Source organism: Gossypium raimondii, chromosome 10, assembly GCF_025698545.1.
Source record: "Gossypium raimondii isolate GPD5lz chromosome 10, ASM2569854v1, whole genome shotgun sequence".
Taxonomy (NCBI): Eukaryota; Viridiplantae; Streptophyta; class Magnoliopsida; order Malvales; family Malvaceae; genus Gossypium; species Gossypium raimondii.
Window position 1 is genome coordinate 13,135,442 of NC_068574.1, and position 60,948 is coordinate 13,196,389.

A 60,948-nucleotide genomic window follows, 5' to 3' on the forward strand; every position below is an offset into this window, starting at 1 on the left:
TTTAAAGTTACTTGGGAATAAAAAATAAAGTACACTTCTAGTGTACTAAATACTAACCCTTTTTAACGGAGTTTTTAACTTCACTAGTAGTGCATTAAATAATTTTCCAAATGTTAAAACTATACATGAATTTTGATTAAATGTGCGATTTGATGTATGGACTTTGATTTGGTGCAATTATACACATTAAACTTTAATTGTGAGTCAATTGTACACATTTTAAAAATAAATACATCAATTTGTTTTATATTATATAAGTATACTTATTTGTGTATGTAATATGTAAACACAAAATGAAGTTATAATGGTTTGTGAAAATTGAATCAAATGAAAATATCATGTATAAAATTGCACAAAATCAAAGTTCATTTATAACATTGCATATTGAACTAAAGTTCATGTGTAGTTTTGAGGTTTACCCCAATTTTTAAACTAATTTTATAAAATTTAATTATAATTTGGGATAATGTCATATTTGACACCTATACTTTCATAAAATGTCCAACGTGGTACATGAACTATCAATATGTATTTTATTATGGTACATGTACTTTAATAAAATATCCAAAGTGGTACATGTACTTTGAAAATGTCCAATGTGGTACCTAAACTATCAATATGTGTTTTATTATGGTATCTTGTGTTAATACCATTAGTGAATTGTTAAATCAGTCAATAAAAATTTGACCCGTAGAATTTTTTTTCAAATCATTAAGTCCACTAGGATAATATAACATTATATGAAAAACTAAGTAAAAAAAAAGAGTTTAAATTAAATAACAAATAGCTAAATAATAAATTTACATGAAAGTACAGGGGCGAAGGGAAGGGGGTGGGCAAGGGCCATGGCCCCCAAATAGGAAAAATTATGATTTTGACCCTTGAAAAGTTATAAAATTTTAAGTTAATAAAAGGTAAAATTATAGTTTGGCTACCCAAATTGATAAAATTTTAATTTATTCATTCTAAAAACTATAAAGATATATGTTAATAGAATGGTGAAATTGCATTTTGCTCTCATAAAATACATAACTCAATCTTGTCCACCCAAAAATTTCTGGTTTTCTCCATTCCTGTACTTTCATGGACAATAAAAATGAAATTTAAAATTCAATTAAAATATTATTCCTAATGGAAAAATCTTTGGAGAAGATGATTGTTTGCTTAAATGGAGAAAAATTGTTTTTGCTTATGTGAGTTTAGTATTTACTTCTTTATTTTATTAATCATGTGTTTGGTTATTTGTTTTAAATTTAATTTAACTTTTTTTTTGTTTTAATTAGTTTTTCCCATAATATTATATTATCCATGTTGACTTGATTTAAAAAAAAAAATCTACGTATCAAATTTTCATTGGCTAGTTTAGCAATTCACTAGCGGTGTTAGCACCAAGTGCTATATTAGAACATATATTGATAGTTCGTGTACCACATTGGACATTTTACGGAAGTACTTGTACCAAATATGACATTATCCCTTATAAATTTTAAAGCTTTTATACATATTATAACATTTTAACTAGTTTTTTTTTTATATTTCCATTGGAATTTTAGTTTTTATAAAATTTTATAAAATGTATTTATTTAATTTTGTAAAATTTAATATAACAAAATAAAAGTATATAGTATTTCAATGCAAGATTGGTAATAGGCCAACCTATATATAATAGGCCACCATTCTCATACCTTATCATCAAGCCCGCTATTATACCTAAATGAAGTCACCATATCTCTTCAGCCAACCTATATATAGTAGGCCACCATTCCAATGGGACTCATGCCAAGACTTCCCCTTCTCTATAAAAGCTCTTTACATCACAATTAAAAGGGAGCTCCTTTATAGGAGGCCTATCAAAGCTCTGCCAAATCTCTTTCAATCACTACACCAAAACAGGTTTTTAGCGGCGTTTTATAGGCCTTTAGCGCGCTTTTTAGTGCCAGTAAAGGTATTTGTAAAAGCGCCGCAAAAAATGCTGCTATCAACAATGTCGCTAACGTTTGCAGCGTTTACAGAAATAAACGCCGCTAAAAGTCATGTTCTTTAGCGGCGCTTTTACAACAAACGCCGCTAAAGAACATGACCTTTAGCGGTGCATACCAACAAACGCCACTAAAGAACATGACCTTTAGTGGCGCTTTCTCCACAAACGCCGCTAGAAGTAATGTTCTTTAGCGGCGTTTTTTCCACAAACGCCGCTATAGAACATGACTTTTAGCGGCGCTTTTATAAAAACGCCACTAATTTTAGGATTTTTGTAAAATAAAATTTTTCATTTTTTCAGCCCTCCTGTAGCAACAAATCAAAAGCAACCAAATCCAGTCAAAAGCAATAAATTTATATAATATTTCAAATTAAATAAATAAAATAATATTAATATCAATAAATAAAATAAAATTCATATTATTTTTACAAAAATGTTAAAAGTTAAAATGATAAAAATATTTATACAATACACTATGACGAAAAAAGTTGCGACTGTTGAAACATCTTCATCATATTCTGAAGCTGCTGTTGGAGTTCGTCGTACTTTCTGCTCTACTCTGCTTCTTTCGATGCCGCATCTACTTTAAGTTGTAGCTGGAGTTCTTCATATTTCTTTTGAACCTCTACTTCTCTCGCTGCAGCCTCTGCTTCCCTCGCTGCCGCCTCTGCTTTAAGTTGTAGCTGAAGTTCTTCATATTTCCTTTGAACCTCAACTGTGGTCGCTTGCATCTGAGCCATCTAGTCTTTTAACCTCTGAACTTCAGCTTGAGCCTGACTCCCTAAAGGCATGTATTGCTGCAAGCTGGATCCAAAAATGTTGGGTTGGGTTAACAAAAGATCCTTGAAATCGAACTCGACCATACCTTTCAGGACCCAAAACTTCAGTAATAATCCGGTTATCAATGTCTTCAAGATGAACAAAACTATCACTAGAAGAAATCGTTTCGTACTCCACCTTTTTATCCTTTAGTTTTTCCTAATAAATAAATAAATCACATAGTTAGGAACGCAATATATATTAAAAAAACAAATGCAACATAACTTAACAATATTCGCATTACAAGCAATGAATTAAACCATTAGAAAATAAACACTATAAATAACTAAAACAAGTCAAACCGTATTAAGTAAACGTACCATAATTTCACCAGCTTCAAGAGTCATAGGAGATCCATCTTTCTTCCAATGTGTAATTTCAAAAAGTTGAAGGCGTCCAACTTTTTGACCGGACGACAGTTCCTACAATATAGTAGTAAAAATATTATTTAATGGAAAGTTATACATATTTGACAGTATTAAAAAATTAAAAATACCTCCGCCTCAGCTACACATGCAAAACTTTTCGACCCGGCTGTGTGAGTAAATTTTTGGTTCTGCCTGCTGCTTTTTCCAACTCGTTCATGATCCTACGTTATGAAATTTTTAGTGCATAAATAGTAAATACTATAAACCAAAATAATTACAAGAGTTTGGAAGTAAGTCATACCTCGCCTTCCTTCGAATGCCAAAATCTAACCGCATCTTCCCATTGGTACCTCAGCATACCCGGCGAGACATTTTGCAATTTCTCATCGAGGGTTGTTTTTGTCTTATAATAATATTTCTTCAAAGTACTTTTATGGTCTCTCCATCTTTTTCCCAATGCCTTCTTTACATAAGTATCCGAGACCTCTAAAGCAAACCTCGCCCACAAAAAACACAAGTTAAGAAAGTAAATATAAATGAAACTAATTCCCAAGTATTACAGATGACATTAACATTTTGTTACCTTAATATTATCGAGGGCTTGGTTTTTGTTACTATCAGGCATTTGATGCCATGACTCGTAGTTGATAGGCAACATATTCGCATTTCGTGCTAAAATGCCCAAGTAGCCTGCTAAAAGTTGAGCTTCTGATCCAACAGGCTAATGAAAACTGTTTCTGCATACCTTGACTCGCTCGACTGGATCTAACTCGTATAAATCTCTAAGTAGCGCACGTCCTCGTCCTCTGCGCGTCCCACCATTTTCAGCTGAAAAATGGTATATTATAATATAAGAATTTGAAAAATAAATCAATTATAAGTCAACACGCATGTAAACTAAATGTAAAATTTCTTTGAACTTCAGTAGGATCCTCAGGTGTAATCGGAACATTTGAAGATCCAATTACTGTCTGTTGTTCACTATTTGTTTCTGCCGAGTTTAGAGCATTTTGGACAACGCTTAGATCTCGCATTTTTATTCTAGGCATTTTATCTGCAATACACATAAAATAGTTGAAAACTTAGTAACTAATTACAACAATAACAGCACATATAAAATAGTTGAAATATATAATAAGACCAAGATTTGAATTATGATATTACATATAATTAAAAAATCGTAAAATCTTACATCATTATTTGTAAATATCTTCATCCGTATCCTGATGAGCCCATTGAAATTGTGTACTAGTACTAGGGATATTATCGTTTAAGTTTTGTTCTGGAAAGGGCAAAGTTTCTGATCTGTCGTCGATGTTATCTCTACTTCCACTGCCCATGTCAAACAAGTCTCTAGGGATGTTACAGAGTACAACGTACCAACCCTCGGCAGTTGGATCTTTTGAGTAAAAAACTTGTTTGATTTGAGATGAGAATACATACGGCTCATCTATCAGTTGTTGTCTTGTGTGAATCAATCGAGCGAAGTTCACCATTGTAAAACCAAATTGATCTTGCTTAATTCCATGAGCAGTATTAACATCGGCCCAATCACCTCGAAATAAGACAACTTTCCATTTTCCATAGTAATCCAACTCAATTATGTCAGTAAGAAGTTCGAAATATTTCACATTTCCCTTGACAGGATTATTGTCCCTAGTACTAGCATAACTTGTAATTGAGGAATTAACAACTATTCCACAATTTTGCGTTCTCTTCAATCTCTCATGATATTTTGTATGAAATCTGAATCCGTTGATGAGGAACGCACTATATCTTTTAACCACTCGATTTGGACTTTGGGAAAGACATTTAACTTCGTCGTTGACGTTCTTCCCACTCCAAACCTATTGAATGGAAAGTAAACTGAGTAATTAAAAATGTTATGAGAAAATATTATTATTTGTCGTTGAAAGCTCCAATTGCATACCGTTTGGCTTAACCATTCATTAAAAGATTCTGTGAACAACTTATTGATATCTCGATGTTGTGTTCTTCGGGAGCGCGAACGAGATCTCAATATTTGTTTGTACTCACTATGTTAAAAAAATGTTCACTTTGTTAGAAGATAAACAATTTTTAATTAGATAAATATTTATCAAATTTGTAGAACTTAGTTCCGTAAAGGTTCCATTGATTCGTGGTGAAACAAAACATATCGATATGCTTGTACCCAAGATAAATCATCTAATTCTGTAATTTCAACTTTGCCGATTGGTTCTCCAAAACTTTGAAACAAATAAGTATCAGCGAAGTTATGGTCCATGAGTCCAACATTTCTATTTAGTCTGTTCAACTTTGTTTCAACATCTTCCAAATATCTTGAACAGAAGGTCATACATTCCTCTGCCAAGTAGCCTTCAGCAATCGATCCTTCTGGATAACGCTTGTTGAGGCAGTAAGACTTTAATTTGGATAGGAACCTAAACACGATATACAACATTATCAAAAGTTGTAACTAAAGGCATAAAGGTGAATGAAGGAAAATGTTAAAAAGTTTAATTAACACCTTTCTATGGGATACATCCATCGATAGAAAACGGGTTAGCCAAGAATTGCTTCATGCGGGAGATGGATTATCAAGTGAACCATAATGGTGAAGAAGGAAGGTGGAAAGATTTTTTCTATGTTGCATAAAGTCAAAGCGGTTCGATCCTGTACCTTCTGAAGTTCTTGAACATCCAAAACTTTGCCACAAATGTCTTTCATTATATTGGATAGTTCAATTATACAAGACGTCACATTCTTGGACATACAACATCGTAGAGCAACTGGCAGTAAATCTTGCATCAAGATGTGATAGTCATGTGATTTTAGCGAATATAATCTTCGATCTTTAACACTAACACATCGAGATATATTTGATGCATACGCATCTAAAACCTTTATATCCTTCAACACCGTGCAAAACACTTATTTGTCCATCTACGACATTGAAAAAATAGAAGGCGGCAACCGATATTTCCCATTCGGAAGTGGATAGGGATGAAGATCAGGCTAAATTCCCATTTGGACTAAATCAAGTCAACTTTGAAGATTGTCTTTTGATTTTCCGTCGACATTCAAAATTGTGCCCATAATATTCTCGCAGACATTTTTCTCAATGTGCATAACATCAAGATTGTGTCATAAAAGGTGGTGCTCCCAATAAGGCAACTCAAAAAAATACTTCTTTTTTTCCACAAGTCCGCCTCATTAGGATCGTCCTCTTCATCAGATTCATCATCAGCTTCATCATTTGAACTTCTATTTCTTTGCGTGTTTGGCGGTTGGTTCATCTTCCCATAAATGAAATTCACATCTTCCAACATGAACGAGATTTCAGAGCCAGTGGTCTGCGAAGGAGCTTCTCTGAACTCTTTAGTACCGTCAAATATAGAACTCTGAAATCTAAATCTATAATTTTCCGGTAACCACCAACGATGCCCCATGTAAGAGAACTTCTTCCCATTGTACAACCATTGCGAACATGTTTGTGCAGCACAACAAGGACACGCATAACGACCCTTGGTACTCCAACCAGATAAATTGGCATAAGCGGGGAAGTCATTAATGGTCCACATCAAAGCTGCACGTAAATTAAAGCTCTTCTTTCTCAGTACATCGTATGCCTTGACACCAGCCCATAATTGTTTTAACTCTTCAATAAGTGGCTGTAAATAAATGTCGATATCATTCTCGGGCTCTTTCTTTCCAGGGATAATCATAGATAAGATAAAGGAAGATTGCTTCATGCAAATCCACGGAGGCAGATTGTAAGGAACAAGCACTACTGGCCAAGTACTGTATGCAGTGCTCATGATCTTGATAGGATTAAATCTATCAGATGCTAGCCCAAGCCTCACACTCTTAGGATCGCTTGCAAAGCTTGAAAATTTATTGTCAAATGATTTCCAAGCTAGCGAATCTGCCGGATTCCTTAATAATCCATCATTGGTTCGTCCATCATGGTGCCACGTCATAGACTCCGTTGTCTTCGACGACATGAAAAGCCTTTGAAGCCTTGGTATCAGCGAAAAATATCGCAAAATCTTGACTGGCTTCTTTCTTGACTGTGCATCATTTTCATCGTCGTTCCCGTCTTCTGTGTTTCTACTTATCCAACGGGAGTGACCGCATACATGACAGCACTGTTGGTTTCTCCGATCGCCCCAATACAACATGCAGTCATTTGGGCAACTATGGATTTTGTTTTACCCAAGGCCTAAATATTTTATCATTTTCTTCATATCTTTGCATGACTGAGGGATTTTAGCAAACGGAAACATTTCTCTCAAAAAATCTAACAACATTATCAACGAGTTTCCGGTCCACCTTGCCAAACATTTTAATTGAAAAAGACGAACACAGAAGGACATTTTTGAAAATTTTGATCCCTCATACAGTTCTTCGTTCATGTCATTAAGTAGCGCGTAGAACTTTGCCGCTTCTCCATTCGGCTCTTCATGAGGTACACTACTTACCGGTTCGGTAAAAGCATTTCCACCAATATTACAATCATCAGATGCCACAAAGTCCGCTGGGAACGACTGGACACCATGATTGTGCATATTAAATGCATCCCGCAACATACCTTCCATGTCATCCCCTCTATCAGACTGATGGTAAGCAGTACCAGGATAGAAGTACTAGGCGGGCATTCTCCATGAAATAACCATTGTTTATAACCCCGAACAAACCCATCAACAATTAGATGCTCATATACAACCTCACGGTAATGCCAGTTAATGTTGACACAATTCTTACAGGGGCAAAGAATCATGTTCTCTTGGCTTGCATATTGAAATGCAAAATTTAGAAAAGTCTGTACTCTATTTCGATAACCGTTGCTTACCCTTGACAAATTCATCCAAGACTGGTCCATTTCTTAATTCTTGAAGTCTGATCTTGACAATAAATTGCACGGGTTTAGGATTTAAGGATAAGTATAATTAAGCTATGTAAGTTATGTAAGTTATGTATTAAGTAAGTTATTTATTATGAAAATTATGTAAGTTATGTATTATGAATATTATGTAAGTCGTGAATTATGTAAGTCTTGTATTATGATCAATTATGTAAGTCTTTGTATTATGATCAATTACGTAAGTTATGTATTATGAAAATTATGTAGGTCGTGTCTTGTATAAGTTATGTAAGTTATGAAAATTATGTAAGTTATGTAAGTTTTTATTATGAAAATTAAGTAACTTATGTATTATGAAAATTATGTAAGTTCAATATTATGTAAGTTATGTACTATGAAAATTATGTAAGTTATGTATATTGTGTATTATATGTAAGTTATGTATGTGTATAATGAAAGTTATGTAAGTTGTGTATAATGTAAGTTATGTAAGTTAAGTATAATTAAGCTATGTAAGTTATGTAAGATGTGATAGTCATGTAATTAAGTTATGTTTTAAAATATAAACCAATATGGCATTTTTCTTAACAAAAAACTGAATCTTATTTAAATAATTTACATTGTTATTTTATTTGATAGAAAATTAAATTGAAAGTTTCAAAAATTAACTTTAGTTTTTATCCAAATAAATATTTTTAATCACAAATATCAAATATAAATATGCATTTAAAAATAACCTACAATAAATAAAACTTAAATAATAGTATAGAAATACAAATGATGGAAATAATAAAATGTACATAGTAAAATTAAAAACTATAAAATTAATAAATTAATATTTTAGTTGAGTGGTAAATTAAAATTTTACTAATGTAATTAGTTCAAGTTCAAATCCTACAATATTTTTATTTTTATTAATTTTTAAATTTAGAAAAACTAAAATATAATCAAAATGGTATATATACTGAGGCTAAGTCGAAATTTTTTAGGGATCTCGAAATTAAATTGTGATTTTTATAATAGTAAAAGTGTAATTTCACAATTTTAATAGTCAATATATTCATAATTTTAAAAGGATTAAATCAATTTTTTTATCATTTTTAAGAGAAGTCAACGTGCAATTTTATATTTACTAATTTAAAATTTTTAAATCTTAAAGAGCTTAAATATAAACAATTTTATTTTAGAGAGTTGAAACTCATCGGTCTCTTCAATGAATAAAATTTATTTTAATTATAGAAAACGGTAACCTTCTTCTTTAAAGAGAGAAATTGCTGCGGATTATAACAACTCAGATGTTTATATAAATACGCTGAAAATATAAATAAATAATATAATATCAATAATATTAAATACGCTGAAAATATAAATAAATAGTCCCAAAACCATAGAATTTATTATTGCAAAGCTGATGATTGAAGTTTATGTTTTGTCTTGTTTAAGAACAAAACGAACAAAGATTAGGACAAATCAGAATTGTCCAACCCTCTTACATGCAGACCAACGCAGTATACAAAAAAACCAATTCAAAAAAATGAAAATAAAATAAAGCACGTCAAACTGAATACATATTTGTGCCACAATCCTTCTGAATAAATTTGTTAAACAGTAACAAATAGGAAACATTTGCTGGATTTTTGTTCAGTTTTTAACTAAACTGTTTTTGTTCAGTTTATGTTTAACTGTGCATCATTTTTTTGTTCAGTTTTCAAAGATAATAATTTTAATCTAAACAGCTTAACATTCAAGTGCAGAAACTCATATGCTTAACATTCAAAATGTTTAACATTCAAAACATAGCTTAACATAGCTTAACATTCAAAACTATGCTTAACATTCAAAATGTTTAACATAGCTTAACATAGTTTTCAAAGATTATAATTTTGTTCAGTTTATGTTTATGTTTAACCCAAGTGAAGAAACTCATATGCTTAACATTCAAAATGTGCAATACTAGAAGATTGAAGAAACTGTGCCAATAAACACCATATTTAAATGTGCAATACGACATAAATCTCTCAACTCCACAAACTCATATGCTTAACTGTTGTGCCAAAACAGAATACCAAGTAATGTGTTTTTAAAAATCAATAATCCTACCAACCCTAAACACAGAGAAGGCCCTAAACTTTTCGAAACCCTAAAAATCATTAAACTCCGTCAAGAAAGCAATGTGCGCATTCCCAATATAACAGAAATTAAAGCATTATAGTACCTTGATTGCGATGAACAAAAATGAAAGCCCCGAACAAACCCTAAACACAGAGAACACTCGCATTTCAGTTCATTCAACGGGTCATCAACAAATTACAAACAAGAAATTTAACAAAAACAAGAAAATGGAACCTTAAAATACAAAATATATCAAAATGCTACCTTAAATAATGAATACCCAAAAAACAGAATCCAATTGCAAAATCACCTTCTTCTCTGTGTGGGTTATGTAACTTTGAAAGAAACCCAAAAAAATAAACCTTTTCCTTGCTGCTAAAACAACCAATCGACGAATCGGGGGCAAAACTTCTCGACGAACTGCTCTCTTGGAGTATTTCCCTCTAGCTGTTTAGGGATTTTGAGAAATGGGGGATTTCGGGCTGGGGGTGACGGCTTAGGAGAAAGAAGCTGATTTTGGACAAAAATCGCATCGTTATCATTTTAAATTTTGCGACATTTTGATAAAAAACGCCACTAAATTTTAACTTGGCAACGAAGTTGTGCCGTTTTCTTAAATTTTTAATATGCTCTTTGCGGCGTTTTAGGAACAAGTGCCGTTACTGTTTAGATTTTCTAGCGTTATACTTCAAAACGCCACTGTAATACCCAAATTTTGCCCGGCCCTAGCCCAAATATTAAAACCCAAATAAATAAATAAAAAAGCCAAATTCAAAGTCCATTTACATAGTCCAGGTCTTACAGACCCAAAATCTAACCCAATTAACCTAGTCCAATATAATAGGCCTAATTTAAATCCCAGACCCTAAACAGACCTTAAACTCAACTTTCATAACTCGGTTACAGTGGCCCAATTGGCCCAAAATTAGAAATCCTAAGGGTTTCTAGACCATTCTGGTGCAGCCGCAGCATTGATCCTCTGCTCCGGTGTCGTAGGCAAACCCAAACCAGAGCCCCGCGCGTGCATCACCACCAGGCATGTGCGTCATCCCCTCCGTACCTCTAGGCTAGTCGATTACCTGCAAAAACCACATGAAAACAACAGCAAATGGGGAGATAACAAAATAGGAGGAACCTTTTATTTATTCTGTTTTTTATTTTTTCTGTAAAATCGGGCTATAAAAGGGCCATTCGAACACTGTAAACAGATTAGGCATTCAGAATACAAAATTTGAAATATCAAAAGGTGATTACTGGGTTCTTTTTTTTCTATTCTCATATTCGCAGTTCGTTGCTTCTCTTTCCTTTTTCTTCTTCTTTTTTTTTATTTCGCATCTATAGATTGTTATTAAAGAAAGAAACAGTAGCAGTAAAGGAGGGAGGGCGTACCTGAAGGCCGGAGTTTTTTGCCCTCTCCGCAGCCATCGGAGTTAAGGCGAAGATCGGAGGTCTTCGGAGGTGGTGAATCGTTAGAGCGGCGCGGAGAACATTTATTCTCTTTAGGTTTTCGAAGTGAAAAGTGTTTAGGGTTTTAGTTTTTAAACACAGGACTAAAACGTCGCTGTTTGTCGCTAACATAATAGCTTCAAAACGGTGTCGTTTGTGACAGATTCAAAGTGTGACCCGTAGGGGTAGGATCCGCATCTTTGGACTAATTGGTCTATTTACTAAGTAGGTCCCTGTGTGTTTACTGAGATTACAATTTGATTTCTTTAATTGTTTGTAATTTGTACGGTGCATTTAACTTTGTTTTCGTTCAGATCCAACTAGAAACGGTATCATCTTATGTGGTTGATTTTTTTTTAATGCTTGCGTTTAATTGCTAGTTTAGTCCTTCAATGTCGAAACAGATTTCTATTTAATACAAATTCAGTTCTCCTTTTTAAAACTCCACAATATTTTTAATTAATTAAATCCTACTTTCGTATATTATAGTATTTATTATTTGTAATATTTATTTTTAATGGTGTTTAAATTTATTATTATAGTTCAAAGTGTAATAAATTTTTGTTTTCGTTTATTTTTATTCATTATACACCAAGATTTTGAGTCAATTGTATTTTAATTTTGCTCTCGTTTATTTTTTTTCTAATTTTATTTAAGTCTTGATTTAGAATTTGTTGATTATTGTTCTCAATTTCAAAAAAATGTTTTGCATATTTAATTTTGATTTCAAAAGTTTTTTATAAATCAAGTTTTATACTAAGCCATTGTTTTTAATATTATTGCAACATTGGCTTAATATTTTTCAAAATTATTATTGATATGATTTCTAAAATACAATACTTTATCCTTTTAAATTATCATTAATATGTTCTAATTTCATTGACAACATTTTAAATTTTCATTATATGGAATTATTTTAATATATATATGTGTATAAAATGTATTGTAACTTGTAACTTCAAAAATTTTATTCTACGCTTTAAAATTTTTATTCATTTCGATTATGTTGATTAGTTTACTTGTGATTGAATTATTTTTGTATTAATTATTCTCATTTTGTTATTTGTTAGTTTGATTATTAGTTTATTTGATTATAAATATTGATGTATTATATGTTTGGTTGCTCCAAATTGTAGAATTAGTTTGCTATTCATCATTTGCTTTGTATGTTGTTATTCAATTATATTGTTTGTAAGAATTGTATTTCATTAAAACATTATAATCGTTTTATTTCAAAATTCCTAAAAAAGGCTTGGTGTTCATAGGTTCTCGAGAGAATTGTGCCCTAACTTACTGGGCTTCAATTCTTCTCAATGAACTAAGATAATCAAGTGTTCTTTTTATTAAAACCATTCAATTATTAAAATAAAATTCTTTAGATTTCAAAATGTTGGATCCTAACTTACTGGATACGATATTTTTTTATCTCGATTTTAAATAAAGGCAATATTTGAGTTTTAAGAATTTCGAGAAATTGAACCCTAACTTACTGGATTCTGATTTCTCGATTTACTTAAATAATCAAATATCATTCTTAAAACATGTTTAAAATTTTTTAAGAAGGGACGAACCTAGCTTCGAAGATTGAACTGTTGCACTCTAACTCACGGAGTGTGGCGATCTGTTTCTTTGAAATAGGTCCGTCCACTTAACCAATTCAATTATTTAAGCTTTCATTTCATGGGATCGTACATTAAACAATCAATTCGGTACCAATTTTGGGCGTCACGAGGGTGCTAATCCTTCCTCGTCCGTAACCGACTCCCGAACCAGTTTTCTCAAAATTCGTAGACCTAAAATCGTTTTCAAGGTGATCCGATCACACCTCATTAAAGATCAGTGGCGACTCCAATTTTTATGTTTTAAAAGTCAATCCCCATTATTATTTTAAATGAAAAAGAGGTTTCGACAGCCGCTACGGATTAAATTTCTATTAATATTATTTATGTTAAAAACGGCAACGTATTATATTTTAACATTTGCGGCGCTAACATAAAAACGCCACTAGATTCACAACTTTTGAGGCGTTTTGATAAAAACGCCAGTAAAATTTAACTCGTCAACGAAGCGGTGCCGTTTCATTTAATTTTTAATATGTTTTTTGTGGCGTTTACCAAAAAACGCCGCTAATTTTAGATTTTTTGGTGTTTTAAATCAAAACGCCAGTAATGATTAACTTTTTATTACTATTTAAATTACCTCATTTTATATTATAATATTTGCGGCGCTTACGCGAAAACGCCACTAGTTTCACAACTTCTGCGGCGTTTTGACAAAAAACGCCACTAACCTTTAACTCGTCAACGAAACGGTGTCGTTTTGCTTCATTTTTTATATTTTTTTGCGGCGTTTTTTGAACAAACGCCGCTAATATTTAGATTTTGTGGCGTTTTTTAATGGAAACATCGCTACTGATTAATTAACTTTTTATAATATTATAAATAAAATTTCAAATTATTAATATACATTCTTCTAGACATTGTTTTTAATTGATACATTAAAATTATGACATTATTAATATTATTAAGAATATTATTTAAAAATTTTATCTGATTTATTATTTTCAATTGTTAAAATTTTATAAATTTTATAAATCTTAGAGAGTGTATAATTTAAATATTATCAATATTCAAAATTATTAATTATTTATAGTATTCAAATAATGTATTATAATTTTAAAATTATATATACTCTATTTTTAAGTGAATATATAAATGATTAATATATATATGTAAATAACACAATTAAGTAATTTGTTTCATCATATATAACATATAAATATGCCATTCGTCAATTAGTAAACTAATCATTTGCGTCACTTAGAACCCTAGTATCATATTAATAATTAAAAAACAATACGTATTTCTCATTTTTTTGAATTCTGTACCAAAGAAGTTATTAAACCCTAAAACTCGTAAACCTAAACCCTAAATCACTAGAACCCCAAAACCGTGCATTGTAAACCTTAAATTATAAACTGCAAACCGTAAACCACAAGCATCAAGCCCTAAAACACTAACCTCTTATAAGCCTTGAACACTGACCTCTTAACATGACTAAAGCGGCCTAAACCTCAAACCCCAAACCTTAAACCCCAAACTCCTAAACCCTAAACCTAAAACACTAAACCTACATCATAAACCCTAAATTCAAAACTCTAATCACAAAATAATAAACATTATATAATGATTAACCCTAAAACCCTAAACCAAAAACACTAAACCTACATCATAAAGCCTAAACTCAAAACTCTAATCCAAAAATAATAAACATTATATAATGAACCCTCATACCCTAAACCTAAACCATATATGATAAACTAAATATATATAATAACCCTTAAAAATTGAAATTATCATTTTTGCGGCGTTTTCAAAAAAATGCCGCTAATGCAAGTAAACCTCAAATTAAGCAACATCGTTTTGTCAAACTTTCCGCCAAAGGTGATTACTAAACGAAGTTGTACTGCATAACTTTTTGTGGCGTTTTTATAAAAAACGCTGCGAAAGGACGTTATATTGCGGCGTTTGTTAGTAAGCGCCACAAAAGAAATCAAATAGAAATAAAACGAAGTCGTATTACTAAAATTATTTTGCGATGTTTCTGCATAAGTGCCGCTAAAGGCCCATCTATTACGACGATTTTATTAAAGCGCCACTAAAGAAATAAAAGGAAAAAAAACACGAAGCCATTTAGCTCAAATTCTTTTGCGGCGTTCTCTATGTTGCGCCGTTAAATCATGTTCTATTGCGGCGTTTTTTTAAAAGCGCCACTAAAGAAATGAAAGAAGCATAGAACGAAGCCATTTTGCTAAAAAAATTTTCTGGCATTTTTGAAGGATCGCCGCTAATTCAGGAGCTATTGCGGCGTTTCTGTAAAAGCGCCACTAATGAAATAAAAGAAAATGAAAATGAAGCTGTTTCAGTGAAATTTTTTGCGGCGTTTAAGATGAACTGTCGCTCATTCAGCGCCTGTTGTGGCGTGTTTCTAAAATCGACGCTAGTTATGATTTTTTATGGCGTTTTTAGGTTAACGCCGCTAAAACTTAATCTTTTGCGGTGTTTTTGTATTAAAACGCCGCTATAATCGCCGTTAATACCCTAATTTTGTGTAGTGAGTAAGCCTTCCGAAGCTCATGAGCTCCTTAAAAACCATCATTTCGAGTGGCTCTTCGCATCATCAATGCTGTGAACTACCTCTACTCTAGTGGCTTTTCGTACTCATTACGATGTGAACGCCATAATAAGTCACCCCAACTTATGTATTAACATCGTATGTGGAAAACTAAGCAAAATATTATTTTTTTCCTTGAATGAGAATCCATGGTTCAATCTTCGCAAGATTTTTTATCTTTCTTCATTTTAGGTTTCTTGAAACTTTTAGCATTATAGGATCTCTTGAACTTTTTGTGATATTTGAATTTATGAGAGCTTCCCACCTTTTGGGGAACAACAAATGTGTTTCCCTCAATATGTCAAGAGAAGTACTCCTTTCACTCCTACGAAGGGATCAATAGAGGGACAATAGGGAGCCTTCACTAGAACACTAAAGGGCCTTCTGCTAGTACACCAAGGGAACCTTCACCATCACACCAAAGGGACCCCTTGTTCTTGTACCAAAGGGCCCTTTGGTGTACCCAAAAAGGCCCTCCATCAGCACACTAAAGGAGCCTTAGTTAGCATACCAAGGGGAGCCCTCGCCCCACATCAGACTACCCTTCACCACCTAAGGGGTCATTCTCCAACACATTAAGGAGGCCCTTTGCCAGTACACTAAAGGGCACATTTGCTCGTACACTAGAAGACTCTTCACCATACCCAAGGGGACTTTCTGTGATGTGACAACCTAGTATTGCAATAAATAAAACAAATAAAATTAGAATTGAATTAATGAAATAAATATATAAAAAGAAAATAAATTAAAATAAAAAAGAAAAAAAAGGCTTATTGACGTAGTAATTGACTAAGGAATGAAATTGGATGTGTCGAATGATTTGAAAGAACAATATTTAAGAATCAAATCTAAAATTTATGATAAGAGATAACACAAGTTAGATTTGAATTTAAGAAAATTAAAGAAAATAAAATAAACGAACCAAAAAAAATAAAATTAAAGGATATAATTGCCCTATGAAACTCTTGGAAGACTTACTCTAAAAAATGCAATGTGTAACGACTGAAAGTCAGTGGGGTCAAAAAGTGTAGGTTTGGAACCTTGTTTTCGTAAACCAGGTACGTAAATATTTTTATTAAATATTTACAAAAATATATTAGAAGTGAATTGAATTCAGTAGAGTAATTTTATTGAATTAGTGCTTGATTAAGGTTTAGGGACTAAATCACATAAGTGATAAAAGTGCGAATGGTTAAGGATTTATAACTAGAACATAATTCAAAGGGCTCAAAAATAATTATACCTAAGATATATATATATGCAGTTAAGGAAGTATGTATGTATGTGTGTGTGTGTGTGTGTGTGTGTGTGTGTGTGTGTATGTATGTATGTATGTATGTATGTATGTATGTATGTATGTATGTATGTATGTATGTATGTATGTATGTATGTATGTATGATGTTTATCTTATAAAACTCAAGTAATTAAAAATTTTAAAATGAAAATGTATTAAATTAAAGAAAATATAAAGGTTTGGTGGAATAAAAGAGAAAAGATTATTTCTCTTTTCATATTCAAAGCATTGAAACAAATTAGGGAGAAAGGGAGACCAATGGTTTGGGGTTCCAAAATTTCAAGCTTCAATTGGTATCTCAATTAAGTACTTTTATTGTAATTTTTATGTTTTCAGAATCTCAGGAGCTTAAGCCAGCTGACCCGTGTCGTATTTTTCGATATTGTTAAATTTTGAGGATATTACCATTGTTATATAGTTGAAATTTAAGGGACCAATTTGATAGATTTTGAGTTTAGTTTTGAAAAAGGAGTAAATTGTAAAGTCATTTGATGATTTTGTGTAATAGGGACTAAAATGCACAAATTTTGAAATTTGTGGTAGAAATGGGAAATAGGAAGTCAAATTGGGCTTAGAGTGAAATTGGTATAAAAATTGGTGGTTAAATTGAAGAGTTATGTTAGTCCCGATTTTAAAGACTAAATTGAATAAAATACAAAATTTTCATTAATTAGAAATTGAATGTGAAAATGATTGTGTATTGATGGTTAAGTATTTATGTTAGTCCGTAGCTAACGTCGACTAAGATTCTTCAAAAGAAAAAGGAAAAGATAAAGTCATTGACAAATAGCTCGGAGTTTACAGTTTGTATTTCTATAACCCATACCTTTTCAATTATTGCATTTATGAACTACACTGCATGATAATAGCATAAGGTAAGCTAGAAATGATAGAATGAACAAAATTGAATCGATCTGAATTAGTTATTTGTGATAAGAACTAAATTGAATAGTTTTGAAAATATGATATATTGGTATAATTATGCAATTGAACTAAATTGTGATGAGCTATACTATCACATATGTGTATTGGTGATTGGTTGATGAAATTATGTTGTGGAATTGAAAAATTGATTATTATAAATTGAGATGAAAAATATATTAAAGTTTGATGATTCAATGTGAAATGATAGTGTAATGCTACATATTAGTACTTTTGTTAGATTTGTTAAAAGAAGCTATGAAGAAGTGGAAATTTACATGTTAATTTGCATATCACCCATTACTTCTAACTCATGCATTTGAATGTACTATATAATGTTTTAATTTTTAGATTATAGAAATACCACTGATTTTATTCAGCGTATGGTTTTATTTTTCGTACACAGTTTAGGTACTTTATGTTTTGATCATTGACTCAACATCCAATGACAATCACAAAATCAAGATTTGGTGATAGTTTAAATTGGGTCATGGTATGTACCTAAGGAGTATTTGGTTAAACGATGCTTAACTTTGATCTTGTTGGCATTTTGAGAACTTTGTATCTATATATGCTTATATATATAATTGATGGCAATATTGTCTTGTTGATTTGGTTTGTGTTTTGCTAATAAACTGATAAGGTAATATGCTTGAGATAAGTTAGTAAAAGAATGATATGTAATTGATATGTTGAATGGTTTTGGTATGAGTTTGTGCTTGTATATATGCTTGCTTTTGAATCATGGTTATATAGTACTAGAAATGGTTAAACATGTGTGCTATGCTACTTGTTATGGGGTGCCTCGGAAGGCATATTGGACTTGTTGAAATATTAATCTATGTTTAAGTTTGAATTGTTAGATTCAGGTGCCAATTGTGGCATATTCGTTAGGCACTTAGGTTGGTTGAGATAAGTATTGTTTTGGTGTTATATTGATGCATTTTGAATTGGTTGAAATTGGTGTAAAGTGTTGCTTGTAGTATTATTGAATTTAGTTTAAATGTCTTGCTTTGAAAGGTTTACAAAGAGTTGACATGACTGATACATGGATCTGCACACTAGTGTGCGAATACTTACATATGGCATGACTGTTTGATCTTTAAGTTTTTAGGCAATTTTAGTGTAATAGCCATAGTCTACTACACGACCCAGCGACACGACCGTGTGACATATTTTTGAACAGTTACACTTTTGACCCACACAACCTTGATGAGGGTACACAATTGTTTGCATGACCGTGTGACTCCAACACCACATAACATTAGTCTATTGCACGGTTTTCCCACACGACCATGTGATCCTATAACACCCTCTACCTGACCCGAATCTCCAGATTCGAGTATCGGATTTTACAATGAAAAAACACTTAGAAATTTATACATCTAGTGTAATCTATTTTAAAACATACTTTGTATTTCTTTTTGTACCTTTCTTTAATATAAAAGAGGATATTAAATATTTAAATTTAATATTTAAACATCGTAAAATGTTACAACATAAAAGTTTATTAAAAACGGCGTAGTATACTATATGCCAAACTCCTACGATGCCCTTTTTTTTTGCATAATATCGCAACTCTCTACTACCTAGCGCAATCTTGGCTTGGTCTCTCTTATTGTACCCACTCTTATAGTAGAACCTAAAACATGAACAAACATCTGTAAGTTCAAACGAACTCAGTGAGTTTTAATTCTAGATTTCCTTGAAACATTTCTTGTTGAATTCATCATCTTGAAGGTTTTGGATTTCATCTCTGTCTTTGGCCAATACTTCCCTATAATGGCGCATACATATTCAAGAACTTCCATGCTTGACCAGTTTATTCAAAAGTCACTCCTTGAACTAATTCCAGACTTTACCAATCAATATAGATCTCATTTCCTTCTTAGAAAAACAAATGTACTTCTAAGAAGAATATCCATACAGAACCTATCTTTGACGAAATCTTCTTCAAAAAAACATTGAATACTTTTCCCTTAGGATGAGTACTCACAAATACTATTCTTGGTGGATAAATAAACTAAGTGATCTTTTAAGATGAACTCTATCCTGATCTTACCTTTGACGGATTCTCATACTGATTCTGATAACTATCAGAATACCAATTAGATCATATGTTAAACCAACCTTAAATCATAACTTATGCTGATAATGAAACATTCTAAATCATTTTAAAGAATTCCAGGTGACCATGTTACATATCATGAGAATGCCCAACTTGACAAACAACTTAGATTCCAGATGGCCTCTATACGTAACATGGAAATTATTTAGATTTGTCGGATACTAGATAACTCAGATCACTTCCTTACATAGTGTAGACAAACTCAGGTCTAACGAACACATAGACCATCCATATTTAAGATTACACCAAGTTTTTTTTTGTACTGATAAATTATTAAAGGCGAATTCCCTCTTTTAGAAACACCGTTGCTAAATCTTTTCAGGAAATGCTCATCAAAACTCATTCAATCTCATCACAAGGCTAACCAAACATAGTTATCTTCAGACTTATCAGATCTTTATCATAAAGTTAGTGAAAAAATCTCAAAGCTTACCTAGTTCTCGCAACAAAGGCGATTAACTAGATTTTTGCCACGAAGGCATCACTGAATACGCCACATAGGTGTTACAGAATAGGCCACAGAGACCTTATAGAATATGACACTAAGGCTTTGTAGATCATGCCATATAAGCATCATAGAGAGTTACGTGTTTACTGTCCCGGCTGACGTTTTCAAAAGGTGCCACGGGTTTCTCCCTCACGGTCTTATACATATATTCATCTCGTGATCTACCAGTCTGATTTACAACTCACTGAAGGCAACACCATGTATATTTTCATAGTCATATTATGTCATAGGTCTCAACCACATGGTGTTACACATCCTCATGTCGTGTTCTACCAATCCGGTTTACATTTTACCGGAGGCTACACCATGAGTATTCTCTTTATCACTATGATCTGCCAGTCCGATTAGCAAGGTGCCTGCCCTACCGGAGGCATCACAATAGGATGATTTACTTTTTGAACACTGAATACACTTACCCAGATTCGTTTACTCACCTGACTAATTCGTACTCTTCCATATCTGATTCCATATACTTGCATACCATGCAACTTTTTATTCATGTAGTAACTTATATGTTTCATTTATAAACATGCAACAACTTGATGACACTTCACACACGCTTACATTCACTATACATTCTAGTTTACGTAAACATACGACCTTCCATTTTAAATCAATATGAGTCAGTCAGATTAAATAATCACTTGAAACTCACTTATACTATAGCTTGGAGTTCCAAACTCGATTGTCCTTCCCAAACCAGCAACAATAACTGCTTAAAAAAACTTGAAATCACCATTAAAAACCCATTTACAACCAATTTTCTATCATCTTAATTACAGACGACCCCTATGCAGGGCCTTTTATTCATATCTTATTGTTTATCTACATCATAACATCTTTAATCTTTCAAAATCCTAACATGCAGAGATATTGGACTTACTAGGAGGTTGAAACTTCCACCGATGACCTCAAAAACTTTAGCTTCCTGTTTAACGAGGAAGAAGAGAATATTTAATCTTAAGAAAGCTAAAGCGTAGAACGGAAGGAAGGAAAACATCAAAATGTTCCCTTCTTACCATATATATACCCAATACCTCTTAGTGAATTTTGACAAGTGTCAAATGTATACAAAATTTGTCCCTTAAATGTCCTACAAAAATTGAAGAAAATATAAAAGAAACTTCGATGCTAGTGCTATTTGACCAGTTAATGAATTCAGTTGACTTTCAACCAATCACGTTACAGAGCCCATCTTGCACAACTTCTGAACAAACTTGACATACCATTCCTATGGTGATAACTCGTATATGGCGTGGCCTTAATGACACTTTAGCCTTGTACAATATTAACTGATACTTAGAAGGCACATCATGGTCAACCAAAACTCTGAGGTGTACTCTTTGCTTTTCGTACTTTTTATTTAATTGGAGAATACAGTGAGAATATATCTTGAGATACTTCTACAATAGATACTGTAACATCACTAACTCGCCTCCATTTTTAGATTAGGGTTACGGAGTATCACAATGCAATTTAGAACATTTAACTTCATATAGAAACAATTATTCTAAGTTAAATACTAACATACAATTAAATATTTCATTCATAGCATAAATACATTTATGAGCCTTGAACCAAGCCTATGGGGACTTAAAAATAGTTTAAAAACATTCAGAGACTTATTTGAAACAAAATATAAAATTTTAGAAAAAATTAAAAATTTTAGAAACAGGAGTCACACGGCCGTGTGATCAGGTCGTGTGACATAGCCTAGGCTGTGTGGCTTGAGGACACGACTATGTGGCAAACTGTGTACAATTCAAAATTTGGGACACACGGTCGTGTCCTAGCTCGTGTGTCTGATAACTCTTGATTGAATTAATTATTTGTAATTAAGTAAATATGTTTCTATTTTAAAGGTATTTTTAGAACATTGCATAATAAAGCTTGGATTATCCTATAAATGTCATTATTTGTTACTGAGGAAGAAATGTGTTGGTTATTGTTGGCAGCATGTGCAGGATGAAGAAGAAAAGAGAGAAATGAGAAATAAACTGAAGTAATTGAAATATTGCCAAGGCAAAATGTTGATTACATTGCCAACAAGAATGCCATGGAAATTCCAGGAAAATGATGCAGCAAAAGGTGTGTGCTGAGAAGGAGGGGTTTACCCTATAAAGGAGGAAAGAGAAAAAAAAAAGAGGAGACAAGGATTTTGAGAGAGAGGAATTGGAGAGCAGTTTTTCTCTGCATCAAATTCTCGTGAAAAATTTTAGAGAAAAAAGAGGAGAGGGTAGAAACTTTTAGAGAAAGAAATCACAGACGCAAGGAAGGGGAAGAGAAACCTGCTCTGGGTTCTGCATCAAATCTCAGTATTAAAGTGAAAGCTGGAGTAGCGAGAGCTTTCTGCAGTTCTGACTTTATTTTATGATTTGAACTTTGTGATTCGTGGAAAATTTTAAAGAAAAGAGAGGAGAGGGTAACATCTTACAAAGAAAGAATAATCGAAAGCTCGAAGAGGGGCAAGTGGAAGCACCGAAGAAAAACTCGATGGAATGATCAGGTGGATATAGAAGACAGGTTTGGTTCTTCAAGAATTCACTCGATTGAAAGGGTTGAGATCTCCAAAGTATCTGCCAAATATGTTCGGCCTAACACAAACCCATCATAGAGTCGAAAAGGAGAAGGAGACTTTAGAAGATGAGGGCGAGAGGGATGAAGAGGATCTCCCGAGAGATGAGGACGATTATGATGTGGCATTCTAACCACAATATTTTACACCAGAAGGACCTGTCATCCAAGGCCCAACCCACCTTAGACCTTCGACGAGTGGGAGTTCTCACCAAGTATATGACATAGGAACAGGAAAAACACCAATGAAAAGGGGGCATTCGCCTCATGTTGATGATTCAGATTAAAACTAAACATTTTAGAACTGTATTAAATTTAGGATGATTGTATTTTTTTTACATTGTCAAGGTAGGAGTAACAGTAGAGTATTAGTTGTTTTGTGTTTTGTTTAAATTTTCTATGTATAAATCCCATATAGATGAGGCACAACGATTTTGAGCTGTCAACGATTAAAGGAGAAAGTACTCACCAATTACTTGTGGAACTATTATGATTAATTGGGTAACTTCTTTCCTTATCTTTATAGAGGCTGCACATTGAAGACAATGAATTATCTAAATTGTCGGGGTAACATAGAAAATTTTTGTTAAATTTTTATGCTTTTTTTATTGTCAATTGTATGCTTGAGCTTGTAAAAATACAAGTGATTGGTTAGGAGTATGTACACAGGTTGATTGTATTTACGGTAAATTTGGCATGATGATAGGTGATTTTAAATTTTTTATTATTAGACTATTAAATTCTATATATTACATTGTAAATAAGCATTAAACAATTGAATGTACCAAATGATATAGAGAATACAAGGAAACAATCATGCTAGTATGAATGATAAATTGTTGAATTTGTGATTGTTTGGTTGACTAAATTTATGAATATTGAGATACCTATAGATGACTTAAGGCATTGTTTGGTATACACCCAGAAAAAAAAATCTGACCTTATTTATTCATCATTAGTACCTATTTTAAGCTGGAAAACACTTCTTGATAATTCTCTATACAAAACCCGAGCTAAAAATGATAACTTGTGCTTACCCATTTCTTTGGTCCTAAATTGTATGATTATAGACGTCTGGCCATACATATTGAGGGTTAACTAGATACATGACGATGGTTTTGTGAAAACAGAGTGATAGGAAAGATCAATGTAGTATGGTGATTACAGGTTAGCTTAAAAATGCAAAAAGAATAATTCAAAAAGGAAATTAAACGAGTAAAAAAAGTACGTGGAAAATACAAGAATTTGTGAGTGAGGTGTTGTGAAAAAGGAAAAAAAAATGAAAAAGTCACAACAATAGAAAAACTCGTGAACTAGCCGTAGTTACAATATGATGTTGAGATTTCCTATAAGGAGACATAAGGAAGGTGAGAGAATGAGAAATAAGGTGGTGAGCTGGAAAAGGTCACTAAGGGGGAGAATAGGGGACAATATGATGAGCCAAATTATTGTCATGCTTGAAACTATTTGATGCTTACTATTCTTGAATTCCATATTTTTCCTAAGCCTCAGAACGCTACAAGCCAAAAATCCCTATGTGATCTAGGTAGACTTATTCACAATTTGAAATCATACTGAATAATTGCATTTATGACTATTTGTATTTTGCTAGGATAATGAAATTACTTGTATAATTTATTGATGAATTCTGAGACCCTTAATACTTATATTCTTTGTAATATACTGAACTTAGGTGTTTAATACTAAAAGTGGTAAGTCAGCTATAGATCATGTCAAGATTATGTGTAAATATGAAATGCTTATTCATGAGCTCCAAAACCAACATTTTTACCATACCGGCTCAAGGGTCGTCTTTTTATTTACTGTTTTTTTTTTTTTGCTTGAGGACAAGCAATGACTTAAGTGTGGGGGAGTTTGATCTGGCGTAATTTGGTGCAGTAGATTAAACTAGTTTTGCACATTAGGAGCACAAATAGAAATACTTTTGTTAAGTTTTAGTTAAAGTTTTTGTAAAGCTAAATAAATTCAATTAAGTGTATAATTTGAGTCTTTTACTTACCTTAGGGGTCGAATGAGGCCTAAGGGTAAGCTAATATACTTTGTGAGTGTGCAAGAGACCATTAGAAGGCGTGCTAACTCAATACTGGTCACTATGTTGCAACATGAAGAGCTGAATATTGCAACATAGGGAGAAGAATAGAAGAATTCCAAGACTACTTTTGGTGTCGCGACACAGCCTGTGGATGTCGTGATACACCCTTAAAGAAGCCCTAAGGATGAATTATACTGCCCTCGATGTCGGACATAGGACCTTGTGTGTCGCGACATCACCTCTGTACAGGAAATAATTACAAGCAAGAGGTGTTTTGGTCCGCACAATCAAACATTAAGCACGAGGATGACAGTTGAGCTAAGGTTAATGACGATGACCACTCTAAAGTCTATAAATAGGCTCAATTAACACATGTTATGCACAACTTTCATATTGTATAATTTTCTTCCTAGTTTTAGTCTTTAGTTTTTCTCTTTTCTTAGGCTTTAGGTTTATTTTAGTTTTCGTTCTTTGCTTTGTGGAAGAAATTAGATTTGTGAAACATGATCGAAGTTTGTGAGGATTCAACATTCTAATCTAAATACAAATTAAGCTTCTTCTAAACCTTATATTCTTAAATTATTGTTTATGCCTATTTTTTCTATCAAGTTTATATTGTTTATAAGATCCATGAGGAACTAATTCTCCTGTGGGGGATTAGCGAGTGGAGGTATGATTAATTAACTATTTTATAGGGTTCTCTTAAACGGATCAGTTGTTCAGGAAAGGAAGAACTTAAACTTGGCCTAACAACCCTAGGAAGTCATTAAGGTGGGAATTAACCCAAAATTGGTATGACCGATCCGTGAACACCTTAACCTTAAATCAGTCTAGATTGTGGGGTCGAGAGATAAGTAGTTCTTGTTGGCTTTTTATTCTAGTGGAAGATCGAAAGATTCTGCTGGGATATCGACTAGATGATTGAGCAAGAAAACTTGAAGCGATAGTTGATTATGATTACCGAAGCAAGCTAATTGCCCATGCTCAGATTTGATAATTTTACTATTTGATTTCTCAATATTTCTTTATTTCTGTTTCTTTTTTTTTTAATATTATTATTAAGAATCCTAAAAACCTTTTTTTTATTTGATCATAATATAATTAATCTAAAATACCAATTAGATCTATTTATGCTTAGGTTAGAATTAGTTTAGTGCTCGCCTCCTTTGGGTACGATCCTTGGAGTACTCATCTACTAACTATATTACAATCTGATCTGTATACTTGCGGATACCACTTTTTCATATATTTTCTGCAGGATTTCTACTCTGGATGTTGGTATGTCCGGAAGCAATCAAAGTTCTTCAGTAGCAGTGTTACTAGTAGTTGCCAATGGTGCTGTAACTGGTAATACTATACTATTTTCACCTTTTAATATGGTTTTCCTTGACTAATCAAGATTCATTTTGAATGTTTTCAAATATCCAATGAGCTCATCAATCTTCATTACATTAATATCATTGACTTGTTCAATTGTATTTGATCGCAAAAATGTTTAGGTAAGGATCTAAAGACTTTCCTCTCCAGCTTCAAGTTAGAATATTCATCACCAATGATAAAATCTTGATTTGAAAAATCACGCAGTTTGGCATAAAATTTACTAACTACCATTGTCCTACATTCTAAAAGTCTCAAATTTGGTGGTAAGCATCTGCAACTTTGATTTTTTTATAGTGTTGGTTCCATCATTGACTGTTTCAAGAATAGTCCAAACCTTGTGAGAAGAAATACACTTGGAGATGCACTTGAATTCTTGAGGATCTACACCGTTGAAGATAACATATGAGGCATTTAAGTTAAAATTGGATGCTTAGTCTTCTTTTGTAGTCCAAGTGGTTTTAGGTTTGATGATTTGAACTCCATCTATTTCTTTCATAGGTGGCTTCCAACCTAATAAAGCAACCTTGCAAGCCTTCTCACCAATTGACCGTACAAAGGCTCTCATATGTGCCTTCTAATAGGTAAAAGTTTGATCCATCTAATGTAAGAGGCATGATATTGAAGAACTTTCCATTACAAGAAATTATCGACACCACGATACAACACTAGTTACATTAAGTAGGAGGCTCCGATACCAATTGGAAGAACAAAAATCATAATTGGAAGTAAATCGGGCAATGCTAAAGAAACAGTGCTAAATGCTTTGGGCATTGGTGAATAACAAAATAGAAAAACAATGAATGCTTGAAATCTTTGTGTAGTTTAGTTTTCCTATGTTTGTGAGGCCTTTCCCAGAGAGATAATCCACTATCTTAACACCTCGTATAACAAGTGGTTAAAGGCACTAACACTCACCAGATTAGCAATCTCATTTTTGCACCTAAGATCTAGATAACTCTACTTTATGTTTTCTCCTTAAAAACTTAGGATAAAAACAAAAAAACTCACTTGACTACTTACAAAATGCCATCTAAAAAAGTTCTAAATAGTAGAATAAGTGCTAAAATTCCCCACCCTTTTTACCTACACAAACCTTTCAACGTATAAGAGTTTAAGGCTTGTTAACATAAAGATCAATTACCATTAATCTTCTTATTAAAAATAGCAAGATAATCGGCATGGATAATATCTTCAACATGACCAAGATCAATATTCAAATCTTTAAGATATGTTACTAAGTTACCTGATCTAATCTAATCTCTTCAAAATAGGGAAGTTGATTTTTTTGATCCAATCTAGACCAATATTCAAAGTAACTTCTTATAATAGGTTTGGATATCATAGGTGTTCTTGCACACGTCTAAATAATCAAAAAAAAGATCATATCTTAATGATTTTTTTACAAAAAAAAATTGCAAACTCTATATATAGTAGTTTATGAGTGATGTGCCGTAATTTGCTGTAGCAGATTAAACTAGTTTTTGCAATTTAGGTGCTTGAACATAAACATTTTAGTTAAGTTTTAATTACATTTTCGTAAAGTTTAGTTAAGTTCAATAAAATGTGTAATTTGAGTCTTTTATTAACCTTAGGGCCCGAATGAGGCCTAAAGTGAGCTAATACACAATGAGAGTGTGCAGGAGACCATTAGAAGGTGCAATAACTCGATATTGGTTGCTAGGTTGCAACACGGAGCATTAGATGTCGCAACACAGGGAGCAGAATAGAAGAACTTCAAGACTGCCTTCAATGTCACAACATAGCCTGAGGATGTTGCGACATACCTCTGAAGACACGTTGAAGTTGAACATACTGCCCTCAATGTCACGACACAGGACCTAATGTGTCGCGACATCACCTTGACACGAAAAATAATTATGAGCCAGGGGCATTTTGGTCTGCACAATCAATTGTTAAACACAAGGACGACAACTAACCTAGGGTTAAAGACGATGACCACCCTAAAGTCTATAAATAGGCTCATTTAACACTTGTTAGAGGGACCCTTTTTCATATTGTATAATTTTCTCTTCAAATTTAGTCTTTAGTTTTTCTTTTCTTAGGTTTTTGATTTTATTTCCATTCTTGTTATTTACTTTTCTGGAGATATTGGATTTGTGAAGTACAATCAAACTCTGTGAGGATACTGCGCTTAATTTTAGTACAAATCATACTTCTTTTAAACTCTATTATCTTGAATTGCTCTTTATGTTTATTCTCTTCATCAATTTTATATTGTTTATGAGATCCATGAGGAACTAATTATCCTGTGGGGATTAGCAAGTCGAGGTATGATTAATTAACTTTTTTGTAAGGGATTCTTAGCGGATCAACTGTTCAGGAGAAGAAGAACCTAAAACCCTAGACTTGACAACCCTAGGAAGTCATTAAGGTGGGAATTAACCCAGATTTGGTATAACCTATCTGTGAACACCTTAACCCTAAACTGGTTTAGACTGTGAGGTCGAGAGATAAGTAGTCCTTGTCGACTCAGTATTCTAGTAGAAGAATCAGAAAATCCTATTGGGATATTGACTAGTTGATTGAATAAGAAAACAAATTAACTTAGTGCTCGCCTCCCTTAGGTACGATCCTTTGAGTACTTACCTACTCTGTTGTAACTATATTACAGCCTGACCTGTATAGTTGCGGATATTGCGTTTCATATCTTTTGTGCATGATTTCTACTCTGGACGGTGGTACGTCCGGAGGCAGTCAATGAGGTTGGGCAATGCTAGACAACAATGGGCACTGCTCTAGGCACCTCTAATAACTGACTTAACAACAAAACTTGTATTAAGGTTAAACAAGCCTTCCATATTTAAAGCACAAATCCAACTTCACTAAGCGAACTTCAATCCTTGATGATCTACCAAAATCTAATAAAAACAATTAACTTTTATATAGGGATAAAAGGATCATAAAGCCAGCCTATATCTTATATATAAGGTAAGTAGATAACATAAGAATCTTTGAAAAATAATCTTGCTTGATTCAATATCTTCTCGAATAATAAACACAAGATTTTTTGCACAAAATCCTCAAAAAGATGCAAACAAATAACCAAGATATTTTGATCAAATATACCAATAAAGAAAATAAGTTATGAGTTTGAATAACGCCTGACGTCAGTGAGCATTAATCCTTAATGCTCCTCATAAATTGCGTTAACATGATTTATGAAATTGTTATATTTTTCATCTATTAGAACTCAACCCATAGTTTGATTCTAACATGAAATTCAAGAAGTGTTACTAAATCCAAATCCAAAGATCACATTCTTCTTAGAAACAACTTGACATTTTCAGCTAAAGGATTAATGTTTTTCTAATAAATTCAACAAGATCTTAATGGTTGAAAGGAAGAAAAAAAATTCAACAAAGAAGTCTCTTTTCCTCATTTAGTGACAGGTAAACACGTTGAAGAAACAAAAAGGGAAAGGACATGAGTGGAGAAACAGCTCTAAAGCTTAGACCAAAACCCATTAATTTGATCGTATTCATAACTTTTGCTTCAACATAGATTTAGTAGTTTTCATATAAATACAACTATGTAATATAAATGATATACTATGACGTGTTTATGTTTAAAAGTTAAAGAAACTTAGAAAATGTATTTATACGAATGATTTATAGATATGATAATAATGAAGAGATTATATCCGAAAGGTATGTCTCCAATTATAAAATTCATACCTTTGAATTCTTAATCTTTTGTATATAAATTATTGATGTGTATGTTAATCATTCAACCCCAAACTTTAGCACTATTAACTAATTATTTTCATAAAATATGAAATTAGGAAATATAGAAGGATTTAAATAAGAATACAAAAAAGAAAAGGAGTACAGCCTAACACAAGTGTAGACAGGTGTGAAGTGTTTTGTACTAAATGATAGACACAAATCCAAAACAAGAGAAAGGCAAATGAAATCCAAGTGTTGGGGGGGGATTTAAGTTGAGTTGTAAATTGGGGTTCGTAATGATTAGATGATGGTACGGACATTTCTTAATTTATTTATTGTCAGTCCAATTATTTGGAAATGATTCCATCACAATTGTGTTTTTAGATATGAATTTGGCGAATTGCCAGAAGAGCATTTGAGACTGTAGTAGTAAATTATTTGTTAGTCAAAAAAACCCTTTAAATATATCAAAACCTTCACATAAACCTTTACAATCTCTTCACATGATTTTCTTCCCAAAAGCCTAATTTGACGCCTTTTTCTTCTTTTTAATAAACGCCTCAATATTAGATTTGGAAGTGCACAACACATGTACTTGAGAATTTCTCTTTTTTCCTCTATCTTTGACTCTTCAAATTATATGCTTAATATCAAAATTGTCTACAAAATATATTGCCCATTAAACTTTTCTTCCATCAATAATCGTTATTTAATTTTGGTCAATAATGATGTAACCAATATATGTCAAAAAAAAAAACCCCCACATAAACACTGTCACATTATTATTTAAAAATATAAAATTTAAAATTAATATTAAATAAAAAATCATATTTAATTTTATCTAAACTCCCCTTCCCCAGTTCCAAAGTTTCACGATGACCCAAGGCAGAGGCTTAATCTGAACAGCGAATGCTTTTATTGACATGAAAGGAAGTCATGGTCAAGGCAGCAAGACGATTGGACGGTGGTCGAGCTAGATTCGGAATTATTTTCTTCGAGATATTCGAGCAAGATTTTGCTCAGTTTGGGTTGATTCTGAAGAATCCAAACTGGTAGATTTGTACAAGGGATAACAAGCTTTCATTTGGTGGGTTCTGATTGAGGTTGCGATGCCGGAGAGCGGTGGTTCATGTCAACAGCAGCTATGGGAGAAAGTGTAGGGTTTTCAATTAAAAACACTAAACTGGCTACTCATGAAATTGATGAGATATTCTCTGGTAAAAAGAGGCAGAATCGTGAGGGAAAGAGACTGAGAACCCAAGACGATGAAGAAAGATAAAAAGAGAAGAAACCAATGTGGAAGGATTGAACGAATCATCTTTTCGGCCTTGAAAGAGAACTGTAGATGGTTTTACTATTTACACTGAAGAAGATTTAGTATTTAATAAATCTAATGCTGAAATTGGAAGAGTATTTTAATAAGAAAAGAAAAGAGAAGTTTCTTTATTAATAAAGAAAGTTGAAGAACATTCTTTAATATAAGTTTAATTAACCTACATTTGGTTTCAACGCATTTATTTAAAGTTCAATAAATGCTTTTTTTTGAAACTTGCTTCGATATTGTATTATATATAGCGGGCTTATTTGATTGTTAAACATCAATTTTTTGAGATAAAATTTCTTCCTTACCTATCTTTATTACATTTAAAGATCTTCCTAAGGTTTTTTTTCTAAGAGTTTTAATTATTTTGGTGAAGAAAGTGTTGTTTTTGTAGAGTTTCTATCTTTTAACTAGTCTAGGTTAGTAAGGTGTACAATAGGTGATTAGGTTTGTTGTATCTTGGAGGACAACATGTAATAAAACATCTTTGAACCGACTATTATCATCAAGAAGGCATGTATCGTCTCAAGGGAGCAACCTAGTCCATATCTCAATCTTCATCATCTGTTTTTTTTTTTTTTTGATAATTGGGGTTGGGGATAGAGTTGCTTAGGAATATTGAATCCAAGCTTTCATGTCTACAATCTAATACTCTTGTCAGTAGACTAAGAGATTGTTAGTCCGTCACCCTATTTTAACTATAGTGATATTTGAGGTCAACACTATGGATTCTTCTAAAGTATGGTGAGTTGGTTCTAGAGCCTCTAATCATGTCTGCCATGATAGAACTTGATTTAAAACATATTCTCTATTTGACATAGAGAAGAAAATCTTGCTTGGTGACTTCTATACCACTAATGCCCTATGGTAGCGTTGAACTTAATTTCAGTAAAAAGCTGATTGTTAAAGATGTTTGGCATGTTCTTGAAATTAGAAAAAATGGTTTCTTCTTTTCTGTTAAAAGAAGTTGAATTTAAACAAGTTTTTGAATCAGATCAATTTATTCTTATGAAAGAGGCATATTTGTTGGGAAAAGTTATGCTTGTGAAGGGATGTTTAAACTCAATATTCAAATGAATGAAATTCAGTTTTTTCTGCTTATATCATTTCTTGTGTGAATGTGTGGCATGCTAGATTCTTTCATGTTAATTCCTAAACTAGAGAATGAATTTGAAAAGTGTGAATCACGTAGCATGATCAAAATCATAAGAAAACCTTTCAAAACTATGGAAGTTAAGAAATTCTTAACTGATAGAATTAATACACATTGACATTTGTGATTTTGGAAGGATTCTAACATGAGGTGGAAGAATGTATTTTTTTTAACATTTGTTGATGATTTTTCACGATATACATATGTTTATCTGTTGAAAAGTAAAAGTTAAGATTTAGAAGTTTTTCACTTTTATAAAAGAGATACAAAATCGCTTTTGGGAGAAAAATAAAAGATTTATGAGTGACATATGAGGTGAGTTTCATAGACTTGATTAAATACTTTTATTCAATTCTTAGGGTACTATTCATGAAACTACTCCCTTTATTTTCTTGTATCAAATGAAGTGGTAAAATGAAAAAAATAGAATTTTGATGGATTTGACTAATCTATGTTAGTAAGCTTCGATGCTTTTAAAAGATTATGGGAAGCAATTCTTACTACTAATTATTGTTGGATCTTGTGCCCTAACTGTAGTATTTTGTTTATGTACACTTGTATTTTCTCAAACAGATTGATTTAATAAGATTATTCATGAAATACATTAATACCCTTTGTATATTGTCCTCAATGTTTTTGCATGCAAAGCAAAATAGAAGCAAATATTAGCTCACTGGTTATCTAATGTTTAACTAATACTAAGTGGTATTATGTGATCGGATCGTAATACAAAAATACAACTTATATTAGTAGATGAACCTAAACATGTCCTTAGTCTAATCGGAAATGAGCAAATTGATTGAAATACTAATATGTTACCGATCAAGTCCAATTGGGGAGATTTTTTGTCTTAGGCATCGGAGTGGATGACTCCCAGAAGATGGAGATATAGATGTGACTGATTGGACTGATAGTACATTGGACAAGACCCAAGTAGAATAGATCCTGAATTTGGTATACCTTAATCCTAAGTGGATGATGAGATATGTGTGTATGACTCGTATACTTTGATGTAAGTTGTAACATCCCTAACCCGTCTCTGTTACCAAATTAGGGTTACGAAATATTACAGTACAAATGAAAATATTCCGTATCATATATAAACAATTATTCAAATTTAAATATTAACATTCAGTATCATGTTTTATTCATAGCATAGATAAAATTACGAGCTTTAAAGCGAGCCTATGGAGCTTTAAAAATAGTTTGGAAACATTTAGGGACTAATTTGAAATAAAATAAAAAATTTTGAAAATTTTGGAAACAAGGGTCACACGGCCGTGTGACAAAGCCCAGGTCGTGTGGCTCAAAACATGACCGTGTATCCTACCTTGTAACATTCGAACTATGGGACACACAGCCGTGTCCTAGCCCGGGTGTCTGCCCGTGTTGGTATTTGAAATAACCCCACATGGTTGTGTCGTAGACCGTGTGTCAGACTGTGTGAATATTCAATGTAATGTCACACGACCATGTCGCCAGATTGTGTAACTCTCTGAGACCGTGTAGACCATCCTGCACTAAAAATCAAAAGACATATGACCGTGTGGTGTGACCGTGTGTGGCACACGACCATGTGACAGCCCGTGTCTTAGGCCGTGTGCTTTCAAAATAACCCCTAATGCAAGCTCATTCAGCAACCATTACTTTAGCACCAAGTCAAGCCATTTTCAATCACTTTCACAAGTTAAAACACCTTCAAACATACCTAAAACATGCCAAAATCATTCAATCTATGTGCCTAACCAATATGCCATCACTTGGCACCTCAATTCAAACAACAAATCAATTCAATTACAATGCTACAAGTTCACACCTCAAACATGTAGCAAACATACCAAATAACCATTTCAATCACATTCTATTAAGCCATAAGCCATCTACTTTTAAGAGGAATAAATAAAGTGACCAAAACACACATATCATTCAATCTAAATGTCTATCCAATGTACCCTTATTGTTACCACAAATTAAACATTTAAACAACCCATACTCAATATTTACAAGACATTACCTTTAAGACATACTAAAACCTCCATTTCATCACATCCATTTACCTTATATCAAGCTAATCATAATAGGCATTTAGTTAATGACCAAAAGCACTACCAGTCACAAACATAACCCAAAGATAGAAAACATATATATATACAAACACAAAACTTACTCAAACTAACTTATAAACAACACCATCATAAACAAAATAAATTAAAGGCTCCTAGTACATGCCATTTATAACCCGATATCAAAATACCTAAATCTTCTACCGAGATGAAGGATGGATAGTGTGAATCTACTCTAACTTGATTCCAATCGTTGAGCTTTCTGATGACTTACAGAACGATAAACAACTAACATAAGCAATTAGCATTAGTAAGCTCGTATAATGTGAACTTAAACTTTCCGTACATGTTATATTTAAACCATTCAAGCATGGGTTCATTCTTTAGATCATGTGCATACATTTCACTCCTATACACATAACTTCAGAAGTTAGTAAGTGTATCAACGAAACATAACATAACTTTAGAAGTTAGTAAGTGTATCAACGAAACATATAATTCCAACAAATTAAAGAACATGTAATAATAAAAATTTCCATACATATTTCATCCACCATATGTTCGATAACTTAGCTTCCTATTTCAAGTATTTATATCAACATCTTCCAATTCACATGTTTTGATCATATTACATTTCATATTTATATACATATTCATTTAAGTCTTTAACACCCGTTGAACCAAATGAAATAACATTGGATACTCGGGAAATGCTCACACAAGTTGTGAATGTAACATGTAACTGTATTTGCTTACATGAGCTGTGGGTTAGGATGCTAGGCTACACAATGCTGCTCACACGAGCTGTGGAGAACCCGCAACAAATGCATGATCTCAGTCATCAGTAGGACATCCAATACCAACACCTGAAATTGTAAATAACCCTTAATGACATATAATTTGTATCCTAAGTATTCATGAGGTTCAAATGGGACAAATTCCATATCCAATCCTTTAACTTCATTACATTATACCATTTCAAAAATACATCCATGAAATTCACATTCTTCAATTATAATCATCATTTTGATTATCAATACAATTTAGTCCAAGACACTAGTTAACATTTTATAAACAAATAATATTATACAAATCACAACAATAATTAACCATTCATCCAAAATAAAAATTAACAAGTTTAAGCAATATACAGACTTACCTCAACGAAAACAATTGTAAAAACAAAGCCGATGACTAGTTCGATACTTTATTTTTCCATGATTTAAGTCCGATTGGCCCATTTCTTAATCTAAATAATAATTTTTATTCAATTAAATAATTCAAATAGTTTACATAATTAATTCAAGCCTATAACCCTTATCAATGTTAATTTACAAAATTTCCCATGATGTTTTAACCTTTATGCAATTTAACCATTTTAACCACCATTCATGCTAGTCTAAATTACTAGGGACCCTCTACAACCCATATTTATCATGTTTTTACAAAATTTCAAAGTTTTACTATTTAATCTCTAAACATTAAAATTACTAAAATCACTTAAAAAACACTTTTTTAACAACCAAACTTAATAATCTATCAATTAAATTCACAAGCACACTTAAATCATTCATGATAAATCCCTAAAATTTTAACAGTTTTACGAATTGACCCCTGAGTTAGCTAGATTAAGTTAAAACGATCTCCAAAAACATAAAAATAATAAAAAACATGTTAAAAATATATACAATGCAATGGAATTAATCTTGGCCAAAGCTTGGTTTCTCAACCATGGTAGTTTCGGTTGAACAAAAGAAAATATGAAGATAACACATTTTCCATGTTTTACCTATTATTTATTCTTTTTAATTATTTAATTTTTACATTATTTTATTTGAAAACATAACATAACCATCCACCAACATTTAAAAGGGGTCCCTGTTCCTTAATTAACTATCAATAGTATTGAACTTTTCCATCTTTTACGATTTAGTCCCTGTTCCTTAATTAACTATCAAATCCCCAAAATTTTTTAACCAAATTTCAATACACCTATATAATTACTCCATAAATATTTAATAAAATATTTACAGGTTCGATTTACAGAAATGAGGTCCCGATACCTCATTTTCAAAAACCACTTGAACTTGACTATACGATCAATTAACGAAATTTATTAAATCAAAATTTCAATAATACTATACTTCACTCATAAGTATTAATATTTATGAACTCTTCGAATTTGTGGTCTCGAAACCACTGTTTTTGACACCATTGAAAAACGAGCTATTACATAAGTAAAAGTCTGAGTTTAAACAAATAAGAAGTCGAAAGTTGGTGCGTTAGGTATATGACTTCTGCAGTATGTAGTACCATTCACTATAGTGAAATTCATAACTCAAGACATGGGTAAATGATATCCTCTCATTGGCATTACATGATAAATGAAAAGTAAACGTGGCCACTAGTTGTTTGCCTTTGTGATGAATGTCTTTATTACTATTTGATGGTAATTGAATTTTTATGAAGGAAGATGTAAGGTTAACGAATTTATCCCAAAGAGATGAAGAATATCCTATGGGGGTAACACACTTATGATAAGATCCTTGGATGAGCATTGATCGAGTAGCTTTCATAATGGTATGTTATTTTTTAATTATTATTTAATTAATTAAAGTTCAAAAATGGAATTAAATTAATTGGTCACGGTGAATCCATTGAATGTAGAAATCAAATATATTTTCCCATAGATTCTTTTACAGTAAAGTTGTCATGATTTTAATGGAATTAGAATTAGGTTGAAAAAATTATTTAATTGAAAAAATTAATTAATTTAAATTAATTAAATAAATAATATTTATTTCGAGAAATAGTAAAACATATATTGGGTTGAATTAAATTATAAAGTGTTGGTTAAAAGTCCAAGAAGCACATATAATTGGACCCAATACAAGAGATGTCTGAATCCCTATCAAAATAGGCACACCCTATTAGCCGTTTGTAACATCCCGATTGGCGAAGCCCTAGTAGTCGAGTATTTTGAAATAAGTTCTAAATAAATAAAGCGATTGGATTTATTTAATAAACTGAAATCTATGAGTACACCCCTAGGTGGAGCCCTGAAAGTTTGAAATATTGTCTATAAGAATATGTTTTAAAGAATTAGTTTTAAGTGCCCAATGCGGGGACTTGATTAAGTGTAAGGACTTTTCGAATGCGCCAGTGGTGCCCTGGTCTGATGGACTCGGAACAAAAAGAAGGAACAATAAGTATGGTGAACTCTGGAAAGTACAGTGTATATGATATTCTGAAAGAACGAAGCTAATGGCTAACTCTGAAGAGAGGTAAGTATGACAAATCAAGGAGTACTGGTAAGAATGTACATATATATGGCGTAAAATTATAAAGAAGTATGGCAGGCGAAGTAGTGCTTACCCAAAATCCCATTGCGACGTATAGAGTGGGTGGACACTGAAAAGAAAATAAGTAAATAAGAATTTTACGTCAGATAACTACAAGTAGTGAATGAGACTTATGGTTATGTAAAACGACCTTTAGAATGTAAGTTCACGCTAGTAGCGTAGTACACCTTGTAGCTATTATGGTCTTGTGCCAGTTAAATTGTGAGGAAAGCTGGTTAGAAATTAACTGAGCGAGGACTAGAAGGGTTAAAAGCTAAAGGAGTAGTTGAGTAAGTTCTTAAAGGTGACATATTTTGATAAGACCACTCAGTCTTGATGTGACGTTTACCAAGTTCCCATGGAGACTAAAGGGACACTTCGATAGAGTTAAGAAGAAGGTTATCTTATTCACCCTTTTCCATCTGAAAAAAATTAAGATCTAGCGCTAAAAAAAAAGATAGAAACACTGCTCTAAGCTAAGGTTGAAATCCTAGAAATTTCTAGTGATGTTCTTCACATCAAGGTATGTTTCGTGACTCTGTCTGTCAAGGAAGCATAGATCTGTAAGTATGATTGAAGAAACATGACTTTGAGAGATGTCTAGATGTAAATGATGATAATGGTTACTAAAATGGGTTCTAACGAAGTGTTTTTGTTCTACACGATAGATGAGGTTGTAGTATCCTACTAAATGATGCATCTGAAGGCTAAACTACTTTTTGAGGTTATCAGGTGAGTTCCTAAGATGAATCTTACATGTATGATATATGTTTAGAATCTTCTGCAAAATGTAGTAAAACCATGAAATCTGATGGTCCAAGTGAGAAACATAAATCTTGAAGATAAGAAATGTGTAAAAGTGTCTGAAAGTATGAACGAGTTTGATGTGAAATGCATGTGTGTCTAGTAAGCATGAATATGTCTATCATGAGCATGTCACTTGCATGATGAGTCTGTGTTTATCTCCGGAGTTGTCAAAGGGGTCCGTCAGGACTAAAAACATGAATCTTATAGCAAGAAGACCATATCATGTAAGATCGTAAAGGACCATATCGTTTAGGATCATAACAGGTGGGTTATGACATCATATAAGAAGAAGACCATATCATGTAAGATCGTAACTGGTGGGTTATGACATCATATGGAAAAATTTAAGAAATGTTATTACCTAATGTGGTTCTATGTGTGTCCCAGGACGATGAGGGGCAAGCCTCATTAAGTGTGAGTCTAGGCCTTGTATGGTCGCAAGTGCTGAACTTCTTTGGGTTGGATCGAACTAGGTGAAAGGAAAATTTTAGGTCCCGAGTTAGTACAAGAGTCCAAGGGGAGGATTAAGTTAATTCAAGAAAGACTAAAGACGACTTTCAATAAATAGAAGTTGTATGTGGATTTCAAAAGGAAAGACATTGAGTACAGTGTCGATGATCAAGTATTTCTTAAGATATTCCCATGGTGAAAGGTATTAAGGTTCGGTCGAAAGGGTAAGCTAAGTCTACGATTCATAGAACTTTACCGAATCCTTAGAGAACCGATCTAGTTGCTTATCAACTCGAATTACCTCTTGAACTGGATTATATTCACAATGTTTTCCACATTTTCATGTTGAGACATTACCATTCTAATCCTTTCCATATCATCCTAATCAAGGAGATCGAGGTACGACCAAATTTTCCCTTCGAATAAGAACCTGTGAGAATTCTGGAATGAGATGTAAAGGTTCTAAAAAGGAAGTGAATCCTTCTTATTAAGGTCTTGTGGTGAAACTATGGAGTCGAGAAAGCCACGTAGGAAACAGAAGACACGTTTTCTCAACATTATCCTTACTTATTCAAACCAGGTAAATTTTAAGGACGAAATTTCTTTAAGAAGGGGAGAACTATAACATCCCAAAAATTATATAGTTAGAATTATTAAAAACATCATGGAAGAAACCTTAGTCTAGGTGGTAAACAACTTAGTATCTTGCTTAGAGAACTAACACTCAAGCCCCACTATTTTCACTTTTCCCTTTTAATTTTTCAGCAACTAAAAATCAAAATCAAGCTAGTATAAGTATTAAATGTGGTAGGAAATGACTAATAATGAGTTTATTGGTTCAATGGTAAGGCCTTAACATAATTCCCCCTTGTCCCAAGTTCTATCCACGCCAACTCCATTTCTCCTATTTGTTTTTTCTTAATTTCGGCAATAAGGGTAATTTTCCAAAGTAGTCTCTAAAATTTGCTTAACCTAGCTTTTTAACTTCCTTCCTAATCATATTAGAATTTTGGTTTTTTTTTCAACCTAAAAATAATTTCTTCTCTCTTACTGGAAATTTTATTTTGATCACGAGTTTGAGATCGAAACCCGTTCAATCCATCCTTCATGTTGATTTAGCATAATACTGTTAATTCTGGTCTAACATGCTAAGATTGATAAGCATTCATATTTCTGATTTTGTAGAACATTAAACTTTAAAGTAAACATCGTTCTTGTCGATCTATCTAGTCGGATATGAATCTTTTACGAATTTTCCTGAAAATCTTGATAGTTTTGATAGATCTTGAAAGTTGATATTAATTCTTGTGTTTGGTTGATCGAAAGACCCATTATAGGTATTTAGAGTCATATTCGAACGTGAGGATCATCGTATGAGACCTCGGAAGTCAGGTGTGTGTTCTTTTACGAGAAAGTCAAGACAAAATCAAAACCGTCTCAGACCACACGACAGTGTACCCCTTCCATACGGCTTAGGGCTTTTCACACGATTCAGTCACACGACCGTGTGTCCCCTAGAACCAAGAAATTATAGTTTTGACCCAAAATTTTATGTTTTGAGCAGATTAGTCCCTGAATAGGTTTCAAACTATTTTTAGTGAATTAAATTATGCAATTAGGTCCCTGGTGATTTGAGGTATGCTAGAATCCATGAATGATCGAATTAATATTGTATTTATCTGTGATTATGAATGTTTGCATAATTACGAATGGTATATGTTACCGTATATATATTTGTTGTGATCATATGAATGATGTGCCTTAAATTATTGTCAAATCGAATATATGAAAAACATGACTTTACTACTTAATTTCCATGTGTTAGAACATTAAATGTTTCAATATATGAATGTGTTAAATCGATTATATTGCATTGCATGGGTTGGGTCGATATGATCGGAGGAAGTAATGGCACTATATCTTCATTTAAATGTTTGATGTGTATTCACAGCCAGAGTAGATTCCATCCGCGTCAGTTTACAGTGCAATCACAACCCTCTAACAGCTTTTATTTGCGAGTATGTTGTGCTTCCACGGTCATTGGTAGGTTTCATCTGTAATATTTTGTTGTGTACCTACAACCAGAGTAGATTCCAACTGCATCAGTTTGTTGTGTGTCCACAGCCATTGGTAGTAAAAACTGCAAACTAACGCTGGCTATTCCACAATCTGGTTTGATGGTGGTTGGAGTTTTGAGAAACTCCCAATATGGTGTGTAGCGGTGGGGTAGGATAAATTCTGTTTAAAACTAAAATTGTATGGCATCTTTGATATCATGTGCATACATGTCTAAAAGTTATGTCATGTGATTTATGTGCATATGGATAGATACATATATATATATATATATATATATATATAAATGTGAGTATATCCTATATGGTTATAAAGGGAAATTTTGAAAAATTGATTATTTTGAAATATATGATTGTGAGTTCTAATGCTTAAGTAATTGTTGCATTGAAAAACCATACTTTGACCTGACTTGCTATCTATTTTAATTATGTACAATGCTATTTAATGTATCCTAACAATTGTTTGTATTGGCTTTATTGTAAATGAACTCACACCGAGTGTCATAGCTCGCTACCCTTTAATTTCCATCTTTTTAGATAACCTTCAAGGTAAGGACGTGGACACAACATCAGGAGGGACTCAACTTAGTTTCATTTTTCATAAATTTTTTAAGTTTCATTATTATCCATTATTTCCTTAAAAAATTGTATTATTTATTTATGAACGGTGTCATGGAACTTAGAATTTAGTTCTGAATTTTATTTTGCATGATATTCATTTATAAATTAAATTAGGTTATTAGGTAATTATTATATGATAACCCCTGTTTTACTAAAAACAAAAGTAATTACATCATTTCTGTTGTTGGGTAATAAATAAAACTTGAGGTTCAATAAATCAAATACTTAACTAAGTTTTCTAAATAAATTAAACAAAATTTTTAAAAGAACCGTTTTTAAAAACTCAGATAGCTTACTGAACTGTTTCGGTGGCTAATATAATCTTCCAAACTCAAGTCTAACGTCTAGGCTGAATTAAAAAAATTACGTCTAATTTGTTACAACATCATTTGTATAAACTGAAACATCATTATCACTACATTTTTTATTAATTAAATTAGAAAAATAAATTATCCAATTATCATTTTAAAATCAATGGTTAAAGATTGATTTAAGAACTGTCACACAACATTTTTCCTAATAGATTTAAAGAGAGAACAAAAAGGAAAAAAAAAAAAAAAAAGGCATTGTCATCTCCTATATAAGCCTGAACCATTTCCAACCACCCACAAGCCAAGCTTCCCATATTTTGACATAGAGGCAAATTATCATGTCCTGCCCGACAGTCACTTCCACCACAACCCACTTAGCAAATGCCGGCGTTACCTCAGTTGACTGCCAGAAACAAGTCCGTTCATGGCGGCTTCTCCGTTCCCTTATCGCACTCCTTATCCCCACCTGCAACCGCACCCTCATCCAAGACCCAGAAAATAAACACCAAACCCATCATCCAAGGCATCTTTACAGTTCTAATTATAGTGTTATTACGGGCACCATCTTCAGTTATCGGAGGGGAAAAGTCCGGTTTTGTATCCAAGCAAACTCCAAGTCCACCAACCCAATTCTCCTCCTTGAATTTGCAGTCCCTACGCCAGTTTTGGCTCGAGAAATGCGAGGTGGTATCCTTCGGATTACGCTGGATTGCACCGATTCCGAGTCGGGTTTTCCGATGCCGCTGTGGACTATGTACTGCAATGGAAGGAAAGTGGGGTATGCGGTTAAACGCCAGCCGTCGAAAGCCGATACGGATGCTTTAAGGAAAATGAGTTCGGTGGTCGTGGGCACTGGAACGATCAGCGGAAAAGAAGTTGACAATGAGGATGATGAACTAATGTACTTGAGGGCTAACTTTCATAGAATTCGTGGTTCAACTGATTCTGAATCTTTCCATTTGATTGATCCTGAAGGGAATGTTGGTCAAGAACTCAGTATCTTCTTTTTCCGCTCACGCTCATCTCGGAATTAAATTGCAGTAGCGGTCGCAGTTTTTTATATCGTAACCACCGGATCGGTGAGCTGAACCGGTTTTATTTAGCCAAACCCCCCTCTTTTTCTTTTTTTTTTTTCTTCTTTTTGAGCTGTGCTCATTGGCATAGCTTTAACAACGCGGTTAAAGAGCCAGATTTGCGTAACAATGATCACTAATTTTGCCTTTGCTGTGATTGATATGTGAATGTAAACATTTGAATGGGTTAATTACATGGTATTAACATCAAAGACAGCGAAAGCGCATTCTGGCAAGAACGTCCCCATATGTCTCATAATCCAAAATAATCCCACCATTGGGCAAACAATAATGAAACTGGTCTTGTTTAAGGTTTAGTTAAAATACCATGTCACTCCAATTTTCCATGAATATAAAGCAGGCAAAATAAAGATGGGTTGAGATGAAGAATTTGAACAGTTCACACTTCCATCATACCAACAAACAAAGATATAGATTAGAAGGGTTTAGGGTATTATATATATATATATATATAGTACTTTTAAAAGTGAATGTCAAATGAAGAAGGGAAGACATAGTTGAAATGTTAGGTGTGAGCTGGTTTTGATTCCTTGATAAAGAATGATTGAATGAGGGCGGAGAGTGTGCAAATATTGTAATCTGCACATGGGAGGAGGATCTATGCATTGCTCTCACCTTTTCACTTTTTCTTTTCCGCCAATTCCTTCTCTTTCTTTCTTTTACCAGAAATTACAATTCAAAATGATACTATCTCACTTCCTTATTCCTCTTTTATTTTTATTTTTGTTAAATTATCTCGTCCACTGCACTCTGTAACCAAGGTTAACAAACTGATTGTATCGCTTAGACTACACACACTAAAGAATGAAAGATACAATCATTTTCATTTTCATTACTGAATTTAATTAAAATTTTCACTATCAAATCCATAAAATTGAAAGCCAACTCTGAATACAATAAGTTTAGTTAATATTTGAGATTTCTAAAATAATTCGTAAACACGCTCCAACCTATTCATAATTAATTTTTTAAAATAAAATTTTAATATAGGTAAATTATACCAACAGCCACTCAATTTTGGGTAGCTAACAAAAGAGTCACCTATGTTTCATTTCAGTCACTCAACTTTGGAAAAATAACAAAATAGTCACTAACATTATTGAAAAGTGACAAATCAGTCATCCATTAACGCTTTTCGTCATAGGCTTAACGGGATAGCTGCTGTGCCCAATTAACTAGCTAATGTGGCAGTTAATTTGCCGCATTGGACTAGTAATCAAAGGGTCAAAGAAGAAAAGAAAAAATGATTGGTCCTTCTCTATGTCTTCTCATCTTTCTCTTCATCTTCATCTTCTTCTCCCTCAACCTCTTTCTCTTTATGCTTCTTTTATTTTTTTCTTGTTCTTCTCTCCTTTCTCTTCATCTTCTTTCTCCCTCAACCTCGTCTTTTACCATCTCCTGAATTTGGGTTTTTTTTCTTTCAATCCAAATGGGTTGTTTCTCGACAAAAACCAAATGATCAAACCCACAACAGAACAATGGCTACAAATCAGGAGCCACAACAACAGTTGCTGAACAACCCCAAGCCACTCGCATCCCTGAAAAATCAAGCACTCAAGCACCATGGAAGCTAGTGGTTCCAATCAAACATGAACAGACTATAGGATTCAAAGAAAAGAAAGGAGCAATAATTGGTAAATACAAATTTCAAAGCATTAGATGACATAACATGGTACTGATTCAGATTTCAATTTCCATAGGAACAGGTAAAGTAGGTCCATAATACAAAAATCCAAATGGATATTCAAAAGAAGAATGACTCAACATTACACATTTGAAGTTCAATGGCAAACAATATAAATGGAGGTAAATAAGTAGGGGCTTGATTGTATTGTTGCATGAAACTTAGTTCATATCTATGGGGATCTCACTTTTTCTTGGCAGCCTCTCCAGCCTTGGTCTGCAATATGGGCAAAGTCACAAATAATAGATAAAATAAATTCAAGAAAAAACAGTTGAAAAAACAAACACCCCAATTACCTTCTTTACATCGCTGACTTTCTTAGCCTTGTTTTTCCTTTTCTTCATCTGTTTCTAGATTTTTCAACCTTGATATCAAGTCCATTCTATCATCAGAAGAAAAAAACTTCAGAATCAATGCACAAACTGAGTATGTGCATTAGCACATGCACTCAACTTGTGCGGCGGAGGGCGTTGGCCATGGAGGTGTCGGTGCCGTGGAAGCATTTTGAGCTCCCGAATTTTGACCATTGGGAATCGCTAATATGAAGCTCCTTCCATTTTCTCTTCTCCTCTATTTCTTCTCTTATTCTTCTTTTTCTCTTCTTCTACTGCCCAGGACTCTTAAATGGGATTAAGGTTAAAAAGGACTGTTACAATGACAGCTAACCTACCGTTAAATGCCATGTCATTTTTCCGTTACGTCTATAATGGAAAATGGTTAAAAGGACTGTTTTGTTATTTTTCTAAAGTTGAGTGACTGAAATAAAACTTAGGTGACTGTTTTGTCAACTACCCCAAAATTGAGTGACTGCTGGTGTAATTTACCCTTTTAATATCTGTAATTTTGTAATAGTTTAATTATGAATTTTATTCTTTTATTTTATATATTTTTTAAAATATTGAGTAACATTGTTAAGTTGTATCCTTAAATTGCTAACATGGAACTTTACAATTAAGTAACTTATAAATTTATATGCAAAAGTTAATAAAATAAAAAACTCACTAATTTATATTTATATGCAATAAATTAGTATAATTAGCAGTTCCAGCTCATGTGTTTACCAACAAATGAATTAATATTTTAGTTTTTGTAAAGTATGAAGATTAAAGGGGAAATATATTTTTGGTACTTGCATATGAATTTAATGTTCAATTTGATTTCTAAGTGATTTTTTAGGGGTTTTGGTAACCGAATTTGACTTCTGTTAATTTTTGTAACACCATTCAAATGGGATAATATGAACCAATCATATTATTACATGTGGCACATATGCCATATCACCAATTAATTGTACCTGCTATGCCGACAAAAACACATTAAAATAAAAATAAAAAATCATATATAAATTAGAGTAAACTCCATTATTAAAACTCAACTTATTCTTTTATTTATTTTTAGTCCAAAACTATGAAATTACTAACAAATTGTTCAGTTCACAATTAACTTAATGTCATATATATTTTTTAAAGAACTACTTTTTCCACATCATTTCCACGTCATTTTATAATTAAAATTTTAAAAAATTAAATCAAAAGTCATACCATATTTTCTTCAAAGCTATCAACACTTTACAACAATGGCTGCCATATTTGATTTCTCAAATTTAATGGTAATGAAAAGGCACTCGCGAGGATTTTGAATTGCTTGACAGAGAATCTGATCAACCTGGTTAATGGCATCCTCCAAGATCACCTTCTCATCCGGAGAACTAGAAGCAGAAGTTGAAGCTGAAGAAGTAGCATCGGGAAATTCCGGCTTGGATTCCTTGTTCGAAGAAAGCATGAAGCGGCTCATTGTAGCATCCAAATCGGCCACCTCCAAAGACTCTGACGCCCCAATATCCTCCACCCTGAGAAATTTATGTTTCGATAAAGGTTAAGGTTTGAAGATTTTGGGATTGGGAGAGAGTCGGAGAGGAGGATGGAAACGATGCTATATATCCAATTATTATCCCATATCAGATAACTAATTATTCCTTGTTTGGATTGTGCGATTTGTTGAAGAAAAGAGACTGTAAAATCTCACCAGCTTTGGCCCTTTCTAGGAAGAAGATGAAACAGGGAATTAACCAAAATGGTGAGTTATGGATTTTTTTTTCCAATAAATGACATGGAAATTACTTGTATTTTTATTTTATATTTAAACTTCCATCTCATATACTTGCCCTTTATGATTCAACAGTTTAGGACTAAAAAAAATAAAAAAATAAGTTGACTGACAATTTTATAATTTTTAAAGTCAGATGATTATTTATATAATCTACACCATAAATTATCAAAATTATCTTTATAAAAATAAAAATAATTTAAATTTTAGAAAAATATTTTTTGAAAAATAAAGAAAATATATAAAATTAAAAATAAAATTTATTTTAATTTTTATAAAAATAAAATGTATATTCATAATATTTAAAATAAAAAATCAAGAAAAATATAAAATTTTGGGCTAAAATTTTAGAAAATTCAGAGAAAATTTTAAAACAAGGTAATTTTAAAAAATATTAAATCATTTTAAAATTTTATATATTTTTATTTAATTTTTGAAATTATTGAAAATTTCTAAGTTTTTTCCATTTTATGAATTTTTAATTTTATATATCATCTTGATTATTTTTGTAGTTTTTAAATAATTTTTCAAATGTTTTGAATATATATTTTTAGTAATTTTATAAATTTTAAAATAAATTTTCTAATTGTTCAATTTTTGAATATTTATAAAAATATTTAAAATATTTTCATAAAATTTCAAAAATATTTTTTATTTTCATAAAATTGGATTTTTAGTATATGTTTTTATAATTTTTAAATTTATATAGTTTTAATTTGTTTATTGACATGGCATGTACAATTAGCTGATATTGAGGCATGTGTGTCACATGAATCAGTCTAATCGGTCTATGCCATCCAATTTTAATGGTTTTTCAAAATGGATCTAACTAAAATAGAATTCATGTATTAATTTGAACAAAAAAAACTTTAGATATCAATTTAAGCATTAGAACTAAATTCATATACCAAAAATGTATTTATCAAAATTAAATCTAACAAGTTAAAAAAAAACTAACTTATAAACTTTTATAAAGTAAAGAATGAAATTTAGAACTAGACCCTGTTAATTTATCATCACCACTTTCTTCATAAAAAACAAAAGAATTAATGGACAAAAGTGCAATATAAGGTACTAGAACTGGTCTAGTTGTCTCCAATGGACTATCGGTTTGCATGTGCCTTTATTTCTCAAATGCTTCCTTATTATTATTACTTTTTTTTTTTTTTGGTAAACAAGAAAATATCAAGAGAACATGATAACTACTACAAGATTTTAGGTCCACCCCTTATATGCCTTTGATATTGTTGCTTTGCGGGCAACAGAGTGGGGGTGCTGATGTAATGTATGCCTAGTTGTCATCTCTGTTAAGCAAGTACCTCGCTGGAATGCCTGGATCTCTTTTTGTATAGGTTCAAGTTTCCAATTAGTTTTTATTTGGCTACGGCATATATGCCTCCACTTCCTATTCTAGTGATATAGCTGATAATTTGTAATGCCGAGTTGTTTGATTTTCATTAGGATTGTTTTGGCAAAGAGAAGTTTGTTGTGGATTTTGGAGTGGCCTGTGTAGGATGTGACAAATAGAAGGGGGAGAAGTATCCTGTGATTGTCACCGCTTCTCCAAATGCTGTTGTAGTCCTGTTATGAGTAAATGCGATAGCAACCGAGAAGGGTGGGTAATCCTGACGAATGATATGGCCTACCTGGTGTTGTGTAGCTTTGCCATGGGTGTATGTAGTTTGGTCTTTGGGTGTGTTCTTGCACAGTAGGATATGGAAATGTTCGTGGCATGTCTGGATGCTCATGATAATTGAAATTGGGTTGGGATTTTGTTTGGAAAAACATACTTTGTTTTTGTGTTTCCAATTGTGCCACAAGACTAAGATCCAACCATTAGTAAATGGATATTTGGTCAAGATCGGATTGGTGGTAATCATGCACCCAGTGGCTTACCCATTCCTAGATGTTAGAGATCCCAATGTGATCCGTTCGTATGGACTGTTTAGTGCAAAACTAGACGGCTTTGGAGAATGGGCATGTCCTGAGTAGATGATCTAAGGATTCATCATTATGTTCACATAATGGGTAGTGAAATACTATGGTTATTCGACGATTGTTGAGGGCCTTTCGTAGAGGGAGACTATTATGGCATATCTTCCCCAAAAACATGAGAATCCTTGGGGGAACCTGGATTTTTCAAAGAACCCTTTAATTGATGCGCTATGTATTATTGGTGGTTCTCGTCTAACATTGGCTTAGTAGGAAGCGCTATGCAACCTTATAAGAGAATTGACTAAAGAAGTTAAATTTCCAAACATACTTGTCCTGTCCTAGGGCTATTGTGAATCCACGGGACTTGAGTTCCTGATTTCAATAATTGCCAATCTGCTTTCATATGCGAAGTGTGTCCAATTAGTGAAAGTGTATGTCCCATAATTCTGAGGCTAATGTGTCAATTGAGCTCGTTAGTGGTTGTTTATGTAGTGTCATACTGTTTCCAATTATTGAGATCCTTTCCACGTTTCAAATTTGAATGTCCATTCCTTGGATGCATACGTCTCTTCCTTTTAGGATGTTTTTCCAAGTCTAGGAATTTGTAAGGGGTTCTTGCATTGAGAGAAAATATTGGGAAGTTCAATATTTAGTGAGTAACATGGACTGAGATAAGAAGTGGGGTTGTATGAGTATACGTCATGCTTGCTTGCAAAAGAGTGCATCATTCATGAGTTTCGTTTTCTTTATGCCTAAGACTCTTAGGGCTTGAGTTGGCAAAGTTGATCCCAATTGCACATATGAAGTTTTTGATTATTAGTATTATAACCCACCAAAAGTCTCGAATAATTCTATTGATTTGGCAAGTCACTAATTTGGTTGCTTTAGTAAAAGATAAGGTATATAACTGGAACGAAAAAAATGTGCAAGTGTACATAATCGTAATAAGTAATAAAGTGACAAGTATATTGAGTTATCGTCTCCACAAGAACTATACAAATAAATATTTATGAAATATAAACTTAAGCAAATTGGTAGTGGAAAAAATATTTTGAAGGAAATGAGCTATTTCCTAAATTAATTAAGAATTAAATTTAAGTAAGTTGAAAACACAAAATAAAGGCAAGTCTTTAACAAATTTAATTAATATGACATAGGTGTGTTAGATTAATCTTATTCTTTGATTTAGAATTATTAAAACAACGTTCATGACGTTACGGATAATTCCATGGCAACTTGGTTCTTTGTTAACCGATGTAGAAATACTTATTAAAATTAAGTAACATTTCTAGCATATGTCTATGTTAAATCAATTAACTAATTTTCATAAACATGCATAAGGCAGTGAAGTAACAATATATTTCTATGTGAAACAAGTTTAATCACAACAATCTTTAGGTTATGCAAGGTAATAATAATGGTTTATACTATTACTCATTTAATCTAATTTTATACTTAAGAAGATTCAACATGCACCTTTTAGATATTAGGTCAATTAATTATAATTTCAATCGATTAAATAATTAATTCAATTGCAATCGATACAATTATAATGCAAGAGTAATATAAGCCTGATTTTATCTAAATGAACAAATTACCAAGACCTATAACATCACAGACACAATTTCAATAATTTAAATAAGCAGAATGCAATCAATCTAATACAAACGCAATTTAAGTCATTTTAATTAAAATCAGAAACATCAAAACAATTAGCATTCATGTTCATAATCTGAAAACAAATTAAAAAGAAATGAGAGAAAGAGACTAAAAGACAAATCCAGTGTTCTCCGAAGTCAAGCTAGTGTGCATCCCTTTCTTCTTTCTACTTTTTTCTGTCAACAAAAGGCTCCAAGATGCTAATTGTTGCTGTTCCAAGGACTTGCAATACTCTTTTTCAAGAGGGGAAAATCAGAAATGGGGAAGGGAAAGTTTGAGAGAGCAAAGGGGAGAAGAGATGAGAGGTGAATGAATGAGTGATGAATGAAAGGCAAGGAGGGTGATTATTTATACAAGTTTGGGACGACTAAAAATAGCATGGGAGAGCCTTAATTTTCTCCTCCCACGTGTAGGAAGAGAGGGTTGAGTGGCTTTACTAAAATTAACTTGGTGCCATAAAGTGAAGGCTTGAAAAGTGGAGAGGTTGGAACGGTTTTGCGAAAAGGTGAGGGGTTGTTTTGTAATTATTTTTAATCATCTTTGAGAGCTATTTGGGCAAGGGATGGACGATTTTAGGCTACTTCTTGGGCATGTGCTTCTTCCTTCCTCAGTTGGTCACTTTGGGCCCTTTCTTTAGCATCAGGCTGTCCAAATTTGTCGACCCAATTTTTAATCGGAGCAAACTAATTTTTTAGAGACTCTGAATATGTCAATTTGAGGCGTGCATGGCTGTTAATTCATCAGCTAATGCTTCAGAGATGCTCCAACAATTTAATCCTCCCAAGGTGACTTCAAGGTTGATTTTGCTTCCATTACACAAAATTGCTCAAAATTGACAAAATTACATAAATTTAATATCAAAATAGCTAAAAATCAAGATGTGTCTTAAATCATGTTCAATTTATTTATTTTATAACGAAAGTACAAAATTCGATAAAAAACTTGGAATTTGCATGAATTAAAAGTCGAATAGGTATTCCAAGCTGCTTCGATGACTACACAACATTGGATTTGTATTGCACATAATTTCAAAGCGAATGTTTGGAAATTGAGTAGTGTTAGATGACAAAAGAACAAGAAGAAGAAACTTTCCTTAGATTTCAGAAAATGTGTATAAAACAGAATGCTATGACTATTTAACATAGCAATGTAACTGTACTAGAAATAACAACAACAACTATATTAACAAGATAACTACTTTAACTAACTAAGTCAATAACAGTAAACATTGGAGTACTTATAACATTCCCCATGCTTGGTGACTTTTTTCCTTCTTTGTAACTTCATGACTATTGGTAAGGACTTTAAGTTTACTTCTGAACTTGGTGAACAATCCTGCTGATAATGGTTTAGTAAAGATGTCTGCAATCTGATCTTGACTTGGAACATGACCAACCTGAAGTGAACCATCTGCAACTCTTTCTCTAACAAAAAATAGATCCAACTCTACATGCTTAAATTTGGAATGCAAATAGGATTCTCTGCAACAGCAGCAGCTACTGAACTATCAACCATACCAAGGCTTTGTTCTTAATTGGGACATATAATTCAGATAACAGAGATTGGATCCAAATATTTCTGCTGTGACATGTGCAAGGCTTCTGTACTCAGCCTCAGCTGTGGACCTCAAGACTATTTGTTGTTTCCTTGAACTCCAGGAAACTGGGTTCCCTCCAAAGAATACACAATATCCTGAAGTAAACCTTCGATCATCAACATACGAACCCAAACTCACATCTGAGTAACCTTCAAGTAAGAGCTTCAAAGCTCGAGTGAAACATAACCCGTGATCCAAGGTGTCCTACAAATAATGCAAGATCCTCTTGATAGCTTTAAAATAAGAATCCAATGGTTTGTGCATGAACTGACACACTTTATTCACAGATAAGGTAATATCTGGCCTTGTGATCACAACGTATTATAGAGCACCTACTATACTCCTGTAAAGAGATTCATCTTCAATAGGGCTTCCAACTTGAGCAAACAGACTACATGTAGTCACCATTGGCATGGGGGATCCATTCGACTTGTCCATGGATGCTCTCCGAAGAAGATCAAGAATATATTTTTTCTAATTGAGGAAAAGACCATTTAAAGTGTAAGTAACTTCAATGCCCAGAAAATAGCTTAGCTGTCCTAAGTCGTTCAAAGAAAATTAATTATCGAGTTCCTTAATAAATCAATTTATCGTATGATAGTCATTCCCAGTGACAATGATGTCATCTACATACACCATAACATAAAATAGCTGAGACCCCTCATGATGAATAAAGAAAGAATTATCAGCCTTTGACACCTCAAACTTAGTAGCTACAAGGAACTCCTTTAGCTTATGGAACCAGGCTCGAGGTGCGTGCTTGAGACCGTATAATGCTGATAAGCCATAAAAGTAACATATTTTTAATCTCTTTCTTGATGCGTTTTTGGATGATTTATTATGTAAATTAGTGAATTTGATGCTTCTAATCCTTTAAATTCAGGTTTCTATACTTAGGTAGGCATAGGGGAGTGAAAGAAGCCAAAATCAAACATAAAAAGCTATTTTCAAGATCCACATGGGCTAGGCATTTCCACACAGGCTGGACACGCTCACACGGGCTAGCCACATGCCCATGTGCTAGCCCTGTCGGTATCGGACCCTGCTTTCCAAATACACGAAAAAACTCAATTTTTAGGCTTTTTGGGCATTTTAAAGTCTATAAATACATATTAGAAGAAGATCGAAGAGAGCGCTCAAAGAAGATTGAAGAAAAGACTCGAAGAACGCCATCAGAATCAACTCGGAAGCAGATCATCTTCAAGATTGAAGATCTCTATTTAATTTCCGTCAAAGTTTTATTAAGTTTCTTTATGTCTTGTTGTTATCCTAATTTTGAGATGTTTTCATTCCAGATTATGAACTAAATTCCCTAGATACCTAGGTAAGATGAAACTTATGATGAATCTTATTATTTGATTTCTGATTTACATGATAAATACTTGATTCTTGTTCTAAATTATGTATGCTTATTTTGTGTTTTAATATTTTCAGGATATTAATTCATGTTTAATGTGCATATTTCAGTGGAGCAAAAGTCCCTATGTAAGAGTAGATCTAGCATAATTGAGTGGAGTTGCATGCAATCCTAGAAATAGGACGACATAAATCTACTGGATTAGAGTCAAATCTAATAGGGGAATCCATAGATCGAGTTAATGCGACAATAGAGGTTTTAACTAGAAAGAGATTTCAATTAATCAACCTAGAGTCAGTTGTTCTTACTCTCGAAAAAGATATTAACATAATTTAGGGATTTTTACGGATCAAGACACAAGTGAATAAATTGTTTAATTCAGATTCAGAATAATAGGTGAAGTCTAGGGGATTCTTTCCTGGGTATTGTCTTTCTTATTGGTTATCTTCGATTATTTTCCCATTTCATTCTCTGTTGCGTTCGTAGTTAAATTAGATTAGTAAATTTAGATTAAAAACAATCACTTCAATTTATCAACTAAATAATAGAAAAACGATAATTATTAGTACTCTTTGTCCTCGTGGATACGATATTCCCTACTCACCATAGCTATACTATTGTTCGATAGGTGCGCTTGCCTTTGTCGTAAATATAGTTAGTTTAGTGACCATCAAATGCCTTTTTTTGCTTGCATACCAGCTATTGTCCACTACTCCCTTATTGCTCAAAGCCTAGTGGTTGCACCATGTAAATTTCTTCATGCAGATCACCATTTAGAAAAGCATTATTTATGTCCACTTGTTTGAGAGATCGCCCCATCGAGATAGCTAGGGCAAGAACCACCATAATTGTAATTGGTTTAACCACAAGACTACAAGTCTCCTGGAAATCAACACCTGCTTCTTGAAGGCAACCCTTAACCACTAACCTGCCTTTGAATCTAGCCATCGAGCCATCAGTATTCCTTTTGACTTTAAAAATCCATTTACAACCTACTGTTTTACATTCCTCAGGTAAAGGCATTAGCTCCCAAGTCTGATTAGTGATTAAGGCATCATATTCTTTCTTTGCAGCCTTTGTCTAAGCACTTTTGAATGCCTCTGCAATAGATATGGGCTCCTTCTCCGTGAGAACTGTCGAGAACACATGAGGCTTATAGATTCTATTCTTCGACCGAGTTTGTTTGGATGCAAATTTAAAGTGGTGTGTAAAGGTGAAACAGACCTGTCACAACCTATAAGTGGTGGTTCAAATGGAGGAGGGCTAGTATCACTGACACAAGCAATTGCTGATGGATCTTCAATTTGAATTTGTCCCTCAGTAGGAGATTTAGACACAATAACCCTTGTTGTTGAAGAAGGACTTGCTATAGAAGAGACTCGTGGTAAAACTGATGCTGGAGTAGAGGCACGATTACAGAAACAAGAGACTGCTGATGCAAATGCACTTTGGAGCCCAATCGAGACTGTGAAGAAAAATTCCACTGAAAGGGAAACTTATACTCATCAAAGACAACATGTCGAGAAACAAATAAAAGACTTGCTTCATCAAGACACTTGTAGCCTTTTTGATTTGTAGCAAAACCAAGAAAAATACACTTTTTAGATCAAAACTGAAATTTATGTTGATTGAAAGGCCATAAATAAGGGAAACAAATACATCTAAACACTCGAAGTTGTGAGTGAACAACTTTGAATTTGTAAAGCTTCCCATAAAGGGTACATCCTTGTAGAACAGTGGTAGGTAACCTATTTACCAGATGTACTGCATGAGAAAAGGCACATGACCAAAATTCTAGAGGCATAGATGTCTACGCCAAAAGAGTCAGTCCAATGTCAACAACATGTCTATGTTTCCTCTCAGCTACTCCATTCTACTCAGAGGTATGTGGACATGTGACCCTGTGTTAAATTCCTAATCGAGAGAGTTCCTTCGAGGGAGAACGATACTCCCTGCCCTAGTCGCTTTGAAAAATTTTAATTGAACAACCAAACTAAACTTGAACAAACTTCTGAAAGTGAAGAAAACAGCTTAAGACTTCAAATTTATTCTTTCGGAAATAAAACCGGGTATATCTGTTATACATGTTAATAAAAAAAACATAGTAGAGAAAACCATCTGATTGGTTGTGTGCTGGTCCCCAAACATCTAACACAATTAACTCAAAAGGTAAATAGTTTATTATTTTGGAATAGTCAAAAAGCAACTTGTGAGCTTTGCCTAGTTGACAAGATGAACACACGTGAGGTAATCCATTATTATTGAAAACAATATTACAATCACGCTAAACTCGACCAAGTGTGTTATTACACGGATGACTGAGTCGTTTATGCCACAACTCAGGAAGTCCTTGTTGAATAGTGTATGCTAGCTGTGGTGCTGAACCTCGTATCCTAGCAGCCACATTAGTAATTGACCTAGAAGCTGCTTAATAAATATCAAATTTATAGAGTCCATCATGCATGTGGACCACTAGTAGTGTTCTCTCTGTCTGAATATCGTTCACAAAGTAAAGAAAAGGATGAAACTCAAAATAAACGTCATTGTCTTTTGCAAACTGTTCCACTAATAGTAAATTCTTACAAATAGTTGGAACATGAAATACATTCTTGAGTTGCAAAATCCTAGTACCAGCCAATAGAGTAAAATACCCTACATTAGCTACAGACTTTGATTCACCATTTCTCATAGACACCTTACTTATACCTGTATAAGTCGATGTATTGGTGAGATTGGCCATGTTAGAGGTAATCTGATTAGTTTTTTCTAAGTCAGGGTACCAAGTTTGATCGATGTTGACAGAAGAAGAGTCTCAAAGGTTGCTTTAAGTGGACTAAAAATGAGGTTGTAGAGATGAAACAGACGAGCCACAACAATTAGAGAGAGTGGAGCAATAAGGTGCTTGCCCATTAAAATGATGATAGTTAATTGACATAAAAGAGCCTTGATCGGTACCAAAAAAATTCTCATTAAATCGGTAATAGTAGGTTTGAACCACATGACCAACTTTGCCATATAACTGACACTGTGGCCGAGAACGAGACCAGCTATGACCATCACCACTATATCTACCTCGAGACCAACCTCTTCCATGCCCTCTGTGTCCATACTTGAACTCGTGATAATAACTCCTAGAATCTGCAGCTTGTTTTGATCGATCATCTCATTTTTGTTGATATGCCAAATTGGCCTGTAGAGGGACTTCAATGAGTAAGGCCAGCTGCCTTGCCTCGCAATGAAGAAGTATCTTCAAGAAATCAAGTTTATTACATATATTTGTTTTAGTTTATTACATATTTACGCCATAGTACGGGTTTCAAATAGAAAACAGAGATCAACACCATATATCGGGTCAGCTTCTGACAGCTTAGGAATATTCGAGTTTGATCCAATCCTCGATATTCTAACACAAGATGATCATTCCTTTATAGAAAGCTATTGCGGGCAAGCCTGTCGAAGCCCATTTGCAGTTGGGATGGGTGGGGGAAGTTTGAAGTTCTATGAGCGGGTTGCGCGAAGTTGATGCCCCCTAGTTTCACGGTGTTGACCAACTTCATTGACAGTGAAGACCTGCATTCAGGCATAGACAGTGTTGCGTATTAAAGGGTCGTCGGAGTCATCATTATTTTTCGTCTTTCTGTTTGAGCTGGAGGAACCAGATTTAGTGGCTAGAGTGAGCGTCGTTACTTTTTCTTTGTCTATCGGGTTTGATAGTAGATAGGGATAGGTGATGGAGGGTGCCTTTAGGTTCGTTGATGCGGATGCCTGGGTTCCAAGTCTTAGAATTCATGACTCGGTCGTTACCATTAGCCTACTCCATATCACAAAATTGTCAGATTGGGATAAGAAACTGTTGTTCAAGTTTCGAACCTGGAAGCCGAAGTGCAAGGTTGTTTGCTGGGCATTGCCCCCACTTCTTCTAGCAGTTCTGGCAGCATTGTTACTGCGCAAGTGATGCAATAGTTTGCATTGGTAGCGCCCATTTGTGACTCCCATAAGGCCTTCTGGGGTGACAATGTGTTGAGGCTGGTTGTTTCGCGGTTGGGTGATAACATTTCGATATAAGTTACTGTGGTGGTAAATGTCATCGAATACGTCATATTGTTGCATGCAATTGTAGGTTGTTAAAATCTATAACGAACAAGGTAATTTATATTGATCATGAAAAATATGTATGTATTTCTTCCCTTTACAATCACAATATTTATAGAGTATATGAGTTAGCTACTGTTCATAACTGCTGCTAACAGTATTAACAGACTGAAATGAATAACAAACTAACCGCTGAACTAACTCCTAACATACTAGTGGTTGTTACTTTGTACTTTAACATTCACCCATCTTCTTGACAGGTAAAACCTGAAGAAGACTTCTAAACCGAGCAAAAGATGAAACAGACAAAGGCTTAGCAAGAATGTCAGCAACCTGATCACACGCAGGCACCTCACCCACAACTATGGACCCATCAGCAACTCTCTCACGTACAAAGAACAAATCAAGCTCTACATATTTAAACTTAATATGTAAAAAAAGATTCGCAGCAACTGCGACTACACTTGAGTTGTTACACCAGACAGTAGGTGAATCATCATATTGAAGTTGTAATTCCTTTAGCAATGAAGTCAGCCAAACAACATCACTTGTTGTTGCAGCAAGACTTCGATATTCAACTTTAGCTATGGATCAAGAAACAACTTGTTGTTTCTTGGAACACCATGATACTAGGTTGTGACCAAAATATACACAGTAGCCAGTTATGGATCGACGATCATCAAAATCTAGCCCCAATTTGCATCAGCATAACCAACTAAAGAGAGCCGAGTAGATAGACGAAACACAATCCCATAGTCCAGAATACCACAAAGATATCGCAATATGTATTTTAATGCAACCAGATGTATAGTAGTGGGTGCATGCATAAACTGGCAGATGTGATTTACTGTGTAAACAATATCAGACCGAGTTAGAACCACATATTGTAGTGGCCTTGTAAGACTTTTATATTCAGTGGGGTCAGGAGGACGTTTCTCGTCATCCTTAGACAAAGACAAGGAGCTAATCAGAGGAGTATGAATGCTCTTTGCATGAGTTAGAGGACACTTGTCAAGCAGATCACGAATGTACTTCTGCTGACATAGATGAATACACCCATCAGAAGAACGAGTAACCTCAATTCCAAGGAAGGAATGAAGATCAACCATATGTTTAAGTGAAAATTCCTTATGCAACTGTTGAACAAAACTTTCTATACATGTAGGCACGCTTCCAGTAACAATAATATCATCCACATACACAAGAACATAAATAGTGAAAGAAGGTGTAACTTGTACAAATAATGACGCATCAGAATTTGATATAAGAAAACCAATTGAAAGTAGAAAACACTTTAATTTGTTAAACCAAGCACGTGGACCTATCGGAGCCCATACAACGCCTTCTTTAGATGACACACCGAAGGTTTGCTATCAGGACTAAACTGAACATACCTTAGAGATTGTTGCATAAACACTTCATCAGTAAGATCACCATTTAAAAAAGCATTATTGACATCTACCTAGCGAAGCTACCAACCTTTTGAAATAGCAACTGATAGTATGACTCGAATAGTAGCAGGTTTGACCACCGGATTAAACGTTTCCTTGAAATCACACTTAGGTACCTGAGAACACCCTTTAGCCACTAATCGAGCCTTTCGACGGGCAATCGTGCAATCCAAATTTTTGTTTACTTTGAAGAGCCATTTATGCCCGATCACTGTTTGACCACTTGGTAATTGAACAAATTTCTAGGTGGAATTGTTAATGAGAGCATCATATTCAGCCTGAGCAGTAGCATGCCATTCTGTGGTAGAAAATACTTCTTCAATCGTATGAGGCTAAATAGCTTCAGCTAATAGTGCCTTGGGTTTAAATATGCTAGCCTTAGACTTAGTAACCATTGAATGTGTATTACCTGGAGGTAACAGAGAGCCCTGACCAGGAGAAGAATATAGGGGGTTTGTTGATGATGATGAAGGTGGGGGGTTTGGTGATGATGATGAAGGTAACAGAACAGTAGGAAATTATAGAGTGTTAGTAGGTATATTATCATGAAGAGAACATAATGAAGGGCCAGAGTTTAGGTTATCCTAAGGAATTACAGAGGTAAATGGACTTTGATCAGAAGGAGAGGACAACTCAAGAGGTTGAACAAACGAGGGCTCTGTGAGCTAAGAGTTGAAAGGCTGAACAAGTGGAACATATGTTGGTGAAAAAACTTCCCAGAAAATGATAAGAAGCCTCCCAGACTAGACTTAGTAAATAGAAATCGATGTTCATCAAACACAACATGACGAGAGATAACGATCTTGCCATCTGGTGTGAGATATTGATAACCTTTATGTTGAGAGCTATATCCCAAAAATGTACATAGTTGAGAACGAAAATCCAACTTGTGACGCAAAAAAGGACACAAATATGGAAAACAACACGCAAACACTCGTAAATGATCATACGTTAAATCTTTCTCATGTAGAACCTTGTACAAATATTATCCTTTTAACACCGAGGTAGGAAGACGATTGATAAGATAAACAGCACCACTGAATGCATAACCCCAATATTCCATAGAAATATTTACTTGGGCCAAGAGAGTAAGACCCATGTCAACAATATGTCGGTGTTTACGCTCAGCCACACCATTCTGTTCAGACGTATAAGGGCAAGACACACTATGAATTACCCCTTGATTTGCCAAAACGGAAGTGAAAGCTTAAAACTCACCCCCCAATCACTCTAGAATTGGTGGATATTTTTTCCAAACTGAGTTTTGATTAACTGCTGGAACTGAATAAAACACTCATTACCTGAGACTTCTGCCGAATAAGATACATCAAAGTAAAACGAGTACACATATAAATAAACGAGACATAATATCAATTTCGTCCACAAGCGACTTATGCAGGTCCCCATAGGTCGGAGACTACCAAATCAAAAGGATCAGTATATTCAGTAGTAGAATTTGGAAATGACAACTTATGAGACTTTCCTTTTTGACAGACAACACAAACATTATCAAGGTAAAGCTTATTATAAGCAATATTGCA

At 33.3% G+C, this 60,948-nt stretch overlaps 1 protein-coding gene and 1 long non-coding RNA gene across 2 annotated transcripts; one reads left to right on the forward strand and one right to left on the reverse strand.

Annotated features, from left to right (window-relative positions):
* Positions 1-3,119: 3,119 nt before the first annotated feature.
* Positions 3,120-3,384, reverse strand: LOC128033793 (uncharacterized). Its single transcript, XR_008189842.1, has 2 exons — positions 3,297-3,384; positions 3,120-3,222 (listed from the first exon to the last, which is right to left on the reverse strand). It is a non-coding gene; the product is annotated as an uncharacterized LOC128033793 (long non-coding RNA).
* A 39,278-nt stretch (positions 3,385-42,662) lies between these two features.
* LOC105775950 (protein MIZU-KUSSEI 1) lies at positions 42,663-43,744 on the forward strand. The gene has a single exon (XM_012598433.2). The coding sequence runs from the start codon at positions 42,771-42,773 to the stop codon at positions 43,464-43,466; it is 696 nt and encodes a 231-aa protein (XP_012453887.1). The 5' UTR covers positions 42,663-42,770; the 3' UTR covers positions 43,467-43,744.
* Positions 43,745-60,948: the final 17,204 nt, after the last annotated feature.

What these genes read in the sequence shown, in the direction of transcription:
- LOC105775950 (XM_012598433.2), top strand. Translation starts at nt 42,771, where the DNA reads ATGTCCTGCCCGACAGTCACTTCCACCACAACCCACTTAGCAAATGCC.